This window comes from Vigna unguiculata, chromosome 3 (assembly GCF_037176805.1).
Source record: "Vigna unguiculata cultivar grain cowpea cultivar isolate G323 ecotype 2 chromosome 3, ASM3717680v1, whole genome shotgun sequence".
NCBI classification, from domain to species: domain Eukaryota; kingdom Viridiplantae; phylum Streptophyta; class Magnoliopsida; order Fabales; family Fabaceae; genus Vigna; species Vigna unguiculata.
The window spans coordinates 5,355,042-5,425,390 of record NC_140794.1 but is presented as its reverse complement, the minus strand read 5'-3'; the positions used below and the strand labels follow the sequence as shown (position 1 = coordinate 5,425,390).

The 70,349-nt window shown below is 31.7% G+C and overlaps 6 protein-coding genes and 1 long non-coding RNA gene across 9 annotated transcripts; 6 read left to right on the top strand and 1 right to left on the bottom strand.

Moving 5' to 3' along the window:
• Nucleotides 1-3,983: 3,983 nt before the first annotated feature.
• On the top strand, nucleotides 3,984-9,732 carry LOC114179016 (Autophagy-related protein 13). Its single transcript, XM_028065199.2, has 4 exons — nucleotides 3,984-4,154; nucleotides 4,443-5,898; nucleotides 5,983-6,143; nucleotides 9,034-9,732. The coding sequence occupies exons 2-4, from the start codon at nucleotides 4,540-4,542 to the stop codon at nucleotides 9,392-9,394; spliced, it is 1,881 nt and encodes a 626-aa protein (XP_027921000.1). The 5' UTR covers nucleotides 3,984-4,154; nucleotides 4,443-4,539; the 3' UTR covers nucleotides 9,395-9,732.
• Nucleotides 9,733-21,446: 11,714 nt separating this feature from the next.
• Nucleotides 21,447-23,051, top strand: LOC114178996 (protein NODULATION SIGNALING PATHWAY 2-like). Its single transcript, XM_028065171.2, has one exon. It carries the CDS (start codon nucleotides 21,523-21,525, stop codon nucleotides 22,963-22,965), a length of 1,443 nt encoding a protein of 480 aa, XP_027920972.1. The 5' UTR covers nucleotides 21,447-21,522; the 3' UTR covers nucleotides 22,966-23,051.
• Nucleotides 23,052-24,501: 1,450 nt separating this feature from the next.
• Nucleotides 24,502-27,911, top strand: LOC114175673 (uncharacterized). Its single transcript, XR_014993756.1, has 4 exons — nucleotides 24,502-25,125; nucleotides 25,269-25,351; nucleotides 25,446-26,973; nucleotides 27,363-27,911. It is a non-coding gene; the product is annotated as an uncharacterized LOC114175673 (long non-coding RNA).
• Nucleotides 27,912-33,558: 5,647 nt separating this feature from the next.
• MAMYB (Duplicated homeodomain-like superfamily protein) lies at nucleotides 33,559-34,748 on the bottom strand. The gene has a single exon (XM_028063900.2). The coding sequence runs from the start codon at nucleotides 34,706-34,708 to the stop codon at nucleotides 33,797-33,799; it is 912 nt and encodes a 303-aa protein (XP_027919701.1). The 5' UTR covers nucleotides 34,709-34,748; the 3' UTR covers nucleotides 33,559-33,796.
• Nucleotides 34,749-34,891: 143 nt separating this feature from the next.
• WNK6 (WNK family serine/threonine-protein kinase 6) lies at nucleotides 34,892-38,322 on the top strand. Of its 3 annotated transcripts, XM_028063893.2 has the most exons (8): nucleotides 34,892-35,247; nucleotides 35,331-35,455; nucleotides 35,559-35,596; nucleotides 35,858-36,085; nucleotides 36,182-36,402; nucleotides 36,601-36,758; nucleotides 36,853-37,288; nucleotides 37,382-38,322. In XM_028063893.2, exons 2-8 carry the CDS (start codon nucleotides 35,354-35,356, stop codon nucleotides 38,125-38,127), a joined length of 1,929 nt encoding a protein of 642 aa, XP_027919694.2. In that variant the 5' UTR covers nucleotides 34,892-35,247; nucleotides 35,331-35,353; the 3' UTR covers nucleotides 38,128-38,322. The 3 variants fall into 3 exon arrangements, with proteins under 3 accessions (XP_027919694.2, XP_027919698.2, XP_085526723.1); XM_028063897.2 differs by lacking the exon at nucleotides 35,559-35,596 and having other exon boundaries at nucleotides 34,895-35,191; nucleotides 35,842-36,085; XM_085670597.1 differs by having other exon boundaries at nucleotides 34,895-35,191; nucleotides 35,559-36,085.
• A 2,014-nt stretch (nucleotides 38,323-40,336) lies between these two features.
• Nucleotides 40,337-50,660, top strand: TSK (tetratricopeptide repeat (TPR)-containing protein). Its single transcript, XM_028060476.2, has 20 exons — nucleotides 40,337-40,737; nucleotides 40,810-41,607; nucleotides 42,224-42,400; nucleotides 44,306-44,397; nucleotides 44,553-44,651; nucleotides 44,853-45,343; nucleotides 45,432-45,463; nucleotides 45,555-45,782; nucleotides 45,896-46,049; nucleotides 46,819-46,935; nucleotides 47,340-47,440; nucleotides 47,574-47,697; nucleotides 47,883-47,995; nucleotides 48,407-48,518; nucleotides 48,762-48,866; nucleotides 48,945-49,011; nucleotides 49,121-49,241; nucleotides 49,354-49,521; nucleotides 49,760-49,877; nucleotides 49,960-50,660. Exons 1-20 carry the CDS (start codon nucleotides 40,450-40,452, stop codon nucleotides 50,463-50,465), a joined length of 4,011 nt encoding a protein of 1,336 aa, XP_027916277.2. The 5' UTR covers nucleotides 40,337-40,449; the 3' UTR covers nucleotides 50,466-50,660.
• A 17,599-nt stretch (nucleotides 50,661-68,259) lies between these two features.
• Nucleotides 68,260-69,688, top strand: LOC114179862 (U-box domain-containing protein 28-like). Its single transcript, XM_028066341.2, has one exon. The coding sequence runs from the start codon at nucleotides 68,337-68,339 to the stop codon at nucleotides 69,591-69,593; it is 1,257 nt and encodes a 418-aa protein (XP_027922142.1). The 5' UTR covers nucleotides 68,260-68,336; the 3' UTR covers nucleotides 69,594-69,688.
• The last annotated feature ends 661 nt before the right edge of the window (nucleotides 69,689-70,349 follow it).

Genomic DNA, 70,349 nt, shown 5'->3' with positions numbered 1-70,349 from the left:
TTTTCTATTTTTATGTTAATTTAAATTTTCTTTTAGTCGGATAACACTTATTCTTTGTTCTCCAAATTTAAATTTGATATTTGTAGTACTTGTAATTTGAAAATATTTATTTTGGTTTATCTAGATCATATATATAGTTAAACATTTTAGTTACACCATTAACAATTATATAAATCGTGTGCTTGAAAATTTATTTTAATTTTATCTTATTACTGTAAAATACTCAATGACATGCTATTTTGTTTTTTAAATTACAAGAATTAGAAAAAGAAAAAAAAGAGATTTAATTAAAATGAGCTGATATGTTAGTTGAAGTGCCATTAGAAATGTGTTATTTGTAATTGTCTGTTAATTACAGGCATAAATTTATCATTTTTTTAGTGAAGGTATATCCAATGTAAGTTATTAAAGAAGTTTTTAGAGTTGGAATTGAATTCTTATTTAACTTTTTATTAGAGAAATGACTCTACAGTCACATTAGAAACTATTATTGTAATGATCCCTATTTTCTTATGAAAATACAATCCATTCACGACTTATTCTACGATCCCTTAAATGCAGTCACAAATAGTAAATGAATAGAAACTAATTAAACAAAAACTATAATTAAGAGTAGAATGATAAATGTGATGAGCACAATTATAAACAAATAGAAGAAAAAAATGTGGATCAAATAATTAAAAGGGGTCAAATTTATAATTTAGATTTTGTTTAAAGACTGCATTCATCTTAATTCGTTAAAAAGCTTTATTATTACATGAAAAAAATATTATAGTAATTTATAAAAATAGGAGGGTATGTCCATAATAATTATATTGACTTCTTTGAAGGAATAGTTTAGGGGTGTGAAGAGAAACCCATTAAATATGAACTACAAGAAAAACTGCATATATCCAGTTCGGGCCCAAAGTACCTTCTAAGGCCCAAGAAAGTTTTTCTTATAACTCCTGCTATGTGCATCCTTTTTTCTTTTTTTTTACCTTGTCACTTTCTTTTTGTTTGTACATCATTATTCTTCCATTCTTTTTTGAACACTCTTTCGTAGGGATGAGAATAGATAGTAATTAACCATGGATACTTTTTTTTTCAAATTTTAAATAAGAATGTTTAGAAATTATTTTTTACAGTATAATCTTAAATACAAAATCATATTAAAATATAATCCAAATAAAATAACATATTAGAATATTATTACTAATAAAGCTAGTTCTTTTTTTTTTTTAACAATAAGTTGCATTACAAAGCATAAACGTAAATAAAATTATTTTATTTTAAAACAACTTTGATTTCACAAATCTAAATTATAAAAATGACAAAAGAATTAGCTGAAAGATTTGTCTGTAAGAAAAAAAAATGAAAAATGAAATCAGAAAAATAAAAAAGAAATTGGGAACATGAAACTAAAAAAAGAAAAAGATAGACAAACATAAATGGGATTGAGAACAAGACAAAAGGAAAACGGACAAGGAAGAAGAAGGAGAACGGAAAAAATGAAAAGAAAAAAAAAAGGAATGTGCCATAAGCCCAGGTTCTTACAATTGGTGTCATGTAACTATTCCCATTTTAGTCTATTTGCTTCTGTAAATGGCTTTGTTTTTTATTGTACTCCATTATTACTAACGGCACTCCATACGAATAGAAAAAAAAATGTAACTTCCATCACTGCAACACCACTCTTGCTGCCACAACTAGTAGTTTGGTAGATGTCGAAAGTTAAAAATAGAACGTTCATTATTCATTATTAATTATAGCATAATTAATGGCAACTTTTCAAGAATGGGTATATATATATATATATATTTATTTATTTATTCTAAAAGACTTGTTTATAAAACATATTCCATAAAATATAAAAATCCATATTCTTAAAATTTGTTTGAAACAAATAATTTATAATCACGTTTACATAAAAGAGTTATTTAAAAAATATAAAGATATAGTTAAAAGGTATAAAATGTTGAAAATTTGTCTTGCATATATAAATATGGCTGCGGACCCAAACAAATGGGATAGAGGCATTAGGGAAATGAGAAAATGATGAGGCTATGACTCAGTGGGACGTCAGATTCATTGTTATTCACACATTTCCACACACTCAATCATACCTTCCTTCAACTGTTTTATAATCTTCAAAAATACAAACATTTTTTTTTCTTCTAAAACCTATTTTCTGGTTTTAAAATAGTGAAATATTTCTAAAACAATAAGAAAAAAAAAATACACGTTTTATGGCAAGTTGTTATTGTAGGGAAAATATGAAGAACTAACCTTTTAATTATTCAACTGTCACGAGACAGGAATGGAAAGTGTAGGTTATAACTTGGGCAGTATTGGTCCCTCACCCCTTTTTATTTGAAAATTTTAATATAAACAATATTTTAGTATTCATAAAATTGTTTTTTATTTACTACTTTTTAATATAAAAGTACTAAAAATTTTCGTTTTAAATAAATCATTTATTAAATTGATTTATTATTTAAATTAAAAATGCTTTTGAGAAAATATTTTAATCCTTTATATTAAAAGTTAAAAATATATCTTCTTTTAGATTTGTGCTTTCAGATAACAAAATCATATAATTAGGGGCGTAGTCTTATTATTCTTAAAAATATTTTTGTTTTAAATTTTCAACTGACTTCTTAATATATTATTAGGCTTGCAGTAATTTAATTTTGTTGTGAAGAGAGTAACTGATTAATTTTAATTCGAAGGTGTTTGTTTTAAAACTGTATAAAATTAAATTTCAAAGAATTTATGAAAAATAAAAAACATTAAAAAAATGAAGATATCTATTAAATTTTATTTAATTCACAATCACAATCAATTTTTTGTCGACATTTTTCTTATAGTATTATTACTACCAGTTTTCTTCTTAAATTTGAATAATTGTATATATTTCAACGGAAACCAACATTTTGACATATAATCATATCCTTAACCGTATGATCAGAAATTTGATCCTGAAAGAAACTATATACATATAAAAAAAAAGTCAACTTTTTTTTAAACATCAATATTTAGAAATGTTAATCTATAGCTTTAGATGCTTATTCAACTATATTTGAATGACAGTGTTTTAATTTTTTTTTTATAGAATTTTAAAGAATATTAGGAAGCATTGTTCTTTTTTGAATTATTTTTTAATCAAATATTTAAAAGTATAATTTAAAGTTAAAAAGTGATTAACAGTATAAATTTTAGGATGACTCAACTTTGATCTCTAAATTTGTAAAACAGTCTCTCAAAATAAATAAACAAAAATAAATCAGTTTTTTGATTTTTCTAATTTAACGATAAAAGTAGTTTGATTTTTCTTTTTAGTTTTCCAAATTTAGTATTTAGGTGAAGAGGAAGTATGTTAGATTAGGTCAAACTTTGTTAATATTGAGTTTGACACTCTTTAAAAAAATAAAGTTTGAGTTTGACTTTTTGTCCTGTGATTTCTTTTAATAGTTTAACTTAGTTTGTGAATATATTTAAAAATTTATTTTGCTATAAAAGTTAAAAAATGAGCAGGTTTTGTTATTATATCACTAATCTAAACACGATCATTAACCATTGTAATTTTTGTATATTGCTATTAATATGTGCCTTAATATTATGATTATATATACAGTGAAATAACATAATGAGTTACTCATTTGAAACCGTATTTTAAAATAACATCATCTTTTAATAGTGTATACATTTATTTCAAATAATCTTACAAGTTTGAGATTTTATGTTAATTAGAAATATACTTAAAAAAAGATAAATACAAGTTTACCATATGATGAATAATTTATTATGATAAAAATAAAATACTAAAAGGATATTATTTTTATTTTTTAAAATTTTATGAAGTAACATATTTTATTTTATCTGTTATAAAAATAACTTTTTATTTTATTTGTATATTGGCATGTTGTTATAATAAAAACAGAAGTGAGAAAAAAAGAGGAAGAATCCTTGTATATCGAACAACGGCCACTCCGAAAGGGACCCACTTTTCCACTCTTCAACCAGTCCTACTTTCTTTGCTTCTCGCAACACTCTTCATTATATTTGCTTTCCCTTCGTTTCCTTGTTTTTGTGTAAACTCACACAACACAAACACAACCCAACATAATCAAAGATAAGACCTTGCATCAACCCTCTTCACATGCACGCCACAGGTAACACACTAACAAATTTCTCTTCTCTCATTCTCTCATACAATTTCTCTCTTCGCATACACAATTCTGTTCCTTTAACAAAGCACGCGCTTTCTTATCAATTCTATGGCCCTGCTTGCGCAAAAAGAAATCCCCTATACGCTGCTGTCGTTTTACTAGAATCGGACACCCTTTGACATTGTCGGGTTCTTTTTGGGCATCAGAGTACTATTAATAGCAATAGAGTTGATGGGTTCTTGTGTAGCATTTGAATTTTTCTGAAGTTGTTCTGTGTGATGTTTGATGCAGTGAAACACACTCCAATTGGTGGTCTAAGCTGACGGTGAAAATTGGAGCTTTTGTTTTGTTGCCGAGGGTTGTGTTGGGTTGTTGACGCCTAAAGGTAATGGCTTCCTCTCATGGGAATGCACACTCCGATGCTGCAAAGATGGAACAGATAATCACTGAGTTCTTTGCCAAGAGCCTTCATATAATACTCGAATCAAGGGCACCCTGTGTGTCCTCTCGCAATTTCTACGGTGATCAAGCTGCTATGTCTCCATGTTCATCGTCTTCATCTTCGTCCAGTGTGCGGCCGAGGGATAAGTGGTTCAATTTGGCGCTCCGGGAGTGCCCGGCGGCGTTGGAAAACATTGACATCTGGCGCCAGAACAACATTGAGTGCATAGTGATTGATGTGATTTTAGTGCAGAGGCCTCTGGATTGGGACCCTGTGACTGCGAGTCTTTCTCCAAGAAGGGTTCTCCCAAGGAGTTCTTCGCTGAAGGAAAGATGCCCTTTTGGCTGGAACACTGATCAGGAAGAATTGGGGGTTGTGGGAAGGAGTGAAAAGATTGTGGAGAGATGGGTTGTGCAGTATGAAAATAGGAAGACTAGGGATTCTAGTTCTTGCAGTAGGAGGTCAAGCAGTGTTTCTCTGCATAACTCGTATAAGAAATCAACTTTGCTTCTGAGGTCTTTGTATTCCACTCTTAGACTTTTACCTGCCTATAAAGTATTCAGAGAGCTTAATTCTTGTGGACAAATTAGGGACTTTACCCTTGCTCATCGTGTGTCTTCTTTTGTTGAGCCCTTCACCCGGAAAGAAGAGGCTGAAATGATGAAATTCGGGTTCACCCCTGTGGATACTTCTTCTGGTAGACTGTGTCTTAGTGTGATGTATTGCCCCGTGGTCTCACGTGTGAGCTCAGAACCTTCAACTCCAATTTCCCCACAAGTTATTGCAGACTATGTTGGGAGTCCATTGGCTGATCCATGGAGGAGGTTTCCTTCTGTTCCTGTGGCAGGTTTGCCATCTCATGGCTCTCCATCATCGTTGCCATCTTCAAGGCAGCGCAGTATGAGTTTCGATCATTATAGAGCTTCACCTCCATCTTATTTACCTTCCCCTACTTATTCAGAATCACTCTCATCAGTGTATAGTGCAAATTTGCGACGTTTCCCTCCTGCAAGTTTGCCTCCTCATCCAACTGAGATGTCTTTGATTCAAAAAAAGAACACAAATTTTGATGATTATTATCACTCTCGATCACCTTCAACCGATAATTCAGGACCATTACCATGCAAACCACTTTTACGATCTGGAAGTGCTCCTGTCAGCATACCTGCTGAAGTTGCTGATTTTCCTGGTTATTCCAATAGGCATAATAATGTGCCTCCGTCTCCTCCCCTAAGAGGTTCAAGGGGCACTGTTAAGATTGATAGATGTACAAATGCTATGCAAACTGGTGCAACAGCTGAGAAGGTATGCCGTGTGCTAACCACGATGGACTTTTTCCATTCTTCAAAATATATTTGATTTCCTAAGGTTGTTTTCTGCTTTTTGCAGTCGTTTTCTCTTGGAAAAGATGAGTCTCGAAAATATTCTGGAGTCAAGATATCAACTAACAGCTCGCCCTCCAGTAGGTCTTATCAGGATGATTTTGATGATACTGATTTTACTTGTCCATTTGATGTCGATGATGATGATATTACGGATCCAGGAAGCAGGTACTGCATATTGCATTTATGCGTGCTTACATGTTGATCTATTGCATAAGAAAAGAATATAAAGTAGATATGCTCATAAGTAGTGACTAAATATATGCTCTTCTTTGAGAGAGAACGACAATTGTTAAGAAATATGACTAGTGGATACTACGACATGTTGTGGTGGGTCCTTGCATTAAAATGTGTCTTTCTCTTTGACCATATTTTGTTATTCACAATAGGATACAATCTGATCGGTTACGGGGTTAAAAGCAGGTAGTTCAGGTTGAACAAGTTAGAGGAACAGGAGCACTTCCATCCCACTGGGATTTCATGTTTGTGGTCTGGTAACGTCTAGGTTAATAGACTTGTGGGATTCTGTGTGGGCTGGTTTAGAAATTATGTTTAACAATATCTCTAGGAATGGAACAAAAAGGTTAAAAAATAGGAGCAAATTAAGAAATGAGCTCGATTGTTTTAATTTCATTATTTCAATTTTCAGCTGAGTTTTTACCAAGTAGTATAAGAGTTTATAACTTTTCCTTCTTTTCCGCTTTAGAGATTAGCATCTTCACATTAATTGGTAAATACACCAACTTTTGATGTGCACAAGTATTTGGCCTCGCCTATATCTTGGTGAAAGTTATGCATATTCCTTTTTTCTAGTAATATTCTGGGTCTGTACGAATGCTACTCAAAATTTTGTGAATTTTAAGATGTGTATGACAATGACTGTACTATTGAAATGGTTTAGATTCGTTTACATTATTTTACCTCATCTTTGAAAGTGTATTTTATTGGTATTTATTGATATACTTTCCAAAAATAAGTGATTGATGTGTCATATTTGGAGTGTGATTGAATATGTTGGCCCTGCCTTTTCTTCTTTAGCAGTTTCTTAAACTAAAACATTTAAACAGTCAACATTAATCTATTTAATGTTGCACAATTCCTTCATGTTATTCCTTCTACAGGACTATTGATTCTCTGGCTGGCAAAAAAATTTATAGTTCAAATAGTTATGTCTAAAGTCCCGGTTGAATATTAGAAAGGGTTGGATAGACAGAATACCAGGATCATATGTATCCTAGTGTCCTTTGATTGTAGAATTGTACTAAGGAATCCACAATTATGGAACATAAGTCTTGTCATGCCATAGATTCAAATATATGACCAACCTTTTGTATATGTTGGAGATTCCACATCGACTAGAGATAAGGTAAATTTACAATACATAAGTGTTTGCAAACCTCGTCTTACAAGCCAATTTTGAATGTGGAGTTAGATTTAAAGTTCATTTTTTAAGATGGTATCAGAGTCATTTGAAGTATATCCTAGCGAGATTTATTGTTTGTGTTGGACCTATCGTATCACTGCTATCGGGCCGCTATTAGACCACCTATTAATGACTTGTCCTACATCCAAGATGTATATATGCCTTAATGTGAGGGGAGGAGTTGGAGATCCCACATATAAACAAATTTATATTATATAAGCAAGTGCGAACCTCACTTTGTTGATGTTGTAAAGTTGAATTAAGTTTAACGTCTACTTTTTAAGAGTATAAAATGAAAATAAGTTGACATTTTGGTAATTACTAATAAAACTAGAATTGAACATCTTTTCAAACCAAACAAGCCTTAAAATATCCTTTGAGAAAGATAAAGGAAATACACAGAATATGAAAAAGCCTATAGTTTTTCAATTTTGCTTGATCTTTGAATAGTTGAAGTAGAAATTCCTCTGAAACATCCATGAGGAGACTACCCACAATATATGATCCATGGCATGTTAAGAGGCAGAGAGACGGCCTTTAAGATGGAAGCATCCTGCACTGGATTGGAGGCCATGGTTTTGAGGATCATCCTCATGTCAACTTTGGATATAGGATCAATAATATTGATATTGGAGCCAATCTTGATATTAGAGTGGAAGTTAGACCTCCCATGAGAAAGAACCCTGGTTTATCTGGGGTAAAATCTTAACTGGTTCTCTTTAGTATAGGGTTGGGAGATCTTCCATTTGTTGGAAAGGTCCATGAATTTCTAATATAAGTGATAAAACTTGGTGTTCCTTCAAAGGAAGTTATGGATTCCTAATGATAAGCACCCAAGTACATGGGAAATCACCTCATATTAAAAGCTTTGTGTTAAGAGGCAGAGCCGTCCTTGATAAACACTTGATATTTGGGGAACTCAACACAAAAGTTAGTTGTTTGGAGGAGAGAATCTAATACTTAAATCTCCACCAATATTACTCGATGTGAGATTTAAACATTCTATTGTATCCAAATTCTTATCATGAAACTTGATTTAGAAGTTACACATCCATCATTGTTCAGAGTAGTTGCTTAGGCCTATTGTTTAGCCTGTATTGAGGAGATTTAATCATTTGGAATGCTCCTTGTTGATAGAAAGGATTTGCTTAACCGTGAACAGATATAAAATAGTTTAAGTGTGGTTTGAGAGATGACTGAAGGCAAAGATATTAAGTGATATTCTGTATCAGAGTAGGAATTACTTATAGTATTTTAGGGATTAATTGGTTGATTTGGCCTCTAGTGTTGCACGCATGAAAAACAATTTGCTTCATGAGAACACTGTTGCATTTTTTGTTGCCCATAATTCTGATTTGATGTAATTTAGTCACACCTGTTAATCTCACAGTTGAATATTTTATTTAATTAAGCTTTGATTTTAATTTTGAATGACTGTTAACTAGTTTATCCATCAAGATAGAGGTCTACTTTTAGGCTTATGACACTTTTTACAACTTCACCTAGATTCTGGTGCTGATTACTAATTCTTGTTTTATTTCTATGTATTGAGTGAAACTTCAAAGAAAGCATACAATCTGGTTATTTCTGTGTTTTAATTTAGCAATTTTAACATGATTCCTTGTGCATGAGCAGAGCTGAATCTCTAGATCATGGTCTTTTGGTTGAGACATTTGAAGCTGGAGGATTCTTTCCCGTTAGAAAGTCTCATGATGCTGCTGTTGGTGCGCTTGTACAAATGCTGAAGAAAGCACCACCACTCCGTCAAGATTTCTCCACTTCACAACACCTGTCACAAGGAGTTACAAATCCTGAAACCTGGAACAACAACCTTGAAGGGCCCAATCAGATCCTGGAAGCATCAAAACAAGTGAGCATAATGTCTTCTGGGATCATAGCCACCAGAAAAACCACAGCTGATGCACTGGAAGAGTTCCAAGGTTACAAAGAGATGAAAAACCTGTTGCTTATGCGAGATAGTAAGCACCAGACATAGTACATAACACATGGTATATATATCTATATATATATAGTACACTTATGCTTCTTCTGCTGTTAATGCTAATGTTGAATCAGTGGAACACATGTACAGTTTTAATAAACCTTTTAATTTTCTTGATAAGTTGGTTCATCCATTTGAAGATGTTATTAATTTTGAAAATACGTGTAAATATGATGATTAAGTCTTTATGACTGTCGAGTTTTGATCTATGATCAGGTCTGAGCTGGCTAGCATACTACAGCCTTGTATTCTGTAAAATACTTGAAGCTACTAATAGTCACATATTGTATATAACAATGCAGAAGCAGCATTTATAAGCTGTAGATTAACTACCCCTTTTGTTATATACTATTTATAAGCTGAAAGATGACAGTAATGTTAATACAGTCGTATATACAATCAAATTCTTTTCTGATTCTATGTATCAGCATCATCTTCTTGAACTAAGGAGGCGTTTAGTTTCTTCAAAACTGCACATTCAAAGAAGGTTACACTATAGATTAAATTGTGTTTTTTTCTACTTTTTTTCTTTCAAATAAGCTAATTCTCACGTGCACTCTTTGGGACATGGAACTATTGTCCAAAGGTTAACCTTTGTTTCCTGAATCGTCTTGTTCAAGGTCCCATCCGATATTCAAAAATTAGGCTTAAAGAAAACTTGATTTGGTTAACATATATTATAATCTAGAAGATATTTTAGCAAAAAATAAAATAATTTATATTTTATTATTATCTCTGTATTTTGTAACTGAAATATTATCTTCTTTTGAAGATATATGATTTGTAACTACTTCATTTATAGATAGAAAAACTCATCAAAGATAAAGACACTTGAATTTTCTGACTTCAAATATTATTAATTTTAAATCAGATTATTCACTTTCTATATTTGTTCTATTAATTTGGACACTTAACCTTTTACCGAACCATTCCCTAAATTCGCACAAAGAACATCTTGGGACAAAAAAGTCAATACAATTGATTTGATTGTGAACTAAGGGTCATTTCAGCCATTGTTTTTGTTTGGTTTTTTTTTTTTTTTTTTTTCATTTTAAATGGACGAAAGCTAGGATAGAAAAGTGGTTTTCTTCCTACACCTCATCAAATTTCCAGAACCAAAATTTCTTAAAGTCTGTGATGGGTGCGGAGAGAGATTTGATGAGTTGCAATAAGAAACAGCCTGAAAATTTTGTGAAACTTCTCAAAATAATTTCAATAGGTTATTGGTCAATTCTACTCATTAGATTATTACCTTAATATATCTATGATCAATTAAAAACTGGCAAATACGCACAAAACTTAGGACCATTTCTTTTCTTCTAACTTTTAAATGTTAAAATCTGCTTAAAATAATCCAAAAATGCTCAGTAATTACTTTTTGTCAAAAATAAAATATGTTTTGGAAAATATATCTAAAGAAGTTTAAAAGCCTAAAACAAGAAACCGATAGACTATGCTTTTTTATCTTGTCGTAGCGGCTGAAACATTTGGTGAGTATATATTCTTTGGAAACGGATATTTTGATAACAACTTTTTTCCAAAACAATTATAATATATATTTTTTAAATAAAATATTATATTTAAATAATAATATATACCTTAGTTTCTGTAACGTTTTATAATTTTTTATGTACATATTTTATTATTAATTTTATATAAATTATTTTATTATTGTATCATTTAAATTTTATAATTATTTTTTTAAGCTTAGTTAACTACCTATAATATAAATAAAATAAATATTTAACTTTTTATATAATTATGATACAAATTACTTTTTTATTATAACAATAAAAAAAACACTAGTTATACTAGTAATAATAAATTATAAATACAAATTTAAAATAAAATAATGATAATAATAATAATAATAATTTCACTTATATGATATGAGTCTGGTCATGACTCATTGATACTAAATCTTCCTACGATTCTTTCCTCATTAAAAACCTAAGACACACTAATTCTCCCGGTTTTCCCTCGTAAAGAAACCTAACACATGGTGCTTCTGAAATGAATCCAAATGCCAGTTAAACAAGATTTCTAGATTTTTTTTTTTTTAAATTAAAAGCTGGCAAATGAACTTTATATTCAAAGGTAGTAAGATTTTGTTGGAATGTTACGCATCTATTATCCCTTTTGCATTTTATTTTATTTTTGAAGCAGGTTTCTAAACAAGAAATAAAATGGAAATAAGATATCATTTTTGTAATTAAAAGTGAAATCTATAAATGAAAACATAAAAAAAATAAAGTTATTCAAAGTTATATGCCTTACCATTATGCAAGAATTGAGTCATACCAGGCTGCTTCACATGACAACTCAAAGAAGGGTAGAGTGTTCCTAGAGATGCTCAATGATTGTTTGATCCAATTCTATGAATTTTTGTTTTGTAAGTTTTGTGTATTCTATTTTTTATTACCTAGTTTAGTTTTCTTTTATTATCTAGGAGTCCAATAATTCAATTGTGGGATGCGACATATAAATAACATTTGATTGATTTCAATTGAAATTAAAGTGAATGAATTATGTTATTGTCTTGTAATATGCCGTTTCACATGATTTATATCATCAAATATTTCAATTATTTATTTTAGAATATGTGTAAATTTGTATGCCGTTTCACATGATTTATATCATCAAATATTTCAATTATTTATTTTAGAATATGTGTAAATTTATAGGTTTAAAAGTCAGAAAAACATGTTTTGTATTTAAAAAATAAATACTTGATACTAGTTTTTTGACCCGTGCAATGCACGGGATTATTTATAATAATTATCATGAATTATATATTTTAAACAAAATTTCAAAAACCATTTATTATAAACAATTATATTGTAATATAACAAAGTTCAATATTCATAATTGATGAAGTACAAAAATATATTGTCATATAACAAAGTTGAATGACCATAATTCATCAACATTCAAACATTATCGTTAGTGGGTTGTCCTTGTAAGTGGGCCTAAGGCTAGCCCAACAGATAAAGTCTTAGGGTCTGCCCTAAACACTTCACTTCTTGGCATTTCAGAAAATTGTTATCCTTGCATTAGAGCCGCAGCCGTCTTCTACTTCTGCTAGGGTTCCAACGTTCAGAATCACGTTCGGCTTGGTCTTTGTTCTGCTCACGTAAGTACCTTTAACCCTTACCGCCTCTGTCTTGTTTTCACAGTAGTAGTGGAAACTCTGTTATAACTCGTTTTTATCCATTGTTCCAGTTGCGAGTCGGGTTCTAGAGCGGTTGTGCTCTGTAGTTCTGTGCCGAAAGACCTGTACGAACCCATTTCCAGGTAGGGAAACTCTAGCTCACTTGCATATTTCGTTTTCGTTAAGTATGAACTGTCGTGTTGAAGTTATGAGCTGGTATGATGTGGTTATGAGCTGTGAATGTGTTAATATATGTGGGATGGGCTGGTTGGGATCGCTATTGCAAGAAAACAGTGGTGAGACCTGCTAATCTCGCCCAAGCGAGCCAGTCTCGCCTAGGCGAGACAAACAGGGACTCGCCCAAACCCCTTTTTGTGCGAAAAGTCGTCCAGGCGACCTGCTCAACTTTTGAGCGAGTGAACATCTCGCCCAGGCGAGAAGGGACTCGCCTAAGCGAGATCCCGTGTTGGCTCCTTGTTCCTCCTTCGAGTCCTCGCCTAGGCGAAGGGGTACCGCCTAAGCGAGACCCTTCGGCCTGAGCGAGGGGTTGGGCGAGACAGGGCGTTGTTTAGTGGTTTGATTGCTCTTGGATGATTGGAAATTGTTTGGGTATGATTGTTGTGATGAGATACATGTCCGTATGTATGTATATGTGCACAATGGATTGCTAAGTATGTATGATATGATTCATGAATGGTGAATGACGGATATTGTGGAACCTTGACATGTGAAATGAATGAGTGGACTAGAACTAAAGTAACATGGTATTGATATAAGAAAAGGTCCTAGACTCATGGGATGGTGATGATCAGTAGCATGGATCCAAAATGGGATGAGTATGAGGAATTGGCCTCAGGGGCTGGTGTGAAATTTCAAACGTGATTTAACGTTCTAATATTGTGAATTTATGATTGTTGGTCCGTGTTAGCGTGTAAATTCCTTGGGGTCTCTAGGTGAGACCTCCGAGGTCGTGCTTCAGTGGTCGGGATGTAATTCCATGGCCCTGTTACTGGGTGTCCATGGTGATGCCCCATCTGTATGACTAGATAAGGATTCAAGTTAAGGTTGCATCCTGACGCTCTAAGGAGCTAGTTATTCTCACTTAGAGCAGACTGACTCCTGTGGTGAGAGTAGCAGGAGGCCTGAAATTCATTAAGGGCTAACCTTGTGGTGAGGGAGATTTGATTCATTGTAACACTTGTAACACATAGCTCGGGGGTGAGCAGCTCAGGGTCAAGCAGAGGTATCCACCACAAGTGCAAGCATCCGCTGAATCCGACTAAGTTATACGTATCCGGATGAGTCGAGTCGAGTCGTAGTGTATTGATTGAAGAGTCATAACATGCTTGGTTGATGTATGGACATTGGATGGTGAAATCATGTTTAACTGTATGATGAAAATGTTGTTGGCTCTAGCTTACCCTTTCTGTTGTTTGTTGTATGTTTTGTGGTGTGGCTTTTTCTTTTGCGATGATCATCAATTTGATTGATGGGAGCAGATGGGCGAGGTTCCAGAGGTCAGCAAAGAGATGGAGATTCCGCTGCATAGTCCGCGTGGACTAGTTTACATGTCTGTATGAGTTCATTTAGGGTTACGACCCATGTATCCGTTCGTCCTTAGATTTATGTACTCTGGTTAACTTTTCCTCTGGTTTCTTTTGGGCATCCTGGTGTGTCACGGGTTGTATGGAGTTGAGTTTAAAACTCCCAAACCGTACTTTTATGTTATTTTTCCCGTAACATTCCTTTAATTTTACGTACTTAATTAAATGGGGTGTTACATTTTCATGAACAACCGATGTAATATATGTTTTTTCTGTTTGAAATGAACTTTTTGTATTAAATTAGTCATCTTTTAATTGATGTTATATCATGATATTATATTAGTTTTGAACATCGATATATATTTTAATTTATTGCTAATTTTATATATTTATAATTAATAATTTTAAATATTAAAATATTGTCCGTTTGTTGGAATTTGGTTAAATTAATATGAAAAAATTGATATTTTAATTTTTTTTTAAACTTTTTAAATGTTTAACACCATTTTTTTATTGATTTTTTATTAATTTAATTTTTTTATGTTTAATTATATTTTAATTTTTAATAATATTAAAATATAATTATTTAATTATTTTTTAATTTTATTTGTGAGTATTAAATAAAATATTAAATACAATCATAATATTTATGAATATAATTATAATGTCAAATTTTATATAAGATTATATCCAAGATTCAATTCATGTTAATTATCGTTATAATAATATTCTTGATCTTAACTATGAGAGACAGAGCCTAGATTTATGTTCATTAATTTCACAAATCACAAAAAGGAGAATCCCTACACACACTCACCATTCTAATCTTCTTAAGTTTCATAATATTCCTATAACTTCCATGTCATGTAATTTGTGTAATAAATTTAAAGCATTCAAGCTTACGAGACAAAAAAAATAAAAAAATAATGGCAACTTAGCTTATTTGATTGTGCACATGTAGAATGAAGACAGATTCTCCTTCTTCTTTTGTTGTTTATATGAAAATTCGAGAATAGGTAGGATGCCGAAATAGTAGGAAGGTGCATGATGTGACAATTACATAAGATTAAAGTTTTTGAAAGAAGGCTACGAACCCTTACTTTGGCTCATTCCATGATGGGGACCAACACTGAGTCACCAACAACTACAACTCTTTGTTCTTATTAGGCTACTCATAACATTAAATGTGTCACATCTTTATCTTATTCCACAAATAATAAATGCTACCATCTATTATTATTACTATTTTAATTTCATAATCTTAAATCACCTGATCCTGTTAGATATTGATTTTACGTCTAATATTCCACACTCATAGTTTGATAATTATTAAAACAAATAAGTTAATATAACTTATTTTATTCACTTATATGTGACACAAATAACTAAATTGATTTAAGTGGCATAAATATTAAATGATTGTAATAATATTATGGTCCTGCTTACCAATATATCGGACACTAATTAAAAATAATTAAATATTTGATATACAATTCTAATTAGTAAATTTATTTTATACACACTTATTAAAAAATTAAAAAATAATTATATAATAAATTAATTATATTTAATATCGTTAAAAATTAAAATACAATTAAATGTAAAAAAATTATTTTGAAGTGGTGGAAAAAGATATTATGAAGAAAAAAAAATAAATTCCATATGAAAATATAATATTTTTAGTACATAAGAATTTGAAAAAATTATAAATTTTAAAGAGATTCTTATTTTTGCAAAAATTAAAGTTTAAAACGTCTTGAACTTTTACTAAAAGATTGCTCTGAGAGAAATATTTTTTTTTATATTTTAATAAAAACTTTAGTAATTTCAAAATATTTATTTTTTTTAAGAAATATTGTTTAAAAATTCTAAAAAATAATTCTATCTTTAAAATTTATTATATAAATTTATATTATTTTAATTAATAAAATTAATTATTTTAACTTTTAATATAAAAATAATAAAATTAAATATCATTAATTATATCTGCACGATAAAATCACATGCTAATTTCACAAAAGTTATATATTTTTTTTTTCATATTCATACCAAATTGAAAATATCAGTAATGTTAAAATAAATTTTATTATTGTTATTAAATATATTATTTTAATAATTAATATTTGAAGATGTAAATATGATTAAATGTAGAATGATGTGATGTGAGTGGTGGAAGTGACATTCCCAGGAGTCAAATCCAATTTTCAAAAATTCCGTTATATGGAATGGCATGATTTATGAATCGAAAAAGTGAATTTAAGTAAGTTTTAATATATATATATATATATATATATATATATATATATCAATTTTAGATTATTTTAACTTAGAGAAAGAAAATATAAATATTATATTATATTATATTAATAATATAATATATAAAATGAATTAAAAGTTATTATAAATTTTTAATGCATACAAATATTATATTTTATTTCTAATTTTGATATGATATTTTAAAAATTTAGAAATAATTTCTTAAAAAATGGATGATGCTGTAACATGAGAATGATATGATTGATGACTAACAAGTGGTGGTTAACAAGACATTGATATGATGTGACATGTCAAATAACAAAAGTTTTTATTAGAATAATAGATTTGAAGATAAAATCTCTTAACTATTCCAACAACACCACTTATTATAGGGTAGCTTCAACTGGAGTAGTTCATTCTACTTATTTGCTAACTTTATCTCTAAAGAAGATTAGATAAATGGAGAAGAATGAAGAATATGATAGAATCTAAAATCTTAAAACTGGTAGTGTCTTTTTTTCTTTTTTCTTTTAAAAAATGAGATCAAAATTTTAATGATCTTATTAATTCACTTTTATTTTAATATGTTTTCGTTTTAAATTTTAAATTTAAAAAATAAATTTTCACCATCACGTAGAAATTCGTTTCAAACTTTTAAAAGAGTTGAATCTACTCTTGCATTTTAGGTTGTAATAATTTAAACTCGAAATATTCAGGGTGGTTGGTATTGGAGTTTAAGTGTAAGTTGTAACTTCATATTTTATATATAACACATTGAATGACAGATTAATATATTTTTTATCTGTTGTTGTTGGTTCGTAGTCATTGATAAATATTAGTCTCATAGTTTTCTCTCTATAAATATATTGAGTTTTTTTTTGTTTATTATTTTTTTATTGTCTTAGAAGGAAACTAATGCACGTGTTTATCCGTTTGGTTCGGGGCATGATTGAGCTTACTCAGAAAATTTAATTACATTTTAAAATTAGTTCAAACTAATTGTTCTGATCCAATGATAGAGTAAAAAAAATGTTGGTATGCGATAGTCTAATCCAAAAGATAATGATCAAATTCAAATTAACAACTTTGTATTTGTCACTTTCTTTTTAAAAGACAATTTCGAGACAAATTTACAAAAAGTATTTATAGCTTTGGAGAACTCATTATATTTAGTCTAAAATATGATGATGTAGATTAAAGTTAACTATAGAACAAATATTGCATTTAACTATCTATATAAGTTATGGTTTTAAAAAATACGCGCTCTATAAAAACGCAATAATATTTTTGAAATTTTTGTCAAAGTATAGACTAGGTTTTATGTGGGATCATAGTCTATATTCTAGTAGTTAGAATATAGTAATTTATTCAAACCTACATTTTAACAGGGACATTTTAATCTTATTTCTAAAAATATGATCCTAAGAGGGTGCAATTTCATTCCTCATACTCTCTCTATATGATGATGCATTTTTTTAATGAGATAATAGAATTTTAGAACATTTGACATGTTTCTTACATGAGAATGACACATGAGTGAGTCCTAAAAGTCAATTTACATTGCTTATGCTTCTTCTTCATGTGGTAGATATCTTAAGAGGTTTTTCTCTTGTAATCAATGATCTTTTCCTTTTACTTATTTGGGTGTGTTAATTTTTTATTAGGTTTCTTAAGGCACAATATTTCCGGCCTTTGATTGATAAGATTCGTAATAAACTTGTTTTTTGAAAAGGAAAATTGCATAGTATAATAGGGAGAATTCAATTAGTAAATTCAATGATTGTTGGTTTATAGTTTCCAAGTTTATAAATGACTTGTTAAACTTCTTTTTTAGGTGAAACAATAGATTCGAAATTTTATTTAGACTAAAAATACAAGAAATAAGATTTTTTTAGAATTAAATGATCTATTTATTTAGATTTTTTCATAATAAGTTTAGTTTGTCTATATTAAGAAAATTTAACTTTTTTATTATGGATTTGGCGGTTTCCATGCCTAATTTTCATTATCTTTCTTTTTATTTTAATAAAAATTAATGTGACGACAATGAACATTAAAGTGTCCGGATGATTGAGATGTTAAAGTTTTCTTTTCAATTTATTACACTTTAACTAATTTAAGTAAAGTGTTCTTATAAATGAAATCTTAATGGTTATATATTTTTTTATAATTAGTTTTTAAATGTGATTTATTTATCATAAATTTTATTATTTATAATTACGAATCTATACTTTCAAATCTAATTTAATTAATAAATTTAATAATTATAAAAAAAAGAAAAACAATTCTTTAAATATACGTGTGATTCTTTTCTATTATTGTAATTATATTAGTTTATGTAATATGTTTGTTGTATTAATAAAAGTAATAATATATAAATTTGATAGGTGATTATCTGCCCATAAATTTGGTCCCACAACTAAAATGAAGTTACGAAGTTAACAAATGCTTGAGTAATGATGAAATCAGTAATAGATGATGGCTTAGCTAATGCATGAAATATTAAAATTAAAGTGTGGCAACAAGCAAAAAACAAATGTTATTGAAAAAAAAAATCACAAATTTCTATATTTAAATATATATTGATCATAATTTAAAGAAGCATCACCCATTGAAAGGGAGAATATTCGCATGCACATGGTTAATTGAATTGGCTCATAGGGCTAAGGATTTTGTCTTGTCCTTTTACCAAAAGTTTGCTATGCCCAATGTTACATCATCACCACCCTAACCATCTTACTTCTCATTCTTTAAATGCCATAATTGTCTCAATTTTTAGTTAATTTAACTGAAAAAAATCAATCACACAAGTTGTTTTAGTAAGATTAACGTTTGATTTTAATGTTTTTTTAATGATGTCTAAATTTAACTTTTCATTTAATGTTGTTAAATCAGGTTTTTTTTTTTTTACAATGATACTATAATTTTCAATTTGTTCACTTCCATCATTTATTCTCTGAAGTGATTTAATGTGAGTTATTGATTAATATACTATTATATTTTTCTTTAAAAGAATCAATGACTTACACTAAATCACTTCAGAACATAAAGAATGAAAGTCAAAAAATGAAAGTTAAAGAATAATTTTTCTTATTTTTTATCACTTTCTTTTTATCTAAAACATCAAGGTTATTATTTTTCAGTCAAAGATTATAGTTTCAAAACAAGTTTGAGATTAAATTAGTTTTAAATGTACACAAGTAAACATTTGATTGAATTATATAATTTTTTGTATTAAAATTAGATGGCGTTGTAATATAGGGGGCTAAGGTTTAAAAGAGGGAAAATTTGAAAATCTGTAATTATTTTTAGTAGGTTATGATGATATGATTAGCAAACTGATTGGGACAAGGTTTGAAATGGTTAAAATATTATTTATTAACAAAATTATATAAGAGTATTATAGATGCTTCTTTATTGATAATAAGTATTTTATTATATGAAATAGGAATCAGACAAAGGGAAAACTTGTAAAATCACCCGAAAATTATGTATGTAATACATTAATATCAATAGATGTCATCACTAGTGGTATTATGCAGCAACACACAATATTGTTAAAAATGAAAATTCACTAATTCTGAAAACATAGCACTAAACATCCAACACCAGAAAATTAAAATTGGCTAAAGTTAATGACTTGTTTGGTTGGGTTGCGTTAGCAATTTTGTTTAATTAACAGTTCCTATAATGTGAAGTGTGTGCTGTAACTTTCAGGTGATGGATTTTTTGTAAGAACGTACTTTTTGATATTGCGTAAGCTCAGTCAGAATCTCCTTTTCCACTCACCAAACAAATCGTAGGAGACAATTTCAAACCATTAAATTAAAAGGGTACAAAGAATATACTCCAATTCTTCTTTTCATATTCAGCAACTTCCCATTCTAAATTTCCCAAAACTCCACCAAACCCTGTTCATACATTCATCATTTTTTGTTGCCTTTCGATGCTGCTAAAATTCTTTCTTTTCTTTTCCCCACTTTTGTTTCCATCACTCTCACTAATAATGTATTTATTTATCACATCATTATTCATAATATTAACTAATAATATGTTTATGACTAACTCAGTGTGGATTCCTATGATATAAGGAATGTGATTTAAGATTTGAAATAGTTATTAAATTAAATTAGATTCAAAATAAAATTATGAATTGAAAATTAAATGCTTAATACATGAGATGAATTACAACACATTAACTTAATAAGACCGACAATGACTTCTTGAACTCTTATTTAACTTTTTTTAAGACTTAATTACTTATTTAATCTCTGATCTGTTAATACAATGTTTACTTTATAATCTCTATACTTAAAATCATCTATTTTAATCTTTATAAATATTATTTGTATAAACTTTGGTTCTTATACATGTTATTTTAATTTCTCTTAATTTATATATATATATATATATATATATATATATATATATATATATATATATATATGTATGTATGTATGGAAATTAAATGAAGTACTGTAAGTATAAAGATTAAAAATTAACACGCATGGGCCATACAATATAATTTTATTTATATCTATTTATTTACTTGTAGTCATTAGAAAGATTCGAATTGTCTTTTGTTTTAAATTAAATTGAAACACATTATTAATTTTAATTAAATTGAATAACTAAAATTGAAATAGACAAAAACAAAAGTTTACTTTGTGTAAATCGTCACCACAATTAAAACAAACAATCTCGCCACTAGTACGGGACCAATAATAAAGCGACACCACCATAATAATAATAGTAATAATAATGTATTCAGATTACTTAACTGTTTCAATACTTGTGACAGTATGACAGTATTTAATATTTTATTAACACGTTTCTTTATTAATTAAAATTATTAAAAATTATGTTTATCATATCAAATTTCATGGTTATTGCTAAATTTAAATTATTATAAAAACATATTTTTTTTAAAAAAGAAGGATTTTTAATCTTTAATTATCATTTTTTTAACTTTAAACCTCAATTACTTCTAGAAGGCAGTTTTGTCAACTTCTGATACACGTCATGACTTCAATACAGGTATTAGAGTTTAGAACTATACTATCTACTTGTTTAGTTATTTTATAATTCAATACTAGGTTGTCTATATATAAGAGTACTCCAACTTAGTTTCTACCAAGCTCTACCTTTAATTTATTTTTTCATCATTTGTGATGGAGTACGAGCAATTTGATTTTTCATTTGGCCCTCCTTACATGAACCAACTCCATGAGTATTGCTTAGAAAATGCATTCCCATTTCAAACAGAAGATATATCATCACCAAATACCATCATGGATGAAATGTTTGGTCAAGAATCTCTGGAGGGTTTGCTTCTGCAACACACAAACAACCAGGACTTTAGTTTCATGAATCACAATGATCCACCAGAGATTGAACTCTGCGATGGATTTGCCGAGGAAAATGTGCATGTTTCAATGGAAGAAGAAGAAGAAGAAGAAGGAGGGGATTCTTATTTGAAGGGAATCCAAGCAGAGCTGATGGAACAGACTAGTTTAGCTGATCTTTTGTTAACAGGAGCTGAAGCTGTAGAGGCACAGAACTGGGACCTTGCTTCAGACATAATCGAGAAACTCAACAATGAATCATCGTTAGAAAACGGTGATGGTTTATTGAACAGGTTGGCTCTTTTCTTTGCTCAGGGTCTGTATTATAAAAGTACAAATGACCCTGAACTGTTGCTGCAGCGTGGTGCTGTTTCTACACACACAGATGCTTTCTGTGTGTTTCAGGTTCTTCAAGAGCTATCTCCCTATGTGAAATTTGCTCACTTCACCGCAAACCAAGCCATCTTAGAAGCCACAGAAGGTGCTGAGAGTGTTCACATCGTTGATTTTGACATCATGGAGGGAATCCAGTGGCCACCCTTGATGGTGGATCTTGCAATGAGGAAAAGTGGTACTTCGCTCAGAGTATCAGCCATCACAGTGGACGAGAGAGGTGCTGCTTCTGCTCAACAAACAGGAAGAAGGCTCAAAGAGTTTGCAGCTTCTATCAACTTTCCTTTCATGTTTGATCAAATCATGATGGAAAGGGAAGAAGATATTCAAGGAATTGAAGTTGGTGAGACACTGGTAGTGAACTGTATGATACACCAGTGGATGCCTAACAGGAGCTTCTCACTGGTGAAAACATTTTTGGATGGTGTGAGCAAGTTGTGGCCGAGGCTTGTGGTTCTGGTGGAAGAAGAACTGTTTAATTTTTCTAGGCTGAAATCTATGTCCTTTGTGGAGTTCTTCTGTGAGGCTTTGCATCACTACACTGCGGTTTGTGATTCACTTGGTAGTAGTGTGTGGGGTAGCCACAAGATGGAGTTGAGGGTGATAGAGAAAGAGATTTTGGGGCTCAGAATATTGGACAGTGTGAGGCAGTTTCCTTGTGAGAGAAATGAGAGAAAGGTTTGGGAAGAAGGGTTTTATTCCTTGGAAGGGTTTAAATGTGTTCCTATGAGTACTTGCAATATTTCACAAGCCAAGTTCTTGGTGAGCCTCTTTGGTGGAGGGTATTGGGTCCAATTCGAGAAGGGTAGGTTGGCCTTGTGTTGGAAGTCACGGCCTTTGACTGTGGCTTCAATCTGGGTACCCAAGGGTTATTAGACTCACAAAGTCTAATAGATTTATTCTTTGTTTTTTCAGTTGTCAAACTTTTTTTTTTCTTTCTATTTTTAGTTTGGAGCTGTTTATACTGGTTAAGCACCTTTCATATTTTTGTGAAAATTTTCAGTAATTTTTTCTATAAATTTTGATTTAATATATAATTTCTTTGTAAATAATCAGTTATTGCAAAGTTTAAAAATTAGTAAAATTTATTTTCAAAATTTTCTATAAAAAATATTCACAATAAATTTTAACACAAATAACATAATACATAATTCCTTTAACAACTTAGCGATAGATATGGGTGTGTGGTGCTTGATTCCTGTTGACACAAGCAAAAAAATTCATACAAGAAACGTTCAAAGTCAATTGAACCCCAACCCCCACCATTAATTTAGGATTACATCAAACGTTCGAAGTTTACTGGCCATAGTGATTGCGCAATCTTAAGGATAGAGCATCTTTGTGGGATCTCGGACGACAACAGTGGCCATATCATTCTCGAACTGAACATAAAAGCCATGGACCAATTCCAACATTATCGAACTAGATTATATTGTTTGAATGTTGAAAACCTGAGTTCGTTCAAAATTAGTTTATTTTCTGGAAATCAATTTTGTACAACTTTGGAACAATCCAACCCTAGATCCTTCGGCAAGAACTGTAACAAACCTCAAGACTGATGAAATCGCAAAAAAAAAGAACTAAAACTAGCAAGTTCTAATCTATCATATCCTTGAATTTGTTTCAATAATCTCGATTCACATTAGAAACTGTAACTATGATATGACCCACGCGACCTACATAACCCATAACATCTTCTTGGGTGGTGCATTAAAACCTTACCTTAGAAGTTGCCAGCATATACAACAGTCCCTTTCCATGGTCAGACCCAGGCCATGATGAAGAAAAACCCAACCACTAATACAAATAAAACTGGTTAACCTCTTCCCCCTCCATACTGAATTAATCACACAACATCTTAAGAAAGTGTTACTGATTTCTAGCTCGTTTGAGAAAACAACGTCCAAAGAAACTCAACACACATTCTACCCCATCAAATAACTAATGGCATATAAATAATCCAAGGGTTACAAGTTACAACCTCCTGACTACTAAATCATCTTATATCTAAACTAATGTGTATTAACCTTGCAAAGATTAAACAAGTCTAGGATTGTAAAAGAAAGTCAAGAAATTAAGCTAAAAAAATTTAAAAATGCATGACGAGATGCTGAAATGAGGCATAGAGTAAGACGAAGATTTCTGTAATCTAATACTATATACAATTGGAAACTAACAAAAGGTAAGTTTTTCAATTGAATAATATATCTGACCTACTTCTAAATTCAAATTTTTATCTACAAAAGGTAAAAACACTGATGTGTCAATCTCTCAGCATTTTGAAGTTAGAAAAAAAAATGGAAAAGAAATTCAAATCCGAAACTTTTAATTAAAATTTCTTTCTCTCTCTTCCTCAGTCTTCTCACCTTCCACTCTCTCAATTCTTTCTCTCTCTTTCTCATACCGCCTTCTTTCTTCTTTCTCTCTCTTTCTCATTCTCTCTGGCACCGCCTTCTCATCTTCTTCTGTTCATCTTCTTCTTTTGATCCAGTTCATCTTCTTTTTTTCTGAGCTTTGTTCACCGCCTTCTTTCTTCTTTCTCTCTCTTTCTCATTCTCTCTGGCACCGCCTTCTCATCTTCTGTTCATCTTCTTCTTTTGATCCAGTTCATCTCCTTTTTTTCTGAGTTTTGTTCTGTTCATCATTTTTTTTTTGTTTACAGGCTTCAACTAACGCTTACAAAGACATGCATCTGAGATTTGCCGTTCATCTGTCCATTTTTTTTGTGGATATCTTTTTTGTTTGCTTTCTCAAGCGAACTGTTATTGTTCTTTATGTTTTTTACTGAGATCTAATGGTTTCTTCGCTTGATCTTATGTTTACAGTGAATAACACAGAAAAGGTAGCAACTTTTTTGCGTTTTTTCGTTTTTCTACCATATTTGGATGAATGTTTTGCTCTCATATCTACTTATTTTTGTTGTATTTCTGTGTTAGATGAATGTTTTGCTATCAGATCTACTTTTTCTGGTTGTATTTTTCTGTTCGAGGATGTTTTGCTCTCAGATTCATGAGCACGGCAAAGAACACCAAAAAGGTAACAATTTTTCTGCATTTTTTCGTTGTTCTAACATATTTAACTAAGTTTTTTTGTTGTATTTCTTGGTTGGATGATTTTTTTGCTGACAGATCTATTTATTTTGTTGTATTTTTGTGTTGGATGGATGTTTTGCACCCCAGATCTACTTTTCTTTGTTGTATTTCTCTGTTCGATGGATCTTTTGCAGTCAGATTCACAAGCACAGTGAATAACACAAAAAAAGGTAGCAACTTTTTTGCGTTTTTTCGTTTTTCTACCATATTTGGATGAATGTTTTGCTCTCATATCTACTTATTTTTGTTGTATTTTTGTGTTAGATGAATGTTTTGCTATCAGATCTACTTTTTCTGGTTGTGGTTGTATTTTTCTGTTCGAGGATGTTTTGCTCTCAGATTCATGAGCACGACAAAGAACACCAACAAGGTAACAACTTTTTTGCTTCTTCGCGATTTTTGTTCTTCTACCATATTTAAACATTTTTCTTTGTATTTCTTCTCTTCTGGATGAATGTTTTCTTGTGAGATTCATGAACACGGTGAGAAACACCAAAAAGGTAACAACTTTTCTTCTTCTTTGTGATTTTTTTGTTCTTCTACCATATGTAACTACTTTTCTTTGTAGTATTTTTCTGTTGGATTAATGTTTTCTTGTGAGATTCATGAACACTGAAAAATAACACAAAAAAGGTAATAATTTTTCGTCTTCTCTCATATTTTTAGTTCTTCTACCATATTTCACTACCTTTCTTTGTAGCATTTCTATTTTTGATGAATGTTTTCCAGTCAGATTCTTAAACACAAAAAAGGTAGCAACTTTTTTGCATTTTTTCGTTTTTCTACCATATTTGGATGAATGTTTTGCTCTCATATCTACTTATTTTTGTTGTATTTTTGTGTTAGATGAATGTTTTGCTATCAGATCTACTTTTTCCGGTTGTATTTTTCTGTTCGAGGATGTTTTGCTTAGATTCATGAGCACGACAAAGAACACCAAAAAGGTAACAACTTTTTTGCTTCTTTGCGATTTTTGTTCTTCTACCATATTTAAACATTTTTCTTTGTATTTCTTCTCTTCTGGATGAATGTTTTCTTGTGAGATTCATGAACACGGTGAAGAACACTAAAAAGGTAACAACTTTTCTTCTTCTTTGTGATTTTTTTGTTCTTCTACCATATGTAACTACTTTTCTTTATAGTATTTTTCTGTTGGATTAATGTTTTCTTGTGAGATTCATGAACACTGTGAAAAATAACACAAAAAAGGTAATAATTTTTCGTCTTCTCTCATATTTTTAGTTCTTCTACCATATTTCACTACCTTTCTTTGTAGCATTTCTATTTTGGATGAATGTTTTCCAGTCAGATTCTTAAACACATTGAAAACATCCAAAAGGTAAAAACTTTTGTTATTCTCTTCCATTCTTTGTTCTTCTATCATATGTAACTATTTTTCTTTGTAGTATTTGTCTATTAGATCAAGGTTCTTTTTGTGAGATTTATGAAATTATTGAAGAACGCGAAAAATGTATATGTTATTCTTCTTCTATCCAATGTTTTCTCTTCTACGTATCTAACTATCTTTCTTCGTATTATTCTTCTGTTGGACCCATCTTTTTCTTTGTCATTCATTAACTAATTGAAGAACACCAAAAAAGGTCAATGCTTTTCTTCTTCTGTCCGATTTTTTCTTCTTCTACCCTATGTAATATCTAACTCATTTTCTTTGTAGTATTTAACAGTTGGATCAAGTTTTTCTCTGTCAAATTCATTAACTAATTGAGGCAAGGACATCCATCAAGATTTTGGGCAAAATAGTTCAATGAACTCATTGAGCAACATAAGAAAGGTGAAACCGGTTGAATCAATAGTTATCTGCGAGATGATTTAGATTTTTTAAACCTGTTTAATCAATAGTTATCTTTCAAAATTCTCTTATTTTGTTATTAACAGAGTTGACTAACAATCTTTCGTTTTTAAAACTTCATTTATTTTTTTCTTTAATTAACAAAGTGTAGTAACATACTTCAAAGCTGCATTTTTGAACATTATCAACATATATTTTTTATATTTAATTATTTTATCTTATGAAATTATTTTATATATAATATTAAATGACATTAATATATTGATAATAGTCAATAACAATTTTTCAATTTTAAAACTTCATTCTATTTTTTTGTCTTTTTCTTCCAAATCTTATTCTTCACATAAGAGACCTGCAATGTTTTTTGGAAGGATGAATATGGTGGGTGTTTGAGAAGAATAAGGGAGCCAAAAGATGTTTGTTGAAGATGCAAAGCTGTGCTCGAGACATTTATGCAATTCCTAAGAATAAAAGAGCACACAAACTAATGCAGAAAATTTAATCTTTGGGTAGAACATTTATGTTTGACAGAGGTTGGAAATGGCATGTTGGAGAAGGTCTGCATGGGAAGATACAACATTCATTTAATTAGTGAGGGAGTGGCATGTAAAAAAAACCATAATTGGTGGTCTGCATAATTAATGTTTTAAAGCAGTAAGTATCATATCAGGACACTTTAAAAACCTTTACAAAGTTTCTTTAAGAAGGTAATCAATTTTTTTTAAAAATCCAAAGTTTCTTGGAGAAGGTATCTAATTTTTTTAGAATAAATTAAATTAAAAATTGTAAAAACAAATTTATTAAGATTTGGTGTGGAATTTACAAATATTACACGATATTTACTAAAACGTTTTGCAGCATTGAGAGTGAATAATTTCAAATATAATTTTAATGTTATTTTATAAGATAATATTTAGTATTTGAGAAGTATAATAGTGAAGTAAATGAAAATTATAAACTACAATTCATTTTTAAAATAAATGCAAATCATAAAGGTGGAATCCAAATTTTCTAAATTTTTCAACAAACAAACTTAAAATAAACCTCATGCTCCAATAAATATTTCTTACAGTTTAATAGGTTAAATCCATAACACACATTCTAAAAATTTCATAGTAAAAAAAAGATTTATAATTTAAAATTAAAAGAAATACATAATGACTCAGTTTGTAAATATTTTTATATAAATAATAATAGTTTCTCCTTTCTATAGATAAAATTAGGTATTTTATAATTTTTGTTTTAAGAATAATCATTAAATATGACATATTTTTTTGAATATGATCAATTAATAATTTCTTATTAATTAATTAATAATAATAATAAATGAAAATAAAATTACTTACTTTAAAGTTATTTATTTACCTAATTAAAAATTAAGACTTTTATTTTTATTTTACCTAGCTTATCGAAGAAGTTTATATACTTTTCAAATCTTACTTTTCATTATTCAAAAATTAAAAGATTCAAGAATAAAAATAACTTTTCAGTTTCTTCCAACACTACTTTTCAGTTTCAAATCTTACTTTTCATCCTCCAAAATTAAAAGATGTTAAGAAGAATAAAAATAACTTTTCAGTTTCTTCCAACACAACCTCCAATGTAAACTTTGGTCTCTTCCAATGTCTTTTTGTCATTAATTAGCATTAATTATGAAGAAACCAAAGAGGTTTTGTGTATCTCAATACAATGTTATATTTGAATTTATTGTATTATAATTTTCAATGAAAAATACTTTAAAAAATCTACCTACTTTCTTGAAAAATTTTTACACTGGTTTCAAAAATCTTCTCACCTTCCATTAAGTAAAAGTCATTTTGAATTATCAAATAACTAATGGTATCTAATCTAATATGTAATACATAATATTATATACAATTGCAAAGCTAATAATATTCTTTTGAGTTGTAAGTTTAACCATTATTAAACGTAAATATTATAAATAAATGAATAAATAGTGAATAGTAAACAACAATTAAATTATAATAAAAAACAAAGATAAAAAGAGAAATAACGAAGAATAAATAACAAAATAAATAAATATTTATTATATATAATATATAAGAAATACGTTTACTTTAGACTTTATAAATTTGTCAATAAATAAATAATAAAAGTAAAAAACCTGATTGCACACATTTATTAATAAATTTATTTTTCATTAAATAAGTGTGCATATATATATTGAATTGAAATATTCAAATATATACAACATTCACGAATACATGTTCAAATATATGTTATAATGCATTATAAAATGTTTATTGAAACTAAATTTCAAAATTAGTTTATTAGAAACGAAGATGTTCTCTACTTTTTAATTCAGTGAGAAATATCTTTTAACATATTAAATAATAATGTTTGGATTTAAAATTTGAAATAATAATAAAAAATGCAAATAAAATTATTTACTTTAAATACATTTATTTACTAAATTAAAAATTAAGACTTTTGTTTTTTTTACTTGGCTTACTGAATATGTTTTTTATATTTTTCAAAAAATATTTTTCATCTTCAAAAAATTAAAAGATGTTGAGGAGAATAAAAACAACTTTTCAATTTCTTTCCACACTACTTTCAAGATAAAATGTTGGTTCTTCCAACACATCTTTATAATTAATTAGCATTAATTATGAAAAAACCAATTTTAGTGTCTCAATACAATGTTATATTTGAATTTATTGTATTATAATTATAAATGGATTTTTTTTTAAAAGATCTACATACATTTTTGAAAAAGTTTTATACTGGCTTCAAAAAATCTTATCACCTTCCTATAGAGTAAAAGTCATTTTGAATGACCAAAATTTCTAATAGTATCTAATCTAATATATAATTATATACAATTGCAAAACTAACAATACTATTTTGAGTTCCAATGTGCATTGTCCCAAAAAATACATAATTAGTGGTCTTCATAATTAATATTTTGAAGTAAATATTACAAAATAACAACTTTAGAAACTTTTACAAAGTTTCTTGGAGAAGGTAGCTATTTTTTATAAATAAATCTAATTAAAAATTGTAATATAATAAATTAATTAGGATTTTGTGTGAAATTTACTAATTAAACCAAAAATATATTAATAAAATTTGAATTTTGACATTCAAATAAAAAATTGTGAAATAGTGTAAGTTTTTTAATAGATTCTTATAATGTCTCTAAACAACTTTCAAATATTTTTAACTTATAAGAAAGGTTCGTATTTAATATATTATCAAAATCTAAAAAATGATAAATTGAAAAAATTTAATGGAAATACATTAATATTCACAACTAAAAATAATAAAAGTTAAAAATATGATATAAAAAATAAACAAGTAATATAATATTTAGGAATAAAAGCTTCGTGGTTCTTAATAATATAATAATAACAATAGTAAAAATAATTAAAATATGGTGTAAAATAATAAATAAATAATTGTAAAATTTAAATATGAATTTTTAAATATTTTTTACGTTTTACACAAACTTAAATAATAATTTAAAAAATAATTTTTATAACATAGACATTGGTATATCATTACAAGTTAAAATTATACATTCTTAAAAAATTTAAAGATATAAAAATCACTAATGATCTCGATTTCAATATATTTTTTTTTCTAAATTAAGATATATATATATATATATATATATATATATATATATATATATATATATATATTTTGTCAAATTTGAAATTCAAAATATATAGTAATAAAGTTTGAATTTAAATTTTAAATTTTAAAAGCTATAAAATATGGGACCAAAGTTAAAATTTGAAATTCAAAATTCAAAAAAATTGTGAAAAAAAGACTTCAATAAAGGAGTCTACCAGAGTATAACCTTTGTATTTTTGCATAGTGTACTATTTATATTTGTCTACATAGTCTACATTTTGTAAGTTTTGGTTGTTTACTATTTATATTTTGTTTGCATTCTAACATTTGTATCTTTAAAGAATCTACTATTTATATTTAGGTGTAATTAGTCGGATAATACTCACTTTTGTTTGATACCCGCTTTTAAAAAGGTGTCAATTAGGTGGTCCCTTTGAAAAAAAAAGTATTAACGTCATTAACGGTATCAATATTTACAAGAGTGAAAGGAACCTAATTGAGACATTTTTTCAAAAGTTGGGACTCGATTGACACATATTTAAAAGAAGCGAGTACTAAACTGACACATATGAAGAGAGTGAGTACTATCTGACTAATTAAACATTACATTTATATGTACCACGATCTATCATTTGTGCCTTTATATAGTTTATTCTTCACATTTTTTGTATCGTTTAACGTTTGTATCTTTATTAACTCTTTATATCGTCCATCATTTTTATTATTAGAGAATTAACTATTATATTTTTCTACATTTTTTACTCAATATTTCATTTAAAATTTAATTTAATTTCTTAATTTTAATTAACTAAATCTTAATATATTATTTAAAATATTAAAAATATATATAAATAATTTAAATACATTTTTATCATAAAATCGATTAAAATATTATTAATTAATTTTATAAAATAAAATTTATATTAAATTTAATTATACTTTAATAATTTTACCAACTTTTGAAATATACTATAATTTTAATAAATATAGAAGAAAATAAATATACTATAATTTTTAATTTTAAAATTCGATATCCTGTGCGTTGCACGGGTAAGAATACTAGTACATTTATAAAAGCAAACCAACTAAAAACTGAAATCAGGATCAATCAAACCCATGCAACAGCTTACCGTAAAAGGCTGAAATCATGAGTTGAACTGTTGAGCTCACTAGGATCATGCAGTCCAAGAGCTTTTTCTTTTTAAGTTATAGTGATTTTACCCAGTACCAGTACCACTTCTGACAGATAACACTTACGGATTTTAATTTTTGGTGACAAATGCAGGACTTCGGTTTGAATCAGTGCATGAATTCAAATAAATGAAGGATGTATTTCGTTGTATAATGTATGCTAGAATTTTATTAAATGTCATGTTTACTCAAAGTTTTCATTAGCTGCATTGTTTGTGGGGTCGTGTCTCTTTTGTAATGATCGATTCCAATGAGCATGGTGCAGGGTGATGATGCTAGCTAGTATATTGAGTGAGTTTCTTTTGGAAGTAATGTACCTAGGTATTTAATATGGTATAAATTATTAGTCATTTTGCCTTTTGAAAGATTTTATCAATCTCATGTATATGGAAATACTTTAGACAGTAAAAGGACTCCAATTACACTCTATTATCATGCTTGTGTATATTTCTTCACTTCATAGAACCAGATTTACTTAATACTTCAATTGTAAGAATAAAAGAGAGTACAGATATTCTATTTTCTTAGGTTGTTAAATTATTTTTTTGCGCAAAAATAGTTTGCAAAGAAAACATTATCAAACTAATTTTTTCCAACTCTTACAGTATCATTATCTACAAATTTATATTTAATAAATAATTCTCAATTTTTAATACTTTTCCTGCAAAGTTTATTAGAAAAAAAAAGTTATATAATAGACATATACATAAGTTAATTTGTAGGTAATTATAACATCTCTGTTTGCAAATAATTTTAAATAAGAAAATCTACCTGTATTTGATGCAGAAAAATTTTTACTATACAATTTTTAAATTTTCTGACATTTAAAAGAAGAACATGCATGAATTTCTTTCTTAAATATTTTCATACAAATATATGTCTGTAATCAGGATTTTTCCAGTAGTGTTGCCTCCTCATTCGTGGGGATAGAGACAGTCTTCCTTTCCTATTGCTTATCTCTATCCCCATTTTTGTAATTGAATCAATATACGACAGACTCATAAGCACATTAAAAATTGTGTTATTTGAATGACAAGCTGTTGATCAGAAGTAATATGCTAAACCAGATCAGGCTTTAAATGACAATTGTTATTTTGGTTGACTAAAATTAAGATCTGAATTGAACAGTTCAATTCATGGACTTTAATAAAAGAAATATGAAATAATAGTAATGCAGAAGGATGCAAGTTTAAGAGTAGTGGTTGAACTACATCTTATTGTTTGTATTCGTTAACAATGATTATTTAGACAAATGAATTTCATACATCTACCTTACTTTTATATTTTACTTTTATATTTACAAAGCATGGGAGATTAGTGTAATTTTCTATGAGGAACCCATAACTGAAATTTATGCTACTACCAGCTAACAGAAAAGACTACCACCAACCAGCTAGTAAAACATCAAATGTCCAAACTTTTCATCTAACCAAACCAAACCAACATAACTTTCTCAGGAATTAGCAATATTTGAAACTATTTGCAGAAGTAACTGAAAGGTCAATGCCCTATGCATAATGACAAAGAACTGAATACAGATTACAGAATATGCTCTGAAATAAAAATCTCTCTACAGCAAACATGCCCAAATTCCAAAAGTAATAAAAGATTCAAAACCTAAATGTATCAGAAAGTGTTAAATCAAAGTCCCACAAACTAAACTATGGAAATGATTAGCCTAGATGTGAGAAACCTGGATTCTAACATGAAAATCCGTCAGCATAAATGAACAAAGAGAAAGACCTCAGAGAACGGGTACAAGTACAATTCTGCTTCACCAAGAAAACCCGTTAAGTTCCAAATTAAAAGAGTCAATATCAAATATCTATTTTTCACTATAAGAGATTCCAAATACATGATCTTGTTCAGATCAATGCATTTCATAAAGTTACACGAACGGAATTTGAGTATTACCCAGAGGAAGGAGCAAAGAATGCCTCATCAAAGCCAAAAACAACATAAATCATATCAAAATTAAACAAAAAAAAAATTATCTTGGGGAGAAGAGTGTTCACTCGTTTGCAGCTTTTGCATTCCGAAACCCTTTCTTCAATTCAGTAAATCTTCTCATGCAAGCAGCTTTGGATCTCCCGGGAACCGCCGCAGCAACCTTCTCCCACCTCATTGAGACATCCTTAGGAAAAACTTTCAATGCATTCAGCAACGCGATATCCTCCCCAGAACTCCAACCATTATCAACAGCTTTATCCACCGTCACCGAATCCTCACCCCCATTCTCCTCCACAACCCTCTTATCCAACGTCTTCCTATTTTTCAAGAACAATGCATAAGAATCCGAATCATCCACTTTCTTCTCCCCCAACTCCTTCGCCTTCTTTATCACACTCTCCACACCGTGCCTTCCGCCGAACGCCGCCGCTATCGCCTCCCACCGCCCCGGCTTCCCCACCGGATTCTTCACCAGCTGCTTCTTCAGCACCTCCACATCCTCCTCTCTCCAATCCTTCTCCTCCACCACCGTCGCAACCTTCTCCACTCCGCCGCCTCCCCCTCTCTTCTCCGCCGCGCCGACGGACACCACTGGACCGATGGCGGCGACTTCCTCGGGCCTCCGCTGTCTGGATCGCCGCTGCGAAGGCTTCCTAGCGTCGTCGTCGGTTTCGGGCTCCGGATCAGGGAAGTTGACGACCTCGCCGAGGCCGACGCGGACGTCTCCGCCGGTGAGGGACGGGGGAGCGAAGGGGCCGATGAGGAGAGAGAGCGCGAGCCAGAATAGGAGCGATTTGAAGGGCTCGGATTCGAGGAAGAAGAGAGATAGAGCGAGGAAGAGCGAAGAGAGAGAAATGGTGACGAAGAGGAACGGCTTGGTAGGTTTGAGGTCCGGGTGCGGTGGTTCGGTGCTTGCAACGGCACCGGACTGGAACACGAACCTTGGCCTCGCGTCCTCGTCCAGGAACTCCATTCTCGCACACCCAATTGAAACAAAACTCTAAAATCATAAAACGCCATCGTTTACGTTTTTCAATATGTTGGGGTCAGCATCTTATTGGGCCAAAGGGTCTTCATTTGCTAGGCCCATTAAGGATGTTTTCAGTTATTAGTATATACACACATCAGCATCATCAGTATATAGTAGTATAAGTAGTATACGTAGTCCCATGAAAGAAAGGGAACACGACAAGGACAGTGTACGATGGAGTGTGACGGCGATGTGGAATGTAGACGACGGAGACAGGAAAAAACAATGATTGTGATCTGTGAAGATATTTATTTACAAGGAAGAGAATTAAGATAGATAATTAGAAACAGAGAGCAGTGTTTTCTGGAAACAGAAAAAGAGTCATGTTTATCATTCCCCAAACTTCGTATCTCCATTGTTCTACTAATTCTTCTATTTCATTTAGGGTTCTGTTTTCACGATCAGGTTCTCGTAGCCGTTCTTAAGGTGAAAAGGACAAACTGAGCTGCATTCAATTTTTTTTTTTCTCTTCCTACATTCACGTAATTTCCTGACCTGGTGCAATTTTTAAATTCATCCTTCGTTAGCTTGCGTTTTCAATTTGGCGATTTTGAATTGAATGTAGGTTTGGATCACAGTGCCGTGTAAATGAGTTTGGAGGGGACAGAAAGTTCAGAAGATGGCGCAGGGTATCTGGAGCCTCCTGATCCTGACTGTGTTGAAATTGATCCAACTTGCACCTACATCAAGGTAATATGATTGTTATATCTTTGTTTATATTTATTGTCTTTAGGACAAAAATACAATTACATATTAATACAGTGAGCTAATTCTGCTTTCGCATTCACAACAGTACAAAGAGGTGATCGGCAGAGGAGCTTTTAAAACTGTGTATCCGTTAATTTCTTAATATACATGTTTGCTTTCGATTCTTTGGCGTCATTGTAACTAGGAGACGATGCTTTATTTTATTGTGGACTGTTTTTACTGTGCTACAGAAATTAAAACATTTGTTTACTGCCAGAGGTGTCTAGGTCTTCCATATAATGCTATGCATTTTTTTGTGGTTAAGAAGAAAAAGAATTTTATGATTGGGGTTGACCTGATTGTTTCTGGTTATATATGTTTTCCTTAAGACTCTGGATTAATCAGTTACAAGGCATTTGATGAAGTCAATGGAATTGAGGTTGCATGGAGTCAGGTTCAGATTGATGAGGTGTTGAAATCCCCCGGTGACTTAGATAGGCTATATTCAGAATTACACCTCTTGAGATCACTGAAGCACAATAACATAGTAAGATTCTACAATTCCTGGATTGATGACAGGCGCAAGACCGTTAATATGATCACGGAGTTGTTTACCTCGGGTAGCCTCAAACAGTACGTTCACCTTCCATTTTGTACATAATTTTAACATCCTTGTGCTTTTTATTGTGAAATCAACCTTTTGGTTAGTGGATGCAATGCATGATATAGGTTTCGTAAAAGACACAAGAAGGTCGACTTGAAGGCCGTTAAAGGATGGGCAAGACAAATTTTAATGGGTCTAAGCTATCTCCACGGTCACAACCCACCAGTTATTCACAGGGACCTGAAATGTGATAATATATTTATCAATGGTCACCAAGGAGAAGTTAAAATTGGAGATCTTGGGCTAGCAACTTTCTTGGATCGAAGTAATGCCAAGAGTGTAATTGGTATTTTCCTCGGTTTCCCTGCGCTTTCTTGTTCTTTCATATATGTATGTGTTGGTCTTTTACTGAGTTCAAGTTAAAATTAAAATTTAATCATTTTCTCATATCACAGTTATAGCAGTAGTAATAGATTTTGATTCTTTGTCCCAATGCTGTTTGATTAACATACTTGTTCTGTTTAAACCTACCTAATCCTGGTAGGAACCCCGGAGTTTATGGCACCCGAGCTGTATGATGAAAATTACAATGAATTAGCTGACATATATTCGTTTGGCATGTGCATGCTTGAGTTGGTGACTTCTGAGTATCCTTACAGTGAATGCAGAAACTCAGCTCAGATATACAAGAAAGTTTCATCCGTGAGTATCTCATAATTAACAAGTTTCCTTTGTTTTTTTTTTTTCCGCAGGCTATGATTAAGATTATTGGGTCACACCATATTTCACTTTGCAGGGTATAAAACCTGCTGCGCTTTCTAAAGTGAAAGATCCAGAAATGAAATCATTTATTGAGAAATGTCTAGTCCCAGCATCTCAAAGATTGTCAGCCAAGGAGCTTCTGATGGACCCATTTCTTCAAATGAATGCTTCAACAAAGAAGGGTCCTTTTCCATTGCCACATATTGTTCTTCCCAAATTGGGAGCCTCTGAAAGTCGTTGTATGGTGTCAGAAGGTCCTTCTAGTGCTCGTAATGGAGACATTTCAATGGATCTTGGTGACACCTGTGAGCTTCCACCGATCACTATATTTGATAAATCCACTGATGATGCATCATGTTCTACAAGTGTTGAGATAAGGAGGCAGAAGAGAGGTGATATTTTCTTTCTAAAAGGTGAAGAAAATGATAAGAACTCTGTATCATTGGTTCTGCGGATAGCTGACCAAGGAGGTCAGTGTATAACTTATAATTCGTTTCTACTCTGCAACAACTGTTTTTAAATTTGTTGGTGAAAAGTTATATGCTTTGGTTTTTATATGCCAGGGCGAGCAAGAAATATCCATTTCATTTTCTACCTTGACAGTGACACTGCTGTCTCAGTTTCAAGCGAAATGGTAGAGCAACTTGAGCTTGCTGATCAGAATGTTAAATTCATAGCTGAGTTAATAGATTTGTTATTGATGAATTTGATTGCTGACTGGAAACCCTGTGTAGCAGTTGATCATTTGGTTTCTCCTAGTAATAAACAAACTCTTGTGAGCCAACAGGGAGAATTGAAGTTGGCAAAATGCACAGGCAGCTCAAAAGATTCGACTGAAGATTTAGGTCCCTCTACTTCATCTGCAACATTAGCTACAAAAGGAAACCTTGATAATATGGATATCGATGGGGCTTTATGTGACGAGTGCAGTGGTCTTCGGAAAGCTACCAAGGCAGATGATCTATGCTCTGAGAAGTCGCATGCATCTGCAACAATCGACTTCAATGATAATAAGTTTTCCACGGTTTCATATATGTCTGCTAAATCAGAATTTGGTAGAGGGAGTCAAACCTCATCTGCATCTGAAATTGGGGCATTGTCTGATTGTAAAAGCAAGTTTTTGGACATGGAAGGCTTCTCTAATAGTCTCAACATTGCTTCCTCCTCGTTTGAACCTGTGGGTGAGTTGAAATTAGAGTTACAAATGATTGAACAGAAGTATCAAGAGGCAATGAATGATTTATCCCAAAGAAGATACCAGGCCATCTTGGATATTAGAAGGAGAATGTCACAAAAGATGGTCTCATAGTATAGTTTCATAGTTTTTTTTTTCAGTGTTTGGGATGAGGCGAGAGATAGCAGGTTTTACTAGTCTTTTTAATAGTTTTACCTGTTGTGTTGTGTCCCATCTTTTCTCTCTCATGCCGGTGAAGTTCAAATGTAAATACTGCGGTGTGATTGAATGTTCCTTGTTATTTGGCAACAAGTTTTCTTTTCATGGATATATAGTTCCTCTGCTCTGTTGAAATTCATTTTTAATTACAGACACGATTTTTTATGGAAAATCTATACTCTTATCTGACACATATTAAGGACATAGGAAATCGATTTTTTCACAAAGTGAATTTGAAAAAGTTTTGACAAAGTGACGTGACTTTTATTAATTTAATGTTTTAATTAAAAAAATATTACTTGTTTGATTGGAAAAGCGAAGAAAATTGCAATTCATTTAATTGAAAATGTAATAGCAGTGATGGTGGTTCACGACATGAAAAGCCGTTCTCATGCTTGATTCAAAATTTCAGGATGTTGTTTTATCAAAATCAGTTAGTTGCTGCAGCTCGAAAATCTTTCATACCATCCGCACAAAAGCCCCCACGAAATCCTTCGTCCCACACGGTGCTTCATTCCACGTGCACGAAATCTTTTACCCCACGGTGCTTCACCAAATCGCAGCAAAACCAATCCCGTGATGGTTGTCGTTAGTTGCAAGTGAAAAACATTGAAGTTTGAGGTTAACTTTTGATTTGAAAACATTTTGGGATTTAGGATTTCGATCGAAACCATTGCAACATGTTTAGTTTTTAAAATGAAAAAATTTATGGGAATTTCGTTACTTGTTTTAGATTCAAATCATTTTGAGTTTAGGAGTTCAATTGTATACCATTGCCGCATGTTTTGTCATTCCCATAATTTTTTGCATTTTTATAATAAAGTAATGGTTTCCAATCCTAAACCCTCAAATCGAAAATAATAATGAAATTTCTATAAATTTTTTCATTTTTAAAATTAAAAATGTTGCAATGGTTTCCGATCGAAATCTCAAACCCTAAAATGTTTTCGAATCGAAAAAGCTAACCTGCAACTTTGATACTTTCCAGTTCCAATGAACGATAAAGGGTTTTCCGTAAGTCACCATAGGGTTGGTTGTGGTGTGATTTGGTGAAACACCGTGGGACGAAGGATATCGTGGGACCAAAGGCTTTCGTGCACGTGGAATGAAGCACCATGGGACGAAGGATTTTGTGCGACTTTGGTGCAGATGAGATGAAAGATTTTCAAGCTGCAAAGACGAGTTGGTTTTAATAGTGTAACATCCTAGGGTTTTGAATCAGGCGCGGGAACAACTTTTCATTTCCTTAACGACCATCACAATTACGTTTTCAATTAGATGAATTGCAATTTCCTTCGCTTTTTCAATCAGACATGTAATATTTTTTAATTAAAACATTAAATTAATAAAAATCACCTCACTTACTCAAAACTTTTTCAAATTAACTTTGTCAAACAATAATTTCCTAGATATATATTTAGACAAACTCTCTCCTAACTACTTTTAGGAGAAAATAATAAAAAGAAAAATGGTTTTTATTTTTATTTTTTATAAATCATAACTAATTTACATAAAAGTAAAAATAAGAACTTTGATAAAATTATGTGAACAATTTTTTTTCTTATTTAAAAGCTTTTAGGAAGAAACTCATCCAAACATAATCAAGATTGAGATCAATTTTATCTCTTCTTAAGTATATTTAATAACTCAAAATTATTTTTCTTAAAATCTAAAATAAACTGGTAGTAAATACTACTTAATTATTTATGACAAGCATCCATGACTTCATGTGTGTTTCTGTTTTTGGACTTGCCTTTTGCATTATCAAACTCGTGCTTACGTTGTTAACTTTTTATTTGAATTGTTTTATTTTATAAAAAATAATTCAAGTGATTACAAAATGAAATTTAAAGAATACTCAATTGTTTTACTCGTGGAAAAATAAGAACACAGTTTTAAAATGAAAAAAAAAATTAATAAGTGCTTAAGATATAATTAATATAAAGTTTAAAGTTGCAAATTATTGTTTATTTAATTTTATAATAATATGTTAATTTGTTGATGTAAATATGTATGCAACTTTTAGGAAAATTAATTGAAAAGCGTTGTTTAAAAAAAAAAAAGAAGAAAAAGAACAGCAAGATGAAAGTGTTTTTTGGCGGGAGAGAGCAAATTCATTCAGACCTTGAATATATTGCGCGGGGACCTCAACATTTGCCTGCGCAAATCCCACGCTAGACAGAAAAGAAAAGAGTTTCTGAGAAAACCTACAACGACAGCATTCTCCGTCGTTTCGAGATGGCCCCGAGGCTGAAGCCGGCGGCGAAAGCGGCGTACCGGAACGCGAAAGCGGCATACGACATCGCGAATGCTGAGGGAAACCACCGGGAGGAGGCGCGATGGGCCAACGTCATCGGCGACATACTGAAAAACGGTGGAGTGTACCGCAAGGCCCTGAAATGGCTCCGAATTGATTACGAAATTTCGATCAAACATTTACCGGACAAGCACTTGCTCCCAACCTGCCAATCCCTCGGCGAAGTGTACTTCCGCCTCAATAAGTTCGAAAAAGCCCTAATTTTCCAGGTCAATACTTCTACCTCTCAAAACCCTAACCTATGTTTTATTTTCTAACAACGAGAGTCTTACCGCTCACAGAAAAAACACCTCGAGCTCGCCAGGGATGCAAACGACATCGTTGAGCAGCAGCGAGCGAACACGCAACTCGGTCGGACTTACCACGAATTGTTCACGCAATCGGATTATGACCACAATTCGATTCGCAACGCAAAGAAGTACTTTAAGTGCGCGATGGATCTCGCGGTGAAGCTCAAGGAGAATCCTCCGAACAGCAAGTCTTCTTTTCTCGCGGAGTACATCGACGCGCACAACAACATAGGCATGCTTGAAATTGATCTTGAAAACTTGCACAAGGCGCAGAAGATTTTAATTACTGGATTGGAGATTTGTGATGAAGAGGAGGTCGCTGAATTCGATGATGGCCGCAGTAGGCTCCATCACAACCTTGGGAATGTGTATATGGAACTTAGGCTTTGGGATGATGCTAGGAAAAACATCAAGAGGGATATTGTGATTTGTAACAGAATTGGACACTGTCAAGGGGAGGCCAAGGGGTATATTAATCTTGGTGAAATGCATTACAGGACTCAGAGGTACGATGATGCAATGGCTTATTACAAGAAAGCGTTTGGTTTGGCGAAGTCCTTGGAGGATGAAAAAACCTTGGTTGAGCAAATTGAGCTGAATATTGAAACTGTGAAAAAAGCTGTTAAGGTAATGGCTGATATAACGAAAGAAGAGCAAAGCCTTAAAAAGCTTAAGAGAGATATAGCCGCAGCTAGAGGTACATCGCATGAGCGGAAATTCTTGCTGCAGCAGAATGCAGTACTTGAAAGCCTTGTTGAGAAAGCAAGGACGATCTCAGCGTTGGAGAAGGTATGTGTTCTATCTCGTGTTTTTTTTATCATGATTCTTTTAACTGATATGTCTGTCTTGGAATGATTATTTTGTCTGGACTTTTCATGATTTGACGAGGCAGTTCATAATTTATCCGATACATATGTTTGCCACACCAAGTGGGTTTCATTTATTTAGTATCCTCAATTTTTCTTTATCATATTAAGGAAAGAGATGCGTGACCTGCATCGCTATGTTCCATCATATCAATATCTTCATTTCACCTTTTTCTTCGTATGCTACACGTGAAGAAGTCTTGGTTTGGTCAACTATTGTTGCTTTCAGGAATAGATATAAACATGCACACGGTTTGTTTGCTATCAATTAAGTATAGATTCATTGTTGTTTTAAGCATGGTTTGTTTTGCTGAACAATTTATTCAATTGGAAAGCCTTTTCTGATTTAATGACCTATTAGTATCATGTGTCCAAGCAGAGACTTTTTGATAAACTTGTTCAGTAATATATTATGTTTTCCTTTACATTTGATAATTCAATGATCCATTAGTATCATGTGTCCGAGCAGAGACTTTTTGAAGCTATGGTATGTTTAGTTATTGAGTGTGACCTTTCTTACTAAACAATGTTTTGTTTAGCTTTGTGAATTTGCAAAGGAGAAGAAGAAAATAGCAAGTGAACTCTGTGATAGGCAGAGACTGGCTGATTCATATTCGGATGTTGCAGAATCATACCAGAAACTGAGAAAATTCAACAAAGCTATCAAATGGTACAAAAAGAGCTGGCAAATGTTCAAAAATATTGGTAACTTAGAGGTAACTTCTCACTAACATAAATTTAGTTCAATTTTTCCTCTTCAATCTTACTTTACTCAATATAACACAAATCAAAATTTAGAAATATTTTTGATGATTTCACACCATTGGTAATATGAATGTATTTTCGATTCAGCTTATTTTTTGAGAAAATTTCACTTGTTTCTTTTAGCTTCTTGAAGACCTTCTAAAAGTAAGCAATTATTTTTCTAGAATTAAGCTGTGAACAAAACAGGCCCTGGGTATGTTGTAAATGGGAGTTTAAAAGACTCCAAACCACTAATCATATATCCAATCTTCAAAATCTGTATATGGTTTAGCCTATAATTTATACACGAAGTTAAGAGGAAGTAATTTTGAATACATCCATATACACACAAGATGAACATTATAAGATTTAGTTGCTTGCCAATTCATTGACCCTTCAAAAGAGCATCAATGTACATGTCCAGAGAAATTAAGCAATACAACAATCTAACTACAACACAACTCATGACACCAAAGTTAAGTCTTTTGTTGTAAGATTTATTTTGAAGTGCTATATAATAAAATCGTAGTCATTTAGTGTACTGTATTCATGCGTACACGAGAATTTCTTCCATGTTAGTTTGAGATGGGTCACATTATACTTCATATCCTTATGGGACACCTATATTTTTGTATTTATGTTATTAACTCCCTGGCAAGTGTACCAAGTCGTACAAGTAGTAATTATTAAGTCTGAGTATTGCTAAGGGACTTGTGCAATACTAGCCAACTATACAATCAATAACTAATTTAGACTAAAGAATGTTTCCATTTTGTGTTATGTGCAAGAAATTTAAAACTATGCAAAAACAATTAAAAACAACATTGGAATTTTATCAATGTTTAGAAGATAGAAAAGATTAGAAATGAAATGGAATGTTATTGTTGGGGTTAGATTTCACTGACTTCACTCTCATGGACTTATTCATTCAACTTCTTTCCATCTTAATGTCAAAGTCAACCCACAAGTTTACTAAAACCCTTGGTAGAACAAGCTTAAATTTCCTTATTAATAGTCAGTTTTTTGAGCTCTTAACAAACAAACTTGCTTTAACGACTAGGGTTAAAGACAACTAATGAGTCAAGCTGTATTTCTAGATACAAGCTTCATTAGGTATTTTGTTTCAGTTCTAGATTACAAAAGATATTTTCAAATATCTAATGAATCAAAAATATTAATATGAGTGATCAAACCATAATAAACATTAAGCGAAGAAACAAGAATATTAAAATTTAATGGAAAAGCATATATATATATAATATATATATATATATATATATATATATATATATATATATATAATGAATGCAAGGTGCATGAAAGTTCAATGATTACATCTAGTCCTACTAGGTGCAATCAATCAAAGAACAGAGGAGGAACCACTCTCAACATGATGCTTATCGTTAATAAGTGGCGCTCAAAGCTGGTAACCCCTGAAGTAGTGGCGTCCAACGCTATAGAGGTGGTGCCGAACGCCATGTGGAGTCTGCTCTCTATCTTGGTAGTGTGGGCGGGGCTTCTGCGGCCTTCAACATAAGTGTTCTTCTATTGATTCATGCTTTGGTTGTCCATTTCTGCTTTCCTAAGATCCCCAACTTGTTTGACTTGATGTAGAAAACTTCCTGTTCAAAATTAGACAAAAAGGTATGGGGATTAGTGGTATAAAAATCTAACTATTTATGAAAGCAAGATAAAGATGAAGATTAAGTAGGTTAAAACTTAAAGAAGAGTTGATTTTGTTAATGTAAAATAACTAAAATAAAGGTAGAAATTAACATTATCACATGTCAATGTGGTAATGTAGAAGAGTTTGTTTGATTGCTTGTGTGTCTATTGTCACTTAGTTGATACTTTTACTTTGCTAATAATGATTATAGGGGCAAGCGCGGGGGAAAATTAACATTGGTAATGTTTTGGATTCTACAAACAATTGGAGAGATGCACTGGATGCGTTTCAAGAGAGTTACAGGTAATAATATCGATACATTTAATTTTACTGGAAGATTTTATTTCCTGAAATTAGAAAACCGATGGAATAGGAAATTTTTTTTATCTATAATGGAATCTGAGTATTGGCTTCCTTTTGATGATTTGAATTAATTATTTGCTTGCAATCTTGTGTAGTATTGCTGTTGAAGCAGATCTGCCTGATTTGCAACTCTCTGCCTTGGAAAATATGCATTATAGCAACATGATAAGATTTGATGATGAGGATGAGACCAGGTAAATGGATCATGGAAGTCTGTTTCCTCATATATACATTTCTTGCAGTTTTGTTGAATTACTACTGGACCCCTTTAGTATTAAAACCCCTGAAAGCAAAAATCTCGTACTATGCAAACTGAGTCCATTTTATTGTTTCCACTATCATGGGTCCTTTTGATGGGCATGTTATTTAGTGCTGATCAATTGTAATTTTTATAGGAGGTTGAAACTTCTAATTGATAAACTAAAAAAATCCAAAGAAAAAGAGGCAGCAGCAAAAAATATGTCAGAGGATTGTTGCTCCGAAACTGATACTGAAGCAGATGAAACTGATACTGAAGCAGATGATTATCTGTCTAACAGTGGGTCTGATAATATTTGCTTTCCAAAGACAATTTCTCGATCAAAAGCTCTAACTACTGGAGAAGAATCGGAAGATGACGCACCACTTATGTCCCTATATCAGTCCATAAAAAGCTCATCCAAAAATAAAACAGGCTACAAAGAAAGTCTTCTCAACTCTACCAAGCAAGCAGAGCAGTCACCCAGTAGTCTGAAAAATCAAACCAGTGATCATCAGACAATTGTTAGTCGAAAACGTCCGCATGTGATTCTTTCTGATGATGATGATGATGATGATGATGAGGTGAAATGTTCAAGCAGAAAAGATCATGATTGCCTGGTAGATGATTTGCCTACTTATAATGCCAGTATGTTTTCTTTGTTGTTTGCTTTGCTGTGATGCAAATATTCCATTATACCGAGAATGTATTCTGATTGATGGTGTCGTGATTGCAGTTAAGAGTAAAGCCAGTCCTTGTAAAATTCAGGTAAAGATATCTCCACTTAGTTGAATGTGTGCGACCTTTGCTCAAGTATGTCCATGTGAACGCCTAGCCTTTTCTATTTTTGGGATGGCAGGTTATCTCCGAGCACGGATCTAAGAGTGCAATTAATGTTGAAGAAAGTAGTAGTTCTTTCAAATGTTCAAGTCCACATACAGCCACAAAAACTGGCAGACATTCTAGGTCTTTGAGCAATGATGTAGTTGCTGAAGCCAATTTCCGTACTGGTTCTAAATGTGACACTGATTTCTCTGGCAAACAAAATGATATTTCCCATCCCAGGTTGCATCATCCCCAAAATGACGTGAGTTTTATTGTTATGAGTGGAGTGTGAATATATTTGGGAGTTCATGCCATTTACAGATTGTTATGCTCATCTAATAGCAATTTTTCTAACTTGCTGCCTCTATTTTCTAGTCCCAGAAATGTATTGCATGTCGGATTGGGAATGATATAATGCACGTTGAAGCAACCTTGTGTACCACCGGTGATCAGTTAAACATTGACTCTTTGAAGGCTGTAGTTGCATGCTTATATTATCTACAATTTCCGTCGGAAAAGAGATCAGAGGGTACACAATTTGTACAATTTTTTAGTGTTTGCTTAACCAAAGCTTGGATTTACTGTTGCTTTCTTATTTACCATTGTGTATTCTTTAAACATGGATTAACCTCTACTTTCAACATGGATTGGTTAACTCTTCCCAAAGTGAATATAGATGCATTTTCAATATATTTTCCTAAGTGATCAGTCTTTTTTTATTTGATTGGCATATGTTGAGTTTTTCTTCTTTCTTAGCTAGTTGGAAGTTTTACTATGAATGTTTTTTTCCAGTATTTTGGATTAATTAATCTTGGTGCAGCAATTGGTTGGCCTAACTCGGATATTGAGGAAGAGTAGCTAGTGTCACCAAATGACGACTTTAGTTTGCCTATGTTTTGATTGTAGTCTTATATCTTACATTATTTTAAGCTTCATATTGAGCATAATTTGTGACCTAACAATAAGTCTTATAGAAACGAGCAATCACACAGCAAGATCCAACATATAGATGTTCAAAAAATGTGGCTATATATAACTTGGTTGTGCCTAACATGTTTATGACAAATCTTGTCCTGCTGAGTTTTATGGATCTGGATGGAATTTTATCCGACACTAGCAGAAGGCACAGGAAGCATTCATATTGCATATAATAAATACTCGGTGTCCAATGTGTGAAACCACACCAAACTATCAAGCAACTAGTTCCATTCTTCAATATTAGTCTATTACTATTAAGTTGCAGTTTTATCAACTCCCATGTTTTATCAACTGGGTGTACTTACAAATTTTGTGAATAGGTTTGTTGCCCATTATTGAGCATATGAAATGTGCTGGAAGAAATATGGAATCCCTGGAAACTGTTGAACATCTTAAAGAAGTTATGGGAAATGACATGGTTGAAGCTTCTGTTGATGGTATGTCGATACTAGCATTCTTTGTTTATTCAATATTATCACCATTAAATTTTTTATGCTGTGTCCTCGAGTATTTTTTTTTTCTTCTGATCTGGTTTCTCGTCAAGAACTTCACATTCAAGATATTTAACTACTTGCAGGTCAGTTGACATAAATATTTGAAAATCTAGACTAATTGATCGGTTGTTGTCTATTGATTAAAATTAAAATTAATTTGACTCATCACTTGATATACATTGATCATTGCAATTTGCAATTTATGGTAGCAATAGCAATAAATATGGGGAGTTGATAGCGGAAGACAGTTATAGGCTTATCCTGTATTGAAACTGTATTTAACATCAGCTTTTAGCTTTCCACCATCTATCTCCAAGTGAGACGCATGATTTTTATATCCTTTACAGGATGGATTCACAAGCGCTTGATAAAAATGTACGTAGACTGCTGCAAGGAGTTGTCTGAGGTACCGAACATCAAGGTACTGACGAAGCTTTACAATTTAGAGGTAAGATGGATGTTATCTGTTTCGATTCTTTCATGGCCACAGCACAGTGATATGCCTTCTCATTTTCAGATGTTTGATTGAATATGTTTCTTGTTTTTATGTACAATTGGTTTTGGCTTATTATCCTTAACAGGTTTCAGATGACGAAATTGTTGTGTCTGATTGCGACCTGCAAGATTTGTCAATTACACCATTGATAAATGCACTGCATTCCCAAAAGTCATTTGCGATGCTGGACCTCTCTCACAATTTGTTAGGTACATTTTTTCTGGATTGTGATCTTTTTGCTATAGGTTTTGCTATAGATCGACTAGATCTGGTAACAAGTTCTTTTGTTGGTGATTAATGAATATTTGAAACTAAAACCACGAAAGAATTAAAATACATAAAAATATAACGAGAGAAATGTATTAAACCTTTATTGAGTTGATTATATTTTTAGGAAATGGAACAATCGAAAAACTTCAGAAAGTGTTCGCAGCATCGGGACAATCTTATGGTGGCTTAACTCTGGATTTGCATTGTAATCGTTTTGGCCCGACAACCTTGTTTCAGGTATGATACTACTTGCAACCTTCTGATCCTTGCTTGTCCACTTGTTCCTTTTTCTAAAGTTGGTTCTTGTTAAATCTGATGTTTAGGTATGAGGTCTAAAATGATTGTTTCATTAAAAGAAAAATATGTCCCGAATTTGAACTCAAATATAATGGATGCATACGCTTGATGTTAGTTATGATACTTTCTGAAAAAAAAAATGAATGATTAGGTCTTAATCACCAAAATATCATCACTGCCTTGTCCCAACCAAAGGCCATTTTTTCAATGATTTTCAAATCATTCTATTTTGTATTTACACATGAATAATCTATTTATAATTCTTGGTTAATAGAATAAAAGAACACTTTTCTTCTTTTGCACGAGTAATCTCAAATTTACTAATATATTGACTTTGCTTGTTTCTGTCAGATTTGCGAGTGTTCACTGCTATTTGCTAGACTAGAAGTTCTTAACATATCTGGAAACCGTCTTACTGATGCATGTGGATCATACCTTTCGACAATCTTAAAAAACTGTACAGGTAAGCTACATGACTTAAACCTCTGGCAATTTTAATAATGTTTTTGCCATCTCTAAAAATATAATCATTGCCGTATCTGTCCCTTCTGTCCTTTCTAGTGTACATGGTTTTGCTCTGTGCTGTGAAAATGTTTATATCAAATTTATGCTGAGAAGTGTTTATGGTCTCTCAAATGTGCTTGTATGTGGATTCTTGCCGTAGATATTCCTCTACTTCTATTTACTTACATTATATGTTTTGCAGCTCTTTGTAGCTTGAACATAGAGAACTGTTGTGTCACATCCAGAACAATTCAAAAAGTAGCAGATGCATTGGACTCCAGATCTGCCCTTGCCCATCTATGTATAGGTATGATGAATCTATCATTATCTTCAAATCCTCGATACAAGTAGTCTTCCAGCGTAACGGATGATCTAACTTTGACAGGATACAACAGCCCTGTATCAGGAAATGCTACAGTTAATCTTCTGTGCAAGCTTTCTACTCTGAAGAGGTAAAATCAATGGTACCAATGTCACCATCCATCTCCGTGTAGCAGCATCCTTAAATAAATTTTACTTTTTTAGAGCATACATAAATTTAAATAAGTTTGCCCATTGTAGGTTTTCTGAGTTGAATATGAGTGGTCTAAAACTAGGCAAACCAGTTGTCGATACCCTTTGCAAGCTTGCAGGGAGCTTAACTTTATCAGGACTAATGCTTGGAGGCACGGGCATTGGAACTGTGAGTAAAACTTATCTCCTACTACTGCACTTTCACGTTATTATACTATTATTGTTTAATCCAGTTTGCCTTGCCCACATGGTCTACTGATGATAAAGGCAATACACTGCAGGAAGGGGCGAACAAATTAGTAGATTCTTTGCTCAAAGGGAATGAAGAGCTTGTGAAGCTTGACCTATCATATTGTGGTCTAACATGTAACTTTGTTTTAAACACCAGTGTTAATTTCTTTTGTTCCATCCTAGAGCTAAACCTAGAAGGAAATCCTATCATGCCTGAGGTTTGTTGCCTGTAACTGGATCTCTATTGCTAATATCATTGTAGTGCATATTTCCTTGGCTAGTTTATTTGTGTATTGCTACAACAGTCAACAGAATCTGGCTGTTCATACTATTTCATTACCTACTGGTTTGCAATTTATTGATTTAGGTGTATAGTTGTGACTGTTTTAGTGATAATTTTGTGACTTTAATCAGTCTTGTTATTCATGGTTTGTTTAAATTCTCTAATAAATACAGGGTAGCGATACTTTATTTTCACTTCTCGTAAACCCCCAGTGCTGTCTCAAAGTTTTGGTTCTTAGAAAGTGTCAACTTGGGCTTACTGGAATCCTTCACATAATTGAGGCTCTTGCAGGTAGTCAGTCATTAAATTTTATCTGGTTAATTCGTTTTTTAAAGCTACCACTATTTTATGAATATACTTATTCTTTTATCAGAGAACAGCTGCATTGAAGAACTTAATATTGCTGATAATTCTGTTCCAAAGGAAAATTCCGCTCTACAATATGATTTATCAGTAAAAAGCTGCTCACAAAACCAGGAGCAGAAACTAGATACTATGCAAGTTGATGATAATCAAGAGGTCCTTTGCTCTTTAAACGCAGCCAACTACAAGCTGGAAGTTGCTGATAGTGAAGATATTCCTGTGGAAGCTGCTGCTTCTGGAATTGACGACAGCTGTGCCAGTTCATGTCAAAGAAATTCATCTCCCGAGTGCCATTTGATGCAACAGTTTGCAATTGCTATTGGTAAGGCAAAGAACTTGCAATTACTAGACCTTAGCAATAATGGTTTTTCTGCACAAGCTGCGGAAACATTCTATGGCTCGTGGGCGACTTTACGACCCCTTTCAAGTCAGAAGCACATTAGCAAGCAGATTGTTCATTTCTCAACTAGGGAAAATAAATGCTGCAGAGTGAAACCTTGCTGCAAGAAAGCTTGATATGTAGCACCCAGTCAATGTTTGAGAGCATTTTTATGAATAAAAAGGCGTTTGGCGATTGCTGCTTTATTCATAAAATGTTATATCAACAGCTGAACTTATGCACGTCCCTTGTATAGGTTGTCCTCTGACGTCGTTCATCATGCAAAAAGCTTGATATTGTAAGTCTTTTTTATAAAGTTTAGAGTATTTTTATATCGATTTTTTTCCCAAAAAGTTACGCAAATCCTTTTATTGATAAAATAATAATAAACATAAATAAATGTAATTGAGATATAAAATTGTTATTATTGTATTAATAAAAGAAGTAAATTAGTAATTATATTTTAAAAAGGTATGTCAAATATATTTTACGTGAAGTTTAATGACGATAGAGGTAGTAAGTATTAGTAGGTTACAGAGTGTTGGGAATAGTCCAAGTGTGAGTCAAAGTCCCACATTGGATATAAAAGACAAAGTTAAATACTATGTAACAATAAAGATCCATAACAACATTGCTTTAAGGTTTTGTAGTTAAAGTGGTGTCTAAGGTCTTATATGTGTAAGACTAATGTTATATAACCATATAGAATCACAATCTCTCAATATCCATAAACATGCTTATGACCATAACCATATTATATATGAAAACATATAAACCCATCAGTGTATCAGAGCCGATGGTTCGGAGTGACTGACCGCATAACCATAACCAAAAAGGGGTCACTCATATACTTGAAGGGAAATATACCATATGAAAAAAACAACAAGGGACTCACCCTTGAGGGGAGATTGTTGGGAATAGTCCAAGTGTGAGTTAAAGTCCCACATTGAATATAAAAGACAAAATTAAACACTATATAAGAATAAAGACCCATAACAACATTGCCTTAAGGTTTTGGAGTTAAAGTGGTGTCTAAGATCTTATATGGGTAAGACTAATGTCATATAACTATATAGAACCACAATCTCTCGATGACTATAACCATGACCATAACCCATATATGAAAAAATATATAACCTATCACAGAGAAATCTTCTCGATAAGTATCTGTAATAATATGACCTTTTCGTTATCTTCTTATATCGATGGTTAAGCCTATTTCCTTTAAGGAAAAATTAATGGGGAAACATGCTGAACCAAGACAAGTTCTTGATCTTTTGAAGGAAACGGTTCTTTCGTTGTTCTTGAAAGAAAATCCAAGAAACACCAAAAAGCATGAGAGCAGAACAAGTTGCAGAGAATTACTGCGAAAAATGGGCAACGAGGTCAGCGATGGTAGAGAATCAACCCCAACTTTGTTGCGCCGTCTTCAGAATGCATGAAGAGAAAACGGAAACAATAAATACTGGTACCCAGGCATTGATTTATATTTGGTACCAAATCATAGTTAACAATAATATTTAGAGAATAATTAAGACATGAAAACTGTTAAAAAGTACAGAAAGACCAATTTAAACTTTACCATAGAAAAAAAAGTAAATATAACTATATTGTGCATGCTTGGTATCTTATAATAACTTATTCTGTGACACACCGCAACTACAGTGATTATCCCAATCATATAAAATACCATATATAATTAGTAATGATATTTGTTGTCGAAAAAATTAAAAATATCTGAAAATAATGAAAAGAAGAAAGTATGAAATGAGAAAATACATTCCAGTAATTAGTGAATGAGTTCACGAATCCTGATTATGAAACTCATATACACCAATCAATTATACTGCTTCATCATTCCATATGCTGAAATAATGTTCAACATTTATTAAGCGTGGGTCGCTATAATCAAAAAGTTTATCACACTCTCGTGGTTTTCCTTTTCTTTTAACACAGCAAAAACAAACCACCAATGTTTTTAACTTTGAAAACACAAATTTTAACATGTTAAGATGATTGGGAATAATCTGAAACCAAAATCTAAACATGTATACTCGTCAATTAATTAAATTTTTTTTAACAGCAAAGAATTAATTACATTATATGCTTATAACTTATTTTTTTAATTGAATTGGTTTTATTTTTAGTTTGAAGCCTAAGCTAGAAAACAATCTTAACCGAACTAAAAAAAAATGTCACGAACTCGAATGGAACTGACATATCGCTACCCTTTATTATTTATTTGGTAATCATCTATCTTTACAAATTTCTTTAATTATTGTAATTATTATTTCTGGTAGTTAATGATGATGATTCAGTAAGTTTAATTTATATGTATTTTATTTACATACTCGAAAATATTAGTGAAAAATGTTTTTGTTATTTAAGTTGGTATGAGAAATCACATCAAAAGGTTTGATACATTATGTAACTTCTTGAGAACATCTTTAGTTCAAAGCAAACTTCAATAGTCCATCACATTTACTGTGTCCGGAATATGAAGTTAATTAAAAAAATAATTTGTTTAGATTAGACTTTTTACAAAGAAAGTCACAAGCTATAACTTGCTGTGTGCAATATTATGAAATATAATACAGTGTGATATATGAATAATAGCTGGGTAGAAAATTTTCTTTAGAAATTAAGAAGATGAGTATCCCTAAGATAGAATGGGGTAATAAATAATAATATCAAAATTTATTTTTTGAGAAAGTTAAAATCTGAAAAATTATTACGAGAACCCCTAACATAAAATGGAATATAATAAATAATAAGATCAAAATATATTTAATGGAAAAGTTAAATCTGATAATCTTTTACAAAAAATAGATTAAGTAATCATAAAAAATATAGAATAATTGATTCTATTGTTATACTTTTAGTCTTATCATGAATGTACAAATAATTGATTAACATACTTATAATCTAATAAGAAAATTCTAATATAACAAGTAATAAATTATTGTCAAGTATAATTATTATTGTGATTTTATTGGTATTTATTCTATACTGTATATAGGGACCCTAAATATAAAGTCATAAAATCTTTTCTTTTTTAGAAAAAATGCTTAATAATTATATATAACAATGTATGAGTTGTGATAGAAAGATTTGTCACAAATATTTCATCATTTAATTAAAATAATAATGTAAGTAACTATTATTTGGAAGAAATGACATGGCCTGAAATGTGATGAGAGGCATTCTTACTGAAAATAATAGTTTCACTTAAATAGAAAGGATGAACTTTAACAACAAGTTGAATATTGTTTAATAAATTAGGCATTAATATGCACATGAAGTAATGAATAAAAGCTTGTGGTGGTAAAAATTCATCTAACTTAGTAAGTAATTTTCTTCGACTTCTCTTTCATTCCTTCTTCTTCCAACTCCTTTTTCATTTATTTTTCTCACAACTCCTCTTCTTTTATTTATTTTTATTCACTAATTTTATTTTCCACTGTCTCTCTATTTCTTTTTTTTCGATACTCATCAAATATTTTTTTCTTTATTTGTATGTCTTTGTTTTCTCTTTTCTTTCTTTCTTTGCATTCTCCTCTAACAAACAATTTGTAATATGCATCAACTTAATAAAGAGCACATTTAACACTACTACTCACTATAAATTTGAAAATAAAAATAAAAATTGAAAGTATAAAAACAAAACCCATTGAATATTAAAAATTAAAGCTTTGATACCAACTGACGAAAAAAAAGAGGAAAATTTTAATATTTAGTTCGGAAAAAATATTAAGTCCACAATTAAAAAAAAGTAAAAGTGAATGATAAGTAATGGAATTGATTGCCACATATTAATATTATAATATCAAATATAGATTCTTATTGTGCAACTCCAAAAATGTTTTTATAAAGAAAATTCAATTTTATTTCAATATATATATATATATTACAAGTGTATTTTTTTTATAAGATGAATTACGTAAGATTTTCAAAATTCCTCGTTAATTCTCAATTAATAATTTTTAATATGTACTAGTAATTAATTAATTCTCACCAAGATTGTCTTTAATTCTTATTATAAAAATTATTTTTTTCATTTTTAATTAAAAACGACAAAAATTAAATTCAAAGTTACATTAGTCTCCCCAAAATGAAGTTATTTATTAATGAAATTAAATTTTAAATTGTTCGAGAAACTTAATGTGAAAATTATATCATTCATTAGTGAAATCTCAAATTTAGGCTGCTTGCGAAACTTAATGTAAAACAAGGTTTGGTTAGACTTTGTATAAGAGAATTTGTTTTGAATCTTTTACTCTCTCTCACATCTTAAAAGATTTTTGTATCTAGTTTTTTTTTTCAACAATTAGTATCGACAGATAGAATTTTTAGCTAATTTAAGCAAGTATTCCACTAAATCCAAAAAAGTTGTATTGTATTATTTTTTTTTTCCATCCATTAGACTAAAGACAAATCCTGCTAGTATTATATTGTCATTACACTAATCCATCAAACTTTTGTTTCAATTATGTCCACATCCATAATTAGTTTTGTAGTTTAAAATTTATTCAATTAAAATTTAATAATATATATTTGTATAGACACTCAAATTCATAGTTTTGGTACAACCATAGCTTGGTTAGATCTACTGATTTATGTGTATAAATTTTTTATGATTACTTCAGTAGATCCGGTGGAAAAGTAGATAACATAATTTGGATTAATAGCATAGTTAAGATGATAATTTAAAATTTTGGAAACATATACAATCATTTTTACTCATTAACTGGTTTATTTAAGTTAAAAAAAATGTAGAGAAAGGAGGATGAATAGTAGAAAGTATAAAAGTGAATGGATTAAGATGAGATACGCATTATATAATAGTATGATTATCCAGTGTTGCTTTAACCGTGGGGTCATGAATTCACTTACGATGAAGGTAATCATTTGCAATTATTTAATCCTTTTGATTAAAATGGAAAAATGACTTCACAATAAAATGTGCCTCAGCTCCATCATTCATGGCCCTACAATTACAGGGCACATCAATGAACCCACACAAACCTGATTAGAGATCTTAGCAAATGAGAGCTTAGTCAGGATATTGCATTATTATTATCACTAAAAAGATAAACATAGTATTACATCATCTCAATCCCTTAATAAATTAAACTTTAAAGAAAAAAAAGAAAAAAACTATTAAAGCTAATGCATTGAATCTTCATTATTCTCTTCCTTTAAACGACAAACGTGGGAAAAGCATGGATTTTAAAACCATGATTAACAAACATAGTTATATGTATATATTATAGTCTCATGGAGTCTTAGAATCTAAAAATGAATGTACTCTTAATTCCCTGGTAAAGTGCCTGCGAAACTTTTTTATTATTCTTGTTCTCTATATTTGTTTAGGGTATAATTGTGTACTTGTTGCCTTGAAATAGGGATCTTGGTACTCTTCTTCTTCTGCTGGTATAGTCAAATGATGAAGAAAAATAAATTTCAGAGGGCCAAGTCGAAGAAGGGTCTATTCCCTAATAAATAACATTGTTTAGTGAAGTTTGACTGGGACAACGTAACACTGGAAATTAGTGCAGATATGAACAGCACATAACATGGTACAAAAAATTGACGGTGCTAAGGTGAAGGGACCCTTCAGAGAACAACTTCCACACAAATCTTTTTACGGAATTAGAATCCTGTTGCTAGTGTCATCAAATGCTAGGTGGGTAAGTGGATTTAGTCACAATCGACTTGTGGTGTTCGGACCGTTATATTCTTAAGGAAAAAAAGTTACGTCCTGACTAATGACTATAGCTTTTGGTCTAATAATAAGTGTTCGATCCTAATAAATTCAAAACATCCATTGACATTTCTGCATCACTGAGGTTATTTGGGATAAGGGTTTGCCTGGTAACTCATATACAACTGGGAAAGCTACCCTCCACCTTCATTCATGGTATTATTCTTATAACATTACCATTTTTAAGTGGACATACTCAGTAAAATGACCTTAAAATGGGGAAGCTGTTTACTATATATAATTAATATAATATCTTCTTCTTCTTTTCCTTTCCTTTCCTCTAGTTTTAGCCACGGAAACCAGGGATTTTTGTAGTGGGTCATTGAAACTTGAGTCACAACAAAGCTACAGTGATATGGTGAAATGAAATTTTGATTCGGGCTGGGTTTTCAACCAATAAGAAAAAAATGAAGACTTTTAGCAAGGGTTCATTTAATGCTTATTTAGATTTCGTCATAGTTAGGTAGCATGAGGTATGGAATGCGTATGGGATGAGATTCATGAGCTGTGCTTTTCAAATTTGGAAGCAATGTTGCCAAAATGAACCTCTGAACTATTCAATAATCCGTAGTTAGTAAGTACTTTATACTTTTCATTTATTTCGAGTGAATAAAAGTGTTCGTGAAATGAGAAATCTAAGCGACATACATACACATACCAGAGATAAAAAGAAAAAAGGTAATTAATTTCGGCTTCTTCATGAATCATTATGTATGTCTTTTCCAGTGGAATCCAATGAAACTTCGTTTTGTAGAAATTATCCGAAGCAAGGTACGATGATACTGCTTATTTTTCTCTTTTTATTTACTTAGGACAGAGGGACACAACATTAACATATTAAAGAAACAAAAATACTACATAAGAAAGGAATATAGTAGCTGCTACGTATAAACTATTCTAGATATACTTCTTCTATATATTAAGCTCATAAAACTTTTATTACTCATCTTTTATTAAATTTTCGTTCATCTGGACCAGATTAAATTAACGTGAGCATTTTGACAGACAGTAGAATCTAAAGTTTGATTCGAGTTTGACTTTGATATTATTTTCATATCAAGTAATAATATAAAAAAGAAAAAACAGTAGATGAGAAACTTGGAAGTGTATTATAGTGTTGACTAAAATAATATTATTCCTGAAACTACATGCTCTTGGTCGACCTTCTTTTCTTCTTTTCTCCGAAGATCGTAAGAAGTTATGATGACATGAAATAATAATAACCTATACCAAAGTTTTGGCGTTAATTGGGCATATTCACAAGTAACACCGCATAAAGCAAACTTGCTTTTTATCATTACAGATATACACGAAGAATTCGGTGGTTTTCTTTTCATTTTTGTTTTATTTCTTTGATTGAACTCGTGTGTGAGATACTGAGATAATCCTCGAAAATCTGAAATCAATTATTCAACAGTGTAATGTATACGTACAGGCACACACATATATTTATTTTTGCATATCAAATCAAGAAAGCAACACACGCAACCGCACGCATCTCGCATGACACTGATATCACCCTACCCGATTTCAATGGAGTTTGCACGGGTAATTTCAACGGGGTAGGTTCGATGCCAGCCACACAACTTGTACTATACCAACTAAAAAACTCTTCAAATTCAATTATCTTCATATTCAGTTCAATTCAACACCTAAATTTCTACCTTTACTCCTGAATAATTAATATGTAACTGAAGAAATACCACACATGCATGTATAATACACCACTGTGTGAGTACTGAACAATGAAAACTACACCAGACATACATGTCGTGTACACAGCAGAACAAGATTAAACTACGTAACCGAAAGTTCTATGAAGCTGTTGTTGACCATTTTTGATTGTCTATATTAATGGATTCACACTCAAAAAAGAAGCAGAAAGGAAAGAGAATTAGAGACTAAACAAGCAGATCCTCCTTTTTGAAGTAGGAAGGAGAAATTCATCTAACAGATCATACCTATTACATCCCTTGAAACAAAGTAACATGATGAAACGTACTACAGACAATGAATAACCCGGCATGTACATTAGTTAATCGTCTTCCCTTGTTTCTTGATAAAGAAAAGAAGGAGAAAATAAAATTAATATAAATAATAAGAAGAAGCCATAGAAGTCACCTTTACTCAAAACAAAACTACTATTCTGCGTGCTTCCTCGTCACGGTGATCTCCAACTTCTTAACCCAATGTCATTGTGTTTCCTCGAGGGAGTGGAATACGGTATAGGCATCCTTTTGGGCAAGAAGCCGGAGAAGTGACCGGGATGTTGAGATTTAGGCCTGAATTTGAAGACGTTGGTTGCTCTAGAGGCATGGCAGTGTCCCAGTACGAAGAGAAACAAGAACAACCAGATAGCTACAATACGAGGTCTCCGATGCAATACCATGTTGTGTTGTGCTGTGTTGTGTTGTGTGGGGTGACGGTGTCACTATATAAGTGATGACGATTGGGAAGAAGTGGAAAAGGTGGCGAGGATGTGGTGGAAAGAGGTGGAAAGAGGAAGAGACATGGGCTAATAGATGCGACGGAATTGCGTGTGGGAGATTTGAATTTGTGGAGTGTGTTTTGGTGAAGAGAAAGAGTGGAAACTGGGTGTGGGGAGGGATAGATAAAGAAAGAGATTGAGTCAAAAGGAATTGAGATGGTTCGAGTGGTGTTAGAAGCAGAAAGGTGAAAAGGGTGGAGAAAGCTTTTTGGAACGGGTCTTATGGGGTGGAGTGATTATTTAGTATTATTGTTATTGGTAATATTAGTATAATGAAAAGGAGGAAAAAGAATGAGGGGGAGGGGGAACAGTACGTGAGGTACAAAGAGAAAAGGAAATAAAAATGAGATTTGTTCATGGTTGAATGGGTGAGAAAAAAGAAAGATAGGGGGTTGTTATGTCATCTTTTTTGTGGTTTGGTGAGTGTAAGGACCCACCCCTTTTATTAATGGCCGACTAAGGAACTCAGAACTGTTGTTTTAGACCCCTCCATTACTGGAAAACTTGACCATTTTCCGTATAACCTTTTCTAGTCTCTGATTTGAACTGCTTTCTCTGCTTCTCTCTGTCTTTAACCCATTCTTCCCCTAATTAAAGGTGCCACTGCATTGCCCTGTCATTGTGCACCAACAGTAACTCAACCGCTACTATACTCTCCTACATCTTCACATTCACAACAAAATCTACCCACACCATCCATTTATCCACTTTTTCACTCATAACTCCCAACCCCACCTATACATTGGTTTTCGGACAAATTGCGCACAATACCAACATAATCTGTTTCTCTAGTAAATCTTCCCATACAGGTGTTAAAAATATACAAGCTTCGTCAAATTTTTCATCTTGTTACCAATTCAAAGATAGTCCAATGATTGAAGAAATTGAAAACCCAAAATTTGTTCAATTCAATCAAGTGTTGTTATCTCAAACTCAGAGGCAAACTGTATTGGTCAAATATTTTTTTTGGAATACTAACATTCAGACTTAAACCTGGTGAAATATTGAATTCTGAGGTCCAACTGATTAGGAAGCATGTAGAGACAGAAAGGTGCACGCCCCAACTCCAAGCAGAAGAGAAATAAATGAAATGTCAGGGCTTTTGTGTGGACCCATTTCTTCTTCATATCTAATAACTAAGTTCATCACTGGTATATATACTATGCATGTATATATATACTTCATTAACCCTTGTGTTGTACCTGGCTGTGACAGAAGCAGTGTTCTTTCAATGCCTTTCATAAACCCTTTAGGATGGATGGGGCATGCCTTTGGGGCTCAGTGCTTCTTGCCTGTCCCAGCAATGGCATCATTCATGCATTTCATATCTGCTTCTTTTTCTCTCTGTCTTCACTTTACACTTTTGGCTCTATTGAAGAAACTTTTCAATGCCAAATGCAGGTTTCAATTTGTCCATATGACTGTTCAAATTTTCAGTTCAAAGCGGTCACCATTTTAATAAGACACATCACAATGCTATATTTGATGATTTTGATTATTTCATCAACAGCACCAACTTTTCTTCCTGTGACGTCAAAGGGGTTGAAATTTATTGCTTTAGATGACCCAATTGAAGGTAGCCCATAAGTAAACAAATTGAAACGTTATGGCATTGGAGATCGTGCATGCAACCACACACACATTACAGAATTTAGGATGTCACTGAATTAACCACTGGATCCTATGCATCATCCATCACAGTACGTGAAGTAGTAATAATAAATAATCAACACAATTTTTCTAACTGCTCCTACTTTGAGAGATGCGAAGAATGCACCACCACCACACTCCATGGACACGTATTGAACTTGCGATGATCTGCATTGAAAAAAAGTCACCTCTTATGCTATAAGATCGTCCCACTGATTTGATGGCATATTAAGATTGGACCCCACTTTTGGTTTTGCAACGCTGCCAAAGAAAATTACAACCTGGTGCATCACATGTTCTCGCTTTCCTTTATAGCTTTCATGATTCACCAAATGGTACATTTTCTCAGAAATTTTTCATCCCTCCTCCACCTGCTCATGCACGACGACAACAGAATAATGCCAAGGATCGGTTTATCACCAAAGTGAGAATATATATAGATAACCGTAATAATCAACACAAATCCATACTCAAATCTTCTTTTCTCTTTTACTACACTCAACTTTGTTTCTTTCATTTTAAAAGTACGTGTTTTATGTAATTACTCCTCTGCAGACACTTTTGTTACTTAATAGGGTTGAAAATCCATGCCCATATAAGATCAAACATTTGCGATGTGAGAAGGAACTGTTTGAGATTTAAATCATTGATTAAAGAGGTTGTGTTGTGTTCCTATGCCTATGACTATGAGGTAGGAGAAAAAACAGACACATGCATGCTAGTTGCCTAGTTCCCTTTTCTGTGGGTAATTTTGTTGGATGTAAAAGCAACAGGGACCCGAATAATGGACTCAACTATGCTACTACATGGGAACAATTTTAATTGATACACACGCACACACGCAAAGTAACAAAAGAAGGTGGTTGGTGTTAAACTATTCTGAATCTAATCGATGAGAAATGCAGTTACATAATTCATTATCTGGTGACTGTTTATGCCGGATTCCTGTTGGTAAGTGAGCTGGAAAAGCTGAAAGATAACACAGACATAGCTCCGAAGACTTATCTGTACACGAAAACAATTGACAAAGTTCTTGCCATTGGTCATGTTCAATAACACAAAGGAATCGCGTTGAAACAAGTAATTAATTGAGCTTCCACGTTACTCCAGATTATGAGATATGTACATAATCATGCAATATATATACACACGTGTATGATCGTACGTGCATGGCAATATGGCCCTGACAGAAACGATGCAATGAGGGAACTTTTATCTGTGAGACGAAAATAATGAATTCTAACTTATGCTATACATAATGTATAATGTGTGTATGGTACAGGCAAAAGTTTGAACGGAGGTGAAAAAAGTTATATTCACGACAACAACAACAAAAAAGCTAGTTGAGAAACAAGTTATTTAAAATAGAACAACAAAAGAAAAGAAAATTTTATAACAATATTATTAAGGTATTAATAATAAGCAATGAAATGCACTTAACCCGTGATCAAGCGATTAAAACACATACTTATGGTAATATCCCTTCATAATTGTGGGCCAGGGTAACATTGTTCACCGTCACTGTCTAAATCTGGTTTGAAAAATACAGATTGGTGTGTACCCAAGGAATATGTATATGGGTTCCATTAATGAGTATATAAAACTACCTTATAAAAAAATTTATATCAAATTGTATTTAGAAAAAAATTATGATTTCTTGAAAAATAGAGATATTACTTTTAATGGTTTTTAATTTCTAAAAACATTCAAGATAGAATGTCAACCATATAATAACGGTGTGGTTCACCCGTTTGAAAGAGTCACACCAAATTTTAATCACTGACAAAGTAAATTCACTGTCTTTTTAAGTTTTTCACAACATAGGCAAAAGCAAAAAATCAAAATAGGCAACACCCAAAAGATCAAAATCTTAAAAAAGTTTTAATAAGTCACAGAAACACTTTTATTACTCTAATAAAGAACTACCAACACAAAATAATAAAAAAAAAAAGCAAGACCACTTGAAAAAGTTGAACTAAAAATGAAAAAAATATTAAAGGTGATATTGAATATAAAAAAATTTATATATTTGAATTAATTTTACTATGTTTTTGAAAAAAGACAAGTTATAAAGTTGATAACTTTATAGTAGATTAAAACTTTTTTTTAATTCCATGTGCAAAGTCACATCAGTTTAATATGTTAAAACACACTTTTAATAGGTTAAAAAATCACTAAAATTTATCTATCCTAAGTAATTTTCATCCATTGAAATATTATAATTACAGCGTTTAATGATTTAATATAGTAAATCATATTTTTAATCATTTAAAATTTTCATTATAAACTCAATAAGATAAAAAACATTTCAAAAAAATAATTCTTTTTTAACTTATTAAAATAGAATTTAATCACTTCAAATATTGCAAAACGTTGTATTTCTTATTTATCCAAAGCGAAATATATGTAACGAAGCAATTACAATACTTTTAAAGGTAACACTACAATATTTTTTTATGTCAATAGAATTTTGACAAATAAATATTTCTTACTATCATTTAATATTATCTTTCATTTTTTTTCTTTACAAATACAAAAATTTATTTCTTCTATTCCTATTTTATCTCCTACGCCAAATGGTGTTTCAAATAACATTTTTCCTATTTCTTATAATGTTCGCTTTCTTTACAGCCACTACCTTAGGAATGCACAATTTTTGCCTTCATTCCTTACCTTAATTCTTTCTACAACTGATTTTTGCATAATCCAGTGTTTATATACATACCTCACCAAAAATATTTTCATTATCTTTATTCTTATATATATTCCATGCTAAAATAAAAAATAAAAGTTACTTTAATATTATACACTACAAGAAAATATCTTATTAATAACCAGTTTTAATAACCAAAAGTTGTTAGTTCCTATAATGACCAATTTAAATACCAATATACAAAATAAAAAATTATTAGTTACTAAAATAATCATTACTATGAATAAAAAATTATAATTAATCGTTAAATTGTTCATTAGTTAATTAGAGACCAATTTATAAATCAATTTTTTTGGTAGCAAAAATTTTGGTAACTAATTTTTAGTGACCAATTTCCTTTGGTATCTACAACCTTCATAGCTAAACTTTAGAAATCAATTTGGGGTCAATTATATATATATATATATATATATATATATATATATATATATATAATTTTATTTTTTATAGTGACTATTTTAGTAACTAATAAACTTTTTATTTTGTAAATTGATATATAAATTCGTCACTATAGTTTTATAGTAACTAATTTTTTGATCACTAAGATTGATTGTTAATAAGATTGTTTTTGTACTGATATATTATTATTGATTTCATCATCAAAAGTAACGAATTATAAGATTTCACTATATTTTACATATTTCATATTATTATTTTACAGTTAATTATATCCGAATATTAAAATATAATATATATATATATATATATATATATATATATATATATATAAATGCTAAAAATAATTATACTAACATTTCAACAAGAAAAAAAAAACTCAATAAAGTAATTAGATCGTAACTAATCCGGAAGCTTATTTGTGATGATAAATATGGATTGAAACATACATTAATAAATGCAGATATTTGTGTTCAATTTGCTTAGGACAAGAAATTATAGTCAGCATAGAAAAGATTAGTAATTAATAGTTATCAACGACCGCAGTGATTTGCAACCAAACCTTAATTCATTGGGCAACTTGTTCATATTACAAACCCGGATTAATTAAAGGAACAAATTTATTTTTGAAAGCATGGTCGAAGATGTTGTAAAGTACGAACGCTATGAGGGAGAAGAGAAGGAGTTAAACACGTCTTTGAATTTGAAACGATGACTTTATATACATCTGAACTTTGGAAAACACAGCAATACCCCAACAAGAGAGTAGTTGGGTCTAACACGACAACCACACTCCGATCTCAACATTTGACTTCTGTTAATTATTTCTTTTTCTTCATCACCAAGTCTTTATTCGATTCAGATTTAGAAATGAAACGCTTCAGGAAAAAAACATATAAAATGTTCAAAGCGTGGGACATTTATTCAAAGAATTAATTGAAGAAAGGAATAGAGTGGGAAAAGTAGAAACTGGGTTGGAAAAACAGCACCTTAAGCAAAGAAAACGTTAACCATACGAAATAGAAAAATAATGTTGTTACGTGGAGTTTGTGTCGCAAGTTGATCAAAATTTGACTTCCTACAACTTTCAGTATCCGAGAGTATGTGACAATCTTGTGTTTCCCTCTGATCACGTTATTGACTTACAGCAGTAGAGATAATATAAACAAGTAAATGAATTTTAATTGGATGAATAATGGAATTTGGAAGTTTCCCAAGTTTGACTTGGCAGTGTTAGGCATGAACACCAAATTGGAGTTTAGGGTTATTCGTTTCCTTGCGGGCTTAATGTGGATAACAAATTGGATTTTGGTTTGGTTTGGTTTCTACCACCAACGAAATCCGACCCAACCGAATCCTAAGGTTTGGTCAAATATCACAATTCCACCACTCCACGCGCTCTTCATGCAAACTCACCGTATTTTTTTATAACTGTCACTGTTCCTGCACACACACACACCGTCTTTGACGTTTCGTAACACTGCACATGCTATGCTATGCTTTGCTCTACTTGCTACCTAACGGCTACACTTTATTTGTATCATGAAAATCAAAATTTTGTTTATAGATATAGTAAATCACTTGCAGTTTTTTTTTTTTTGCGTGAAAATGGGGCACAATTAACGAAGGAAAAATTGTAGGAGGAAGCATTGTGCCCCTCCCTTACCAAAGATAGCTTTCGGTGCCATTATTACACTGTGAGATATAATGAGTAATCATATTTCTTTTCCTAACATTCTTTTTTTTTCTTTTAATTTATATATTTAATGTGCATAGGAGCCCACCAGGAATTCGTATATATATACTCATAGGACCCATTCATTTTACATACTGATTTATGTTACAGTCAGACATACCATTTATTATGAATATTTTATTTGGAAATAAAATATATGCGAATAAATATTATAATCAAAGTAATATAAAAATGAAATAAAAATACTTTTTTAACAGGATTCATTTTTTTTTTTAACTATTGCGGTCAAAGTCTCAACAGTTCTACATAATATAATGTCAACACGGTTTCAATGTACGACACTGTTTCTTCCTTGTTTCTTGAACTTAAAAAAGTCAAAGCATAATAAATATCAATAAAGTGCTTACATAACGAATAAAATGTGTCACGAGTCCTTCAAAAAAGTGGATATAAATGGATAATATTTTTCTTAAAAAATAACACCATAAATTACAATAAAAATATATATTTACTCTCAATTTGGAGTAACTTAAAATTACGGATATATGTTGATTTAAATCAAACACGACTTTTTCTTTGTGCACAAAACACTCATTTACCTTACGTATACCGCACAAATCTCCCCTTTGTATAATTTATATATTTGAGCTATATAAATTAATCTATCACTATGGTAATTTTTTGTAGGACTTAATTAACGTATGCTAAATGGAAAGCATTTACGCATGGTAATTAATTCATAAAAACAGTTTGATTTCATGTACGGTTCTTATAATGATTATTGATAAATTAGTAGTAGCGTTTGAAGCACCCTTATCAAATTTATTTCTTTCCCTAAAACCCTAATTTACATTCAATGTGATGGTTTAAATGTCACTAGCTTTTAATATTTTCTCCGTTCCTAAAAGAATGCAATTTAATCTTCTTTCAAATGAAATATGGTCTCTCCTAATACCTATATTTTAAATTAATTAACTTATATATTTGTTAAAAGAATAATATTATTTTAGAAAAAAAGTAGTAAATTATTCATGTTCGTAATATTCCCTCTATTTCTTGTCATTTATTGTTTAAGGTTATTATGTAATATGCTTAAAATATAACATTTTTTCTTAATTCGTATAAAATAGTTGTATAACTTCTCGTCTCATTTTACCACTTCTCTATCTAAGTATTTGTGTAAATTATTTAAAAATTAGACATATAACGGTGTAATAAAAAAATTTATTTAAATTAGGGTTAAGTAAGTTTATATTTTTTTAAATTACATGTGACATTAGAATTTATTCGTCTTGATAAGTTCATAAAAAATCATCTTTATATTTTAGTAATGTATGAAATATAAGTCTTTATTGAAGTATTTAGCATCGAGGTTGAGTGGATTAAAAGATTTTCACACATAGTCTGACATGTGTAATTAATTTTGCATCCACTCATTTGCACCACGACTTGCCATTCTTGTGACTCCATGGTCCACTAGAGACACCATCGACCACTGATAAGTGTGATAATTACATATTATTTACATTTATTAGAACCTTTTAATTGTCTTCTATTCATGTGTTTTATCTTAATTCCATGAAAGGATTTAGGACTTTGTAATTATTCTTAAAAGACATAGTTAGTTTGTTATTTGTGGATTTTTGTAGGAAAAATGGAATATTAGAGAAGAATTACTAGTAGCTGTCTGAGTTGCTCACCCATTCGCTGAAAGCTCTAGCCTAGTAAGGAAGACGTGACCGCCTAACGACACAACCTAGCAAACATGTTAGGAAAGCTAAAGTCTGCCTAACGAGAAGGTCTTCTAGCCCAATGAAAAATCACTTTTTGGAAAAACATTAAAAGTGTGGAGACTTGAAGGAGAGTTTAATTTTTGGTAGGGGGAATGCTATTGAGACTCAAGACACGAGCCAATATGCTTTTAGGGCTCAAAGGATCTCTCTTTCTTCATCCATTCCACCATTTCCACCCCCTTTGTGTTCTAGATGTACAGAAGTAGTTAAATTTCATTTCATTGGGGTTGAATATAATGCACCTAGACTCATTCTAGTTTATTCTTTGCAATAGAATATCTTTCATTATTTTTGTGTTCTATCTTCATTTTTTTCGTGCATGGTAGAATATCTATGTGTTTTTTGTATCTAATCACTAAAAAACGTTTTGAAACCTAGATATGGATAGAAAAATCAAGAGGTTTGGTTCTACATATAGGCCTAAGCTCTTGGTCATTCTATATATCTTTTCTTAATGTGTCCTTTTGTTAAAATATCTAAGGAATTAGTAATTTTACATTTAGAATTTGTTTCTAAGATATTAAGGCTTAAATACCTTTAATGTTAATGTTTTAATATGTTAGAGATATATTGTTTAAATGATTGTTTAGAGTTGTGATCATGAAATCCAGTCCCAATCTGATTATTTCATAACATCCAAGTTTAGTAATATTATATGCTTTTACTTGTTTAGTAATGGAAGTAGTAATAGGTAAGCATTTTTGAAAGAATTTTATTAAAATAGTGTATGTTTAAAACAAATGCATTATGATGACGGGTATAAAACGTAATTAAATCGAAAAAAAAAATTGAAAAATATAATGTTTGATTAAAAAGTAAAAATAGCAGTAGTTAATTTTTTCGAAAAGTATTTGTGAGAGAATGCGTAAATTGAGAGATGATAAGTTAGATAAGGAGAAAAATATTTGAATTTTTATGTGAAAACCTTTTAAACCAGATTGATAGTATATAATTAAACGAGAACTTTGTTGTGCAGTAGTTAAATAAGAAGTATAATTGAAATAATTTGGATTGTGAACGTGTGGGAGTGAGCGAGAGTGAAATAGCATGGGCATGATGATGATGATTTTGTAAGAATATGTGAGTGAATGTAGAAATAAGGGAAATTATAGTTTGGTAAGAAGAAAAGAAAAGGGTAAGGGGTTTACCCCACTTGCAGTTGCAGGTGCAGTGGGAGGTGGTTGTCGTTGTCGAAGGTTGGACTCCCCCAACATATGGATGATGTAATGAAGCCGACCGATGGAACCGTGGGTGGGACCCAGACTCAGCACCAAAGTAATTTCAATTATAAGTCCTTCCTCTGTGGTCCCCTCTTTCCCACCCCCACCTTCTCCTCCTCATCATACGCAATTATTTCCCACCCTCCGCACGTGTCAACGCTTTTCCCATCCTACCCCTCCAAAATAAATACTAAACACGTCACTCTACCTTTGACTCTCTCTCTTTTCTTTAAACACCCCTTTCTTGTCCGCTCCATCGCCCACCTCTTTCTCTGTCTTCTCACCACCATGGTTAGAGACGATCTCTACATCACCGTTCCCAGCTTCTTCCGCTGCCCTATATCCCTCGACGTCATGAAATCCCCTGTCAGCCTCTCCACCGGCGTTACCTACGACCGTTCCAGCATCCAACGCTGGCTCGACAACGGCAACAACACGTGTCCCGCCACCATGCAGGTTCTTCAGACCAAGGAATTTGTTCCTAACCGAACCTTACAGAGGCTCATCCAGATCTGGTCAGACTCCCTCCACCACCCACTCCACCCGCCTCTCTCCCCCACCTCCACCCACTCCCAATCCCTCCCCTCCAAGGAACAAATCCTCCTCGCTATCTCCGACTTGCAGACTCGCCACGACAACCGCTTCGACTCGCTCGCCAAAATCGCGCGGTTCGCGCAGGATTCCGAGGAGAACCGCGATTTTCTCGTCAGAACGGAATGCTTCGTGCCGCTGCTGGTTGGCTTCCTCGACAATGTCAATGGCGGCGTCGAGTTCCTCGAACAGGTCGTTACGGCGTTGGATTTGGTTATCGGAAAAATGGAAGATCGCGAGGGGCTGAAAAACCTGATACTGAAGAGGCAGGGCGAGGCAGAAAAACAGAGTCTGGATTCTCTGCTCGTCGCTCTCCGACAAGGGAGCCATGCCACGCAGATAGCATCGGTTAGGGTTTTGACGTCGGTCGCCGTGGACGTGGAATCGAAGCTTATGATAGCGGAGAAGGAAGGTTTGGTGTCCGAATTGCTGAAGCTAATCACGCCGGAGAAAGATCCGGATCTAATCGAGAACTGTTTGTCGTGCCTGGTGGCGATTTCGTCTCCAAGACGGAGCAAGATGAAGCTGGTGCGTCTGGGAGCGGTTAAGGTGTTGTCGAAGCTTCTTTGCGGTTCGAACATGAGCGTGTCGATGACGGAGAAGGTTCTGAAGCTGGTGGAAACGGTGTCGTCTACGAAGGAAGGGAGGTTGGAGATAGGCGAGGATTCGGCGTGCGTGGCGGCGATAGTGAACAAGGTGCTGAAAGTATCCAGCGTGGCAACGGAACACGCCGTTACGACGCTGTGGAGCGTGTGTTATCTGTTTCGGGATGAGACGGCGCAAGAGGCCGTTACGAAGGCTAACGGCTTGACCAAGATTCTGCTTCTGATGCAGAGTAATTGCTCGGCGCAAGTGCGCCAAATGTCTGCGGATTTGCTCAAGATATTTCGGGTTAATTCTAAGTCGTGTCTTTCATCTTACGACACCAAAACCACTCATATTATGCCCTTCTGATCATCCTTTTACTCCTATTACCGCCTTTGTAAATCATACACAAATTTTGTTAGTCAATAGACAAAAACGAAAATGAAATTGAAGATTCATTTCAACCCTCTCTTTCTCTTTCTCTTTGCCTTCCTTCTTATCCTGCTCTATGCAAGTTTGTACAAAATTAACAAAAATCATCTTCTGTGTCATGTTTGCTTTTTACGTTGAACAGCACCAGCTTAGAAGGTAACCAAATTTGAACACGCATTGATTTGTAGGAAAAAGGTTTATATATTAAACTTCTAAATTAAAGAATTAATGTATAAACCACTGGTTCTTAGGAGTCGAATCCTGAAATGTATGATATGTTATTGTTGGAAACTTGATAGACGTAAGTAGAAGGTAAAACACAGAGCAGTGAGAAAGTGAGGCAATGTTGTTGAAGTGTGCAATGGAAAGACGCAGAGAGAAAGCAATGAATGAATTGTTTTGGTTTGGTTTGCTGAGTGTAATGATGGGAGGTTTGTGTTTGAGTGAGAATTGTTTGTTTGCAAAGAAAGGGACGAAAAGGATGGGAATCGGAAAGGAAAAAGAAATGGGTTAAAAGAGTGGGGGTTTGACCAGTTGTGTCATGGGAATTGGAATGCTTTAACAATACCCACCTTCAATTCAATCATAAAAGTTAAAATAATAATTCACCAAATTTATATATAAGTAATCCATGATCTTCAGAAAAGGACGGCCTCCATTACAATCCACACCATCATCACATTATTAAACAAA

What these genes read in the sequence shown, in the direction of transcription:
- LOC114179016 (XM_028065199.2), top strand. Translation starts at nt 4,540, where the DNA reads ATGGCTTCCTCTCATGGGAATGCACACTCCGATGCTGCAAAGATGGAA. An exon ending in CTGGTGCAACAGCTGAGAAG is followed by an intron (nt 5,899 to 5,982) that starts GTATGCCGTGTG and finishes TGCTTTTTGCAG; the next exon opens with TCGTTTTCTCTTGGAAAAGA. An exon ending in ATTACGGATCCAGGAAGCAG is followed by an intron (nt 6,144 to 9,033) that starts GTACTGCATATT and finishes GTGCATGAGCAG; the next exon opens with AGCTGAATCTCTAGATCATG.
- LOC114178996 (XM_028065171.2), top strand. Translation starts at nt 21,523, where the DNA reads ATGGAGTACGAGCAATTTGATTTTTCATTTGGCCCTCCTTACATGAAC.
- MAMYB (XM_028063900.2), bottom strand. Translation starts at nt 34,708, where the DNA reads ATGGAGTTCCTGGACGAGGACGCGAGGCCAAGGTTCGTGTTCCAGTCC.
- WNK6 (XM_028063893.2), top strand. Translation starts at nt 35,354, where the DNA reads ATGAGTTTGGAGGGGACAGAAAGTTCAGAAGATGGCGCAGGGTATCTG. An exon ending in ACCTCGGGTAGCCTCAAACA is followed by an intron (nt 36,086 to 36,181) that starts GTACGTTCACCT and finishes TGCATGATATAG; the next exon opens with GTTTCGTAAAAGACACAAGA. An exon ending in TATACAAGAAAGTTTCATCC is followed by an intron (nt 36,759 to 36,852) that starts GTGAGTATCTCA and finishes TTCACTTTGCAG; the next exon opens with GGTATAAAACCTGCTGCGCT.
- TSK (XM_028060476.2), top strand. Translation starts at nt 40,450, where the DNA reads ATGGCCCCGAGGCTGAAGCCGGCGGCGAAAGCGGCGTACCGGAACGCG. An exon ending in TTTGCCTACTTATAATGCCA is followed by an intron (nt 45,344 to 45,431) that starts GTATGTTTTCTT and finishes TCGTGATTGCAG; the next exon opens with TTAAGAGTAAAGCCAGTCCT. An exon ending in CCTTGCCCATCTATGTATAG is followed by an intron (nt 48,867 to 48,944) that starts GTATGATGAATC and finishes TAACTTTGACAG; the next exon opens with GATACAACAGCCCTGTATCA.
- LOC114179862 (XM_028066341.2), top strand. Translation starts at nt 68,337, where the DNA reads ATGGTTAGAGACGATCTCTACATCACCGTTCCCAGCTTCTTCCGCTGC.